We start from the raw sequence: 72,089 nt of genomic DNA on the forward strand, positions 1-72,089 counted from the left end.
TAATAGGTATCCAGCTACATAACCCATATAGCAATACATCATTCATTCCTTTGTTAATTTCATATGCAGTATTTCATTGACCAATAATTTTATTCATATTTTATTTTGGGTTAGAGCACTGTGTAGGTATAATGTGATTGTTTTCCACGATACTTCACCACCCGACGGAGTTAATCAAATCTAGTTGCCACGTGGGCAAATATACAAATGTATTTGTTTTTTGAGGAAACCTAATGAAAGACGAGTGACATCTTGACATTTTATGAATTGTGAAAAATTTGCTTGCCTTTCAAAATTCTGGTTTGGTGAAAAAAAACAATCAATTTGTCTATTTGGGCCCATGGCAACTTGGTTTTATTGGTTCTGTTGGGTGGTGAAGGGTTATAGTTAAATGTTAACATGACTACACGATGATGTAACACTAAAGAAACAAATGAATAATACCATTGTCAATCGCCTGATCCCCACCGCCATATCGATCTGAGTGATGTGTATCACCAATCCTCACCACCACTAATTAATGTATCAGTGCAAGATTGGTGAAGGGTGCGAAAGAGAGTAGGACTTAATCACTGTTAGCCGTGCCGGGGAATCAAACTCACGTGGCTGGGTTGACAGACACATAAGTATGCATGGCTATCAATAGGGGCGGTGCGGGGCCCAGGGAAAATCGCACTGTGGGCCCCTAATGCCTTCAAACGAAGCTGGAAGTATTATATCTTGACACTGTGACGTCGAAGCGTGGGGCCCCCCCAAAGTGCGGGGCCCGGGGCGGTTGTCGAAATTCGCCGTACCCTAGGGGCGGCATTGCATGCATGCGTAGATTGCAATATGTAGCCTATTATACTGTAATGTTAATGAAGCATAACTACCAACAGAACATAGATAACCACCGTCCCCCGTGTGGACGTTCAGGCTGTTAGGGCCAGTGCCGTTAGCCAGCACCATTTTAGGCTGGTAGAGCATACGAAGGGGTGGTGTGGCCAAAGGCACGTCTCGCCGCCTTTGTCTCCCAGTGTTGATGTTGGCCTAACGCCACAGCATGTGCTCATTTGCTGGCCGAGCTGATCTCGTGGAAGTCCAGGCAAAGTTGTTTTGTTTGTATCCATATTTCACCACGTTTGTTCGCACATGTTGTCGTGCTGGACTGTGTACTCACGAACACAATGGGATTTGGAGCATGCAGATGGTCCAGGTTTGCTAGCTAGGACTTTGGCTACGGTATCTGGCGGTTGGCATCTGCGGCTTTAGCCATAATGACGTCTTGAATCGTAAATGCCAGCGCTTAGCTGTTTATCACTTCCTGGGAAGATCCTAACAGATTACAAGATTCGCTCGTATGCATAGTCACGGTCAAGAAAAATTGTATGTACAGTACTGTACTGTAATTACAAATAGCTCCTTGAGCTAATATCCCAAACGTGGCTATCGGTCACCCTCAGGGTGGCAAATGCTCATAGTGATTTTGAGAATGTTATCTCAAGGTCACGAATATGTCTCACAGTAAGGTCATTGTGGCAGCTTTTCTTGTGTAGGAAAAAAATCACATGCATATGAGATGGGTACAGAATATGACGACGTCTGCCTTCGGCAGGAAGCTTAGCGTACCTGCTGTATATGTATGCGAAGCTGTCTGCCTATGGTGGAAACTGTCCACGTGCATACTGGCAGTATATCTTCCTCACCACCCCCATGGGATGAAGACAGAACCAATCGGTTTTGATAGGAGCGTGACTATGTACAAGTTTCACTATTTACTCACAGTTACCACCGACGCATGCATACCCTGTGTGGACGTGACAGAGTTATATTGTGTGCGCTTCAACACGACATGTGTCTATGTAATGTTAGGATTTGTTCGTTGTTGGCTTTTAAGTTGTGTTAGCCCCCCTGTCCTGGTTTTCCCAGGAACGTTAGGCTTCTATTGATGTAGCTTCCCTAGCCTTCTCTGGACATATGCATAGTAATAATAGTGCACCGCTCAAGACCATGCATTCCCATGTAGTTCTCCTCTCTTGTGGTATTGTAAGATATTCTTCTTACCCATAATATGCCCCAGGTTCGTGTAACTCAGAGGTGGCAAGCCTACACAAAGGTATTGTACTGTATTGAGCCCTTCCTCGTGTGCCTATTATAGTGTAATAGTGTTTTCTTTTAAGGGCACAGTTATTGACGAATGCGTGGAGTTGGTTTTTTATTTGATTTTACAGGAGATTCGTGCGTGTACTGCTCCTGGTTCTGAAGTTAAACGTGGAGTGATGGACAAACGTCATCCAGGACATCAGTAGCAGTCTTAGTATGATGATTGTGAAGAAACAAACATACCTGACAGTAATAGTGTTATATGTAGGCTTTCACGACTAATTGTATGATTCATAATTAGTTTATTTTGCGTTAGAGGGTGTAGACCAATTGGCACATTTGCCCACGTGACAACTTGATTTGATTGGTTTTGTCCCGTAGTGGAGGGTAATAGTTAAAAAAAATAGCATTTCACCGGCACAATCGAACCCAAAAGAAAGTATTATGAGTAATACACACGATAGTTCTATTGATGAAGATGAAAACATAATTTTCAATGCAACGACAAAACAATCACGGTAGTGCTGTGGTTTAGTAATGATTGTTTATTGATTTAAATAATATTGTAATTTACTCATCTGTCAAAAGGTGCCCCAAGCGAGCCAATCTCGAACCAATCTCTGCACTGCATGCGTTTGCCCTCAGTAATTTCAAGCCCTTAAAAAAAACGAATCTACATTTTACAAAGGGGGATTTTTTTCCTTCTAATTTTAGATATATCTATAGTTCTTTGTACTATTTTTGTTCTTGAGAACGCTTGGAATGCAGAATATGTTGTTATATTATTATATATGCACGTCGAAGTCGACAATGCTGTCTGGGTTATGCTGGCTACACTTAAACGCCTTGACAGTGCGTCGATGGTAACAGAGTGGGTAAATAACGAAATTGGTTTACACTACGCAGTGCTCACAAACAGCACTTTAACCCAGGCTCGCGGATTCGATCCCAAACCTGACACCTGTGTATTTGGGGTTTGCATGTGCTCCCTTTGGTCGCATGGATTTTTCTCCGGATCCTCTGCTTTTTACCTCCACATTTATAAACGTGCGTTTCGAGTATATGGTTGCTATAAATTTCCACGTGAAAAGCCACTACGTTGAGCTGTCGTTTGTGACCAGGTCGCTTTTGAAAAATAACTATAGAGCTCAGTGGGCCTTACCCGGTAAAATAAAAAAGATAAAGTTTAGTATGGTCAAAACAACATCAATGACCAATATAGCATGGGAAGCCTTCATACATTGGCACATGCTTCACCACGCTTGTCAGTACGGGTTGGTAACGGTGGGGTGGGGGGTTGCATAGAAGTACAGTACAACATTGTGTGTTGCTGCACAGCCCTCTGCTTCCCACAACCATGAACCCCGAGCGCTATCCAGGCTGTTAACTGCTTAGCTTCCGATAACTGACGAGACTGAGCGCGTTGCGGCTAAATTTAGTCATAGGTTCATGTTACTTGCTCGCAGGCTCGCTGCTCATATACATCTACAATTGTGATACAAATACAGATTTATTAAAACATATTTGTACCTTTTAAGGCCACAGTGTCATTGATTAAAATTATGCTTTTGTTATTTATGCTTGTGCACTACTTGCCAACGCTGCAAGCATCGCCAATTGATGTGTATAGTACTATTGTGATATGCTGATTTGGCGAGAGGTGAGGGTTAAAGCCAGCCATTATTACTTGGCTACGTGCCAAGGCGCGACACGTGGCTCGCTGCCAGGGACTTTCCAGGACCCCCAGTGGGTCATGGACAAAACAAATTACTGCATTTCCAGTTCTGCCCAGTGTTTAACATACTGTATGTACGTGGCATACGTTAATCACTGGGTTCAATATTCATTGTCCCTTGAAAGAGATAACTCCCCTGCACGTTAGTTGGTGTTGCTGCTGTGGTGGCAGTGCAGAAACAGGATTTAAAAAACCAAAAAACACTCAACACATTCGTCAATAACACCTATGGCCTTTCAAGAACAAAAATAGGCGACGTGACATTTAAACTAAAGAACTTTTTTTCACCAGGTAAGGCCCACTGAGCAATATAGCTCTTTTTCAAAGTGACCTGGTCACAAATGATAGCTTGAAGAAGTGGCTTATGTGGAAATGTATATCAGCCGGGACCTGGTAAAAAATCCACTCCAAATGTACAGGCATCAGTCAGGGTAGGGATCGAACACCACAACCTTCTGTATACCAGGCGAGGTAGTTAACATCTCGCCACCGTGGCGCCCTTCTGACAATGGCCCTCGTTATGAAGAAGTGCCATTGCCCGAAACATCACGTAGCCTATTATATATTTTTCCTAAAGCCACAGTGTTATTGACGAATGTGTTGATTTGTTTAATCCCTCGCAAGGAAGACCTAGGAGAAAAGCTGTTGTTTTAATATTACGCACTGCCTTGTGTCAATGCACGGCTATATGAAGGCCTCTCCATGCCATATTGGCTATTGGTGTTATTTGACAGTACTGTAATGGACCGTGCTGGTCAATACGGGTTCTTGAGTGGTGGGCAGGGGGTGCAGGGACGTTGTAGATATACGTTACTGTGTCTAGTCACTGATGATAGCCGAGTTCATAGCATAGTGCACGGCAAACTGTGCCACTCTCTGTACTTTGATCAACTGTATTAAATAAATAAATGGTGTGCTGCATCCAATGCAAAATATGTTTGGCAATGGGCTCATAATAATAATTGACAAAACGTTGTCCATCCACTGCTGGATAAAGGTCTGCCCAGGCCATGTAAGTTTGTTGTGGGGTTTTGTGACCATACTTCACCACTCTGGTTAGTGCGGGCTGGTTGAGCTCGGTGTGAAGGACACCACTGATTGGGATATCGCCTACCACTGATGTCAGGTGTGTGCAGGGAAATTATTCTTTGGTAGCTATATTTCATGTCGCCCACGCAACCACTCCCATCACTGGACTGTTTGAGTGTACTGGTTGGTGTGAAGTACAGTTTATCCGAGTGATCGGTTCGTTGTGTTTAAAATTGGACTTCAACACTGCACAAATAGAACCCGTTCTGCAACGTGCCAGTTGTGCCATGGTGTAAAACTGTAATCGAGCAGCAATTTTGAGAATCACCCAATGATATCGCCAACATGCACGTAACATGGCTGCAGGTGGGCAGGGCAATAAAATACAGTACAGCAGGTAGGTTGCTGACAAGATACATTGGCAACGAGGTTAGAATTGTATCTGGTGCGTGAGTTGTTTGTTACGAGCACTTGCATTTCCTCATGCAAATTCACCCCCTCATCTCACACTCTGCTGCTAAACTCCCGATTAATTCCCTCGTTTTCATTCACCTTGACGACTGCATCTCTCTTCCTCTCGGTCTACCTGTCTACGCCTTCGCTCGTCTCCCAACAAATACAAAATGCCTCAGCCCAGACAATATTTTACCTCCCCCACAATTCCCACACTTGTGTTCTGCTTTCCCAACTACACTGGCTGCCTGGCAACTATTGTTGTTTAAATGTCTCACGCTAGTCTATAAAACCCTCCATGGTCTTGCCCCACCTCATCTTGCTTCTCTCATACCTTGCGACTCTGCTCCATCCCATCCTTTACGCTCCCAGTCTCGACTGTCAATCACCATGCCTCCCTCGCCCTACGCCCGATCACGCTATCATTCATTTTCGCCTCTTGCACTCCTTCACTGGAACAAATACCCACTGCACATAAAACAATCATCGTCACTACCCTACTTATGTTCCTCCCTTAAAGCAACCCCCATCCCTTCTCCCTTGCCAATCATGCTACTGCTACTCCCTGCCCCGACCTCCCAGCCACGACCAGGCCTACCCGATCACTACCCCATACTTCACGTGGGTCGATGTGGGTTGTGGGTGGAGCATTAAGGCCATGTTGTTAGCCTTGACTGAGAATGCAACTCAGATGACTCGTTGCAAGTTGCTTAAATCCCTCCAGACCACGTTTGAAATCTCATCCTCGATCTTAGATCTCAAAAGTGGAGGGATAAATATCAAAAGTCATGCTAAATGGCTGCTGTGTTCTCCGTTATGACAAACACGGTGAAAATGTGGCACAGAGCTTTACAGGTCTTTGTCTGGACAAGGAAAAGAGCACCCTGTCGTTATTTAATAAGGAAAACGACTGCAACCAATGTACTCTGAATATGACTGATCTCATCGGAAGTTATACCCTTAAGCATGCTTGAGCATGGTTAGTACTTGGAAATGAGAATGGCACTCACCTGTAAGATTGGCCTACGCTTGTTTTTTTACCAGGAGTGAGTTGGAAAAAAGCCCACTTCTATTCATCAAGTCCATAGTTTTTAGTTTGTTGTCCTTCCCCCGCACCTCCGATTAGCATGGTTGGCTACGTACGGTGTGAAAGAAGTTCAACATACATACACACAAAAATACGTTATAATTATAATGTTATACACAATTTATAACAAACGGAAATTTTGTGAATTGGATGCATTGTTAAAACCAGAGTCAGACGAAGAGGCAGCACTTTTGCCAACTATATTCACAGCGATGCAACTATATGCTTTTTTAAACTTGGGGATTGGGAGACGTAAAGGAATACACTTTAAATAGATTGTCTTCATGTAGTCACCTCAGATGTGCTAATTACGTATTTATATCAAGCAAAAAACAGTAACTACAGAAAATGATTCATTAATGTAATAAAGGGGACTTGGAAACCAAAGCATTAATTCTAATGATTATGAATAATATGAAAAATGTAAATAATAGACGTCAGTGTTGTATACTTATCTCTGAGTAATTGTCAAATTTAGTGCAAATATAGATTCCATTTTAAACTTCAGCACCGTCACCCTTTAGGTTCTATTTTTAACTCCAGCACCATCACCCTTTGCAACAGGTTGAAGCCATTACACAAAACTGCTGAATCCAAGACATGACTGCTTGTATATAATTACTCGACTATGTGAATGGCATAATTTGGCATAATTTGTGCACTGCTTCCTTACCACTCTTCTATTGTGACCACCATGGTTCATGTTCCTCTGAACATCACTCACTGATTCTTCCATTTATGCCGAAGGCTTGGTCTAGCAGACTGCTTCGTCTCATCCATTCTGTGTTCAATCATTCCAAAGACAAAGACCTCCCGTATGGCGTTAACAAACTGTAGGGACAATGCTGTAAGTGAGCACCTTTGAAGACCAACATGGCACATTAGGGGGTGGGTGGTCAGAACCACGCCCGACCGCCGTTGTCTCCCAAGTGGCGATGTTTACACACCGCACCAGGTTTTCATGTGAGGCTGAGTCGATCTATGGGAGGCCCAGGACCAGTTCAGATAATCGTCACTATTTTTGACCGTGGGCAGAAATCGAACCTGGGTCACCAGGTTCGTAGCACAGTGCGCTACTGCTCCCCATATTCTTAGGTTTTTTCGGTAAAGTCACGTAGGTAAACCATTAAAATTAATAAAAGTAAAATAAAATAAAAATCACGACGTTTCGGAGGCAACACAAGCTTCCGTCTTCAGGTGGAACCGTCACAGCCACGACAGCTGTATCAAGTAAATGAGAGATTGCAAGAGCTACCACTCCGTATATATAATGGTTGGAGAGGGGGGAAGGGCCAAGTACGGCACACTTTTTATTCATTTGGTAAGGTGAGGCTTAAGAGGGTGAGCCTTTGTTATGGAGAGGTACGGTTTGTAACAAGGCCTGGCCTACATAACAATAGTGTGAAAAAAGAAACAACTAAACATGGTAAAACAAGCCTGGCTGTCTATCAATAACCTGTAATAGATGTCTGTCAAATACGATTGGCCAAATAAGTGTAGTTAAATCTTTTTGCATGGTTAATCACATCTTTCCAATGATTACTCAGTTTGTAACCATCATCACGGTTGAAATTATGTCTGTGTTTGTATATTTGTATGGCTTCGTGTACAAACCTTTGATGGTAGCCAGGAGGTTTGCAGAGAACCTTGGTCTTGGAAAAGACAATTTCATGAGAGCCCACCGAGTTGTAGCAATGATCGGCAACGGCCGAAGAATCAGTTCTGCCGTGTTTCAGATCTGACTTGTGCTCGCGGACACGATCAGAAACATGACGTTTCGTTTCTCCAATGTAGCAATCACCACAAATGCAACTCAATTTGTAGACTCCAGGATACTGTAAGTCAGGAACGACATCCTTCACAGATGGAATCAGATCACGGATTTTATGCACTGTACTGAGTCGGACTTGGATCTTATGTTTGTTTAGAATTTTGGAGATATTTTTGGTCACGCCTGCTATGTATGGTAACGTGATAGTTTTGGTCGGAGTCTCATGTGGCTGTTTCTGTGTGGTGGGAGAAACAGCTTGGCGGATAGTGCGGTCAGAGTATCCGTTCACCCTGAGGGCCCGATGTACATGTCTTAATTCACCGGCCAGGTGGTGTTGGTCAGAAATGCCATGGGCTCTGTGGTATAGCGTTTTAAGATGAGAGAATTCTTTTGAGATGGGTGGTGGTGGGAATCCGGTTTCAAGTAGGAATCTGTGTGGGTGGCTTTCCTGTAGACAGAATGTCCCAAGGATCCATCAGGCCTCCTCTCAAACAGAATATCCAAGAATGGTAGTTTACCGTCTTTCTCCACTTCCATGGTGAATCTGCTGGATGGGTGTCTAGAATTGATGTGGTCCAAGAAGTGGTTCAATGCTGGGAGGCCATGTGGCCAGATGACGAAAGTGTCATCCACATACCTCTTCCACAGGGAAGGACGCAGGGTGGATGTCTGGATGGCGTCTGATTCAAACTTTTCCATGAACATGTTGGCTATAACTGGTGACAAGGAGGAGCCCATAGGGGTACCCTCATTCTGTTTGTAGAAGGTGCCATTCCAGGTAAAATAGGTGTTGGTGAGGCAATGCCTAACCAGCGCAGGTACATCAGAATTCAATCCATGTTGGACTAAGTCCTCAATTATTGTTAGGGTGTCCGGTACTGGGACTTTGGTAAACAAAGATACTACATCAAAACTGACGAGGATGTCATCAGGAGATAGTACCATGTCCTTAACCATATAGACTAATTGGGTTGAGTTGAGTACTGCCGAAGAGGTCTTGCCTGTGAAGGGAAGCAGAGTATCTGATAGTTATCGTCGACACGATGGGTCATAGCGTGGTGCCTTCTTTATGGATTTTGGGAAGACCATAAAGTCTGGGAGGTCTAGCCGCCGATGGTTTTAGAGAGGGACGTTTGCTTGGTTCGATTAGGGAAGTCGAACTCGTGATGATACTGTTGGTTTTTGTCGTTAGGCTTTTAGTGGGATCGTTTTTAATTTTGGAGTAACTCCCATCATTAAGAAGGTCCAGGATTTTGTTGTTGTATGAATCTTTATCCATGATGACCGTGGCATTGCCCTTGTCTGCCGAGAGGATGACTATATCATCTCTCTTTTTTAGGTCCGCGAGTTCAGAGCGTTCGTTTTTGCTGATGTTACTAGTGGGTTTCTTAGCATTCTTAAGAATAGTAGCTATTTCAGCTCTTGCTACATCCGCATGGATGTGTCCTATGCCTCTGAGGGCTACATCAATCTGAGAAATCATATCCTCTACTGGTATATATTTAGGGGTGACGGCGAAATTTAGTCCGTTGGCCAGTACCGTTTTTAGATTGTCAGAAATTGGGATGTTACTCTGATTAATCACGGTCTTGTTAACATCCAGCTTTGCGATGTGTGGATCTGGTTTCTTCTTAGTTTTCAACCACCATAACACAAACACTCATATACTCACACACCATCGTCAACTCCACTGAACAATTACTTATTTTTTTTCCAAAAGACCACACCACCATCAGCACAGAGGAAGTGAAGGAGGGTTTAGCCACAATTAATAAATAGAAGACAGCCAAAAAAGATTATATCCCCCAGGATTTCTTCATCAACTAGGCCCCCGAGTTCTCCAATGGGTAAACAAACGGTAGAAACCTTAACCTTGGAATCTGGATGCATTCCAAAAGCGTGGCTAGAGGATGCGATAGATATTGCTACACTCAAACCAGGGAAACCGACTGATAACCTGTGAACCTATAAGATATCTCTCTTGTGCATGACCTACACAGTCTTGGAACATATCATCCTCCGGAGAATCAGCCCTTGCATCAAGTCAGTGATCCCCGAAGAACAAGCAGGATTCTGGCCTAAAGGCTGTTGCTGAGACTAAGTGTTGATCCTTGCAATGCACATTGAGGCCAGATTCAAGAAGAAATCCAAGACTGGCACAGCCTTTGTAGAACTGCCACCAGCCTATGACACGTCTAGATTAAATGTATGATGATGAAGCTGACAAGCATTATCTCCTGCATCAAAGTACTATGCCTGCTATGGACAACGATGCCTCAACGACACATTGCACAGGGCTCAGTACTCGCACTGATGCTCTTTACTGTCGATATGTGCGATATACCGCCAAAGAAGTCACGCAAATTTTCCTATTTGGATGACCTTGCCCTGGGACCTTAAGCAACCACCTGAAATGACATCGTGTCCACCTTGAACGTCGACCTAAACACCATGGAGAGATATTTTCAGAAATGGAGGCTCAGGCCAAACCCCCACAAAACAACAGACACTGCAATTAATAACAGGAACACTAAGCATATCCTGAAAGTGTTTTTTGCAGCAACACTGCGCAGAAACATGATCCAATTCCGACCTCTCTCGGAGTGAAGCTGGACCGCATGTTAACCTTCCACGAACACCTGCAGAATGTAGCCGCTAAGATGAAGAAAAGATTAAATCTAGTCCATGAATTGGCAATCACAAGCTGGGAAGCATTAGCACTGGTCCTACAGACATCAGTGATGGTCCTTGTGTACTCCGTAGCCAAGTATTGTGCATTACCAGCATGGGACAGCAGTAGCCACACTCGACTTGTTGATGTCAAACTGAAAACTGCAATGTGGCACATCACTAGAACTCTCAACTCGACCCCGATTCCCTTGCTTCCCGTATTGTCACACATCACCCATCCATTTTTTGTGATGTTGCAACTCTTCAGGAAGTCCAGTGAACTGCAGGATCTCAATAATGTCCCTCATCATTATTTGAAGTTATGTCCTTTTGGACCCACACGCTTAACCTTCAAAAATGATGCTTGAAACCCCGCATGTCGTTCACAAGAAGCCACAAACACTTCGTGAATAACCCAGCGCAGAACATCCCTGGCTTCGATCCTTTGCACAGCTAATGGGGAACCCTCAATAACATCCATACAAACGATGACAGATGCAGGTACTTGATGCACAAATGGAAAATTAAAACTCTCCAGTGTGCGATTGTGGTAACCCAGACCATGAAACATATAACAATTCAATGCTCTAATCACAAATATGGAGGAAGCATCAACACAGTGATATATTCCGCTACTCCTGACGTAAATATTTGGCTAAATCACCTCAATGGAAAATTATAGTTCTTGCTCTATATCATGATCTGCCATATGAAGACCAAGACTCACGCACTCACTCAACTATTCACCCATCCATCCACTCATTCACCACACAGCAGGTGAAAACACTTCTCATTCTGCTTCTTTCCTGGGACAGCTTGACTTGGAATTCCCTCCCATCTTCTCTTTACTCAAGTTATTTACCTTGCTAAGTTCAAGAAACGAATTGACTATGATTTATTTCCCCCTGAACAGTGGTGTAATCGATCATGCTCAGTAACTGTAATGTAAACAAAACAAAAAATCACATCACAACATTCAAAGACATTTCAAACACAGTATACTAGAATTAACCCTCACCCATAAAACGCTCTTCTTGTCTCCTTGGACCACTAGCAGCTATACATGTTTATTCTTGAGACATGTCACGTGACAACATGAGTATTGCATTATCTCAACTGGAGGGGAAGTTCAATCTACAATCAGGAAGTAAGAATCAGGTTATTATTTTCCCACACGGGCTGGTTTTGCAATGGTCTTTTGAGTGAGAAAAACAATAATTTGCAGCCTTTCGTCGCTCAACGTCTGGATGAATCCCCCCACCAACTGCTTTTAGTTGTGGGTGTTACTTTTATAGAGGAGTGAAATACATGGTGAGCACAGTTAACCGAGGGCAAGTGAGGGCAAACAAGTGCGCGTGTACAACATGAGTTTGCACGGACAAACAGCCACCCAATTAAGGGGCGAAGCAGGTGCAAACGGGGTCGACGGGTGTGCACGTTGAGACCGGAGGTGTTGCCAGGAAAACGGGAGATAAGGGTTGATTGATGGGCCAACAGGCGCCAGCCTGGCGAGAGCTAAAAAGACACACGAGAGGTCTCGGATAATTAGCAGAGGGATATAAGAGTGTGTGCGTGAGCGGAGAGGGAGTTGTTGTCGGGGACCAAGTGTGAAGGCATCTCGCCACTGCCGCTCCAGCCGTCAATGGGACCTCAACCCTCATGCCGTCGCTGGGCGGGTGTTGGCTGATCCCCCCCGCCTGGGACAGATGGGTGAGTGGGTCTGAGGGAGCATAGGTGAGGGCAGCGGTGGAGATGTAGAGTCGCTGTGTACGGAGACGCTGTGTGCGGAGACGCTGTGTGCGAGGATGCTGTGTGCAGAGTCGCTGAGAGCAGAGCTGCTGAGTGCAGGATAAGGGAGGTGAAAGGTAGATAAGAGTGGGGAGAGGTTGACTTTACCGAAAGAACCAAGAAGATGAATCCCTGCAGTCACGAAAGCTTTAAATCGAAATATAAGTGACCATAGTTTGGATATTTCGGTAAAGTCACGTAGGTAGAAATAAAATTTAATAAATCACGACGTTTCGATCACAATACAAGCAATCATCCTCAAGTGATACATATATACAGATGGAGAACTGCTGGGGCAGAAAAAATATGTTGTGATCGAAACGTCATGATTTATTTTATTTTATTTCTACCTACGTGACTTTACCGAAAGAACCAAAGAGTACGGATTCCTGCAGCCACGAACGCTTCAAATCAAGATTAATAAATTACCATAAAGATAGTTATAGGAGTGCCTACAACTGGTGCAAGAATAGGTGAATAAAGCGTAAACAGGTGACTTGTTACAACGTGTCGGTGTGAGTAATTTTTGAAGACCCTATATCTTGACCATACCACACCATGCTGGTCAGTGCGGGTTGATGTTGAATAGGGCCAAGGATTAGTCCAGCCAATATTGCTAACCTTGGCCAGGAAATCAAACTCAGATTGTCAGTTTTCAGACATGCCTGTAGTCCTATTAGTTTTTGAAGCTGCATGAAAATAGCTTAAATATCTAGAGGATTGAACGTCGAGCATGGCTTCAGGATGACCGATTTCTTTATTTGCATGACCTTCATAGGGGAGAAACAATCAGCATATAATGGAGGTAATATATTTTTTACTTGGAGATTAGGTTCATGTGGTGCTGAATTTAATCCAGAACAGTATGGAATGCAGCTCCGGGAATATTTTTTGGCACCCTGACACATCCATCTCACCTCATTGGCCAATACTGTTTTCATACAATGTCAAACAAAAACCATACCATGCATTTTATTTTGATATAGCCTAGAACTACCTATTATGTACTGTGTTATAAATATAGGGTAGAAGATAGAATTATGGATCGGCATACCTTGTACTCCTATGGGAAGTGCCTTATGCCGATAATCTCTACTCCAAGCTGGCCTAGTGGTGTTCAGTAATATATCGAGTGAGAAATTAAACCCTCGAGATATGCATATGCTTCAGAGATGTTGAAGACTCGGCACACACTCAGTAAATACGCAACGTTGACTCAACATTAATTGATGTTAGGCTAATGTCATCTATTACCATATATATTTTAAGACTTTTTTAAATTGACGAATGTGTCGATTGTTTTGGTGTTAATTGCACCTGTATGCCAGTGTATCTAAACTCTGGTCCTCATAACTCCGTTCCATAGTGTTCCATGATGATAAACCATCAGGTGTGTGCAGTGTCAGGTGGGTTCGTCTCCATATAAGGAGACAACCGTGGTAAATCACAAAAGTTGTACCTTGTGATGCCATGAGGACTGGAATTCAGAACCACTGCGAGATGTACACAACATTAAAATGTATGGGGCCATGCTAGCCAAGGGGCAGTGTGTGCAGGTGCCAATGGCGATGTCAAAACAGATACACGTTAATATGCTTTATAGTGGTTAGCATTTTCACAAGTGTAGTGTCGTAGATCGCTCCCTTCTCGAGGCGTGTGTGTGCGGGTGGCATGCGACGCACACACTCAGTCGGAGACGAGGTAGTCGCAGAAGGCACCTTCTTTCCTTTATTATGTTCACGCCACCAACTCTGCCCCCCTCTCTCACGACCATGGTGCCGTACGGCCCGGCCCAGACACGACCTTGCCCACGTTGCACCGACGGCATCGACCAAAACAGCCAACTACTGTTCGGCCGCGCAATGATCGGGCAAAGGCGGCAGCGATGAAGGCGGCGACGACAGCAGCGATGACGAGATGAGTCAACTCCCAGAACCGGCAGCCCGGAGCTTTCGCTCTCTGCTGCTTATATTCTCCTCGGCGCGGCTTGACTCTGCCCTAGCCACGCCTCCCTTCTAGAAATCACCAGAGGGTTCCAGGGGCCTCCCTATGAGGTCTACCGTGACCCTTGCTCCAGTTCCTCCACCCTGCCGGAATATGCTCAACGGCGTGTGCGCTAAGTGTTCACCTGCATCTTCTTGGTTCTGCAAATGCATTTCCCATAAATAGGCTAAATTCCTCTTCATATGCAAATTCTTTTGTCAAGGCGCTCTTCCTCCTCCCTCCCAGCTTAAATAGACGCTCCAAGCCTAGGACGTGTCATTCAGACTCTGTCTTATCGACAGACATGTTCTTCACTTGAGGACGGCTGCTTGCGTTGTGGCCGAAACGTCGTGAGAATTATTTTATTGTTTTGTTTTTATTATTTTATTACTTCCCTTCTACATGACTTTACCGAAAGAACCAAGAAGATGAATCCCTGCAGTCACGAAAGCTTTAAATCGAAATGTTCACCTGCAGTTGCAGATGCTGTACAGCAGTCAGCGCTGTGTCACTACACATGTACGCTGCCAATAGAGTACATACTAGCACATTTAGTTATGAAGGCACTTCTCCAACGTCGTGTCGGTCAAAAGTTGTGTGTATGTTATGCTGAACCTCTTTCGGACATTACGTAGTGGACCGTGCTAATCGGAGGTTAGCATGGTTGGCTACGGCTGGGTAACGCGCAGGTAGCTGAGGGGCGGTTGGGGTGGTGGTTGAAGTGGGGTACGTGTTCAGATGACTCGCCAATGACGTTAGTAGGCGTGGGTGGGAATTGAGCTTGGCCTGGGTGTGTAGCAGAGCGTATGCTGAACCTCTTTCCCACTGTACGCAGCCAACCTACTGACTAACCACTCTGCCCTCTCCGTAATAGACTCCACTGTCCTCTTACATCACCTGGCCACGCCCCTATTCTAAAGGTTGACTCTCCTGTCATTACATCCCGTGGCCACTAGTCCACTCGCACTGTAGGTTACTCTACTGTTATTACAAGTGTATAGCAAAGCTTTTCAAGGTTGCAGTACATCAATGGCAAGCGTGGACTTGGCATTAACTACCTACGAGTTGTTTTTCATGGTACTGTGCTGACGTAGAATAACAAACTAACCACATACACAGGATAGCAGATAAGCTATCGATTAACGTTAATTCACCTTCATATCGAAAAGGTTTGGGGACAATGACACCTGTTTATTATAATAAATGCGTCAGTGCCAGGAGGAAATAATGCTCATGTAGATTAGCATAGACGTTCACTTTAGTTCATGAACAGGGATAATTATATTATCAACAAAAGGAAAAAAACTTAGTCCATCAACCTATGCGCCTTCTAATTTTACGGTATTCACCTCTGTGAAATGGACAGGTGGCAGTTGCGCAATGGCTTCTAGATCTATCTGTGCGGAGCTTTTAGCGTTACCCCAAAGCAAGGTCCTCTTCAGAAAGAGTATTGAGGCTCTATAATAAAGGATAATAATAAACTATTGATAATAAAGCATTCAGGCTCGGCCAGGCTTTCCTGGATAAAAGGCATTATTATTCTTATTCTTGAATGTGCATTCATGATTACCTGATCTACTCTAAATGTAACCTGCAGATACTGTAGTGTTTTTATTTTGTTTACGAATAAATTCTTTTAAATTACAAGTAAACCCACACTGGCCAGCGTGAAGTCTACTTACGTTAAAACCCCTACTTTCTTTGGGGCCGGCCCTCAATCCAGAAAAGTATTGATAAACTCAGCTATAAACGCACACAAACAGTAGCTACAGGGCGTAATTCAAGCTCTGCTTCAAGTGTTTTTTTCTGATTCAAATATTTATGAAGAATTATCTTCATTTTCACTGGCACCGGACATTGTTTTCAGCGAGCGAGTGACCGCACTGCCACATTGTGAGCTGACAAAAACAACAGCAGGGTTATTGATTTTGAAGATTGTGAGCTGGGTAAAGTTGCCTGGAAATCCCCTTTTGGACGGCATATAAATAACAGGGGGTGGGCGTGGGGTGTTTAAATATGCTCCGTTTATCACTCGGAAATGCGATAGTTCCTCATTGAGAATTTCAATTTGACTGCGTTGAGTGGATGGATGATCGATCCACATTGTGGAGCGGTAGTGTCGCGGTTGGCGCGCTGCGCTACGAACCCGCGCACCAGAATTCGATTCACGGCCAACGCCAGTGACGAATATCTGAACTGAGCCTAAAACGAGTGCCTGGTGCGGTGTGGAAGCATCGGAACTGGGGAGACAAAGGCGGTCGGGCATGGTGCTGGCCACCCACCCCCTCGTGTGCCGTGCCTGCCTTCAACGGTGCTACTCGCTAACAGCACTTGCCCCAACAGTCTATTCAGCTTATACAGGGGATCACCCCCTTGTGGCATTCCATAGAATTGCAGCTATTGGATTAAATTAAATTAATTCAACTCCGTTCTCGTCTTCACATATAAGATACAGTCCTATACAGGTACAGTACTGTATATATTTTAGTCGAACCAGCCTTATTGGCATTGCAGACCAAATATTCTCACGCAGCATTTGAGTTTACCTACAATGACGCACGGGAAAGCATGATGATGGGTTTGTGTACGGTATTGCTTTTTACACTTTCATTCCATACTTGATATGAAGTGCGCTTGAAAGTAACATCTGGTGAACCAGCAAGTAGAGTCATATTTTTACGCAGGCTTCTTGGTAACAAGCATCAAAGAAACAATTCGAAGGTGGACGGATGACAGGAATGAGGATACCTGTGGGACGGAACCATTGTAGAGTAATTCCTCGTTTAACGTGGTAGATGCGGTCCTGAAAGTGCCGCGTTAAGCGAAAATGTGTTAAGCGAGGATTCACTGTATTGAATCACATTTGCACTATAAAATCCGCCTGTAGTCATTCCATGGTGGGGCAATGAACTCAGATGCGTGTACGCTATTGCGTACTTATTATTACACGCACTGTATCAACTGCTCAGCCGCACAGCTCAAGAAAGTAGTTCGCCGTCGACCACTAAGAAACCTCGTTATAACGGACGCGTTCCACATTGTGCGAAACGTGTCCCCTGACAGAGAACCGTGTATTGCGAAAATGCGTTGTACAAAAAACATTCAGCGAGGACTTTCCGCAATACTACGTCGTGATGTATGGATATGAGCTGTAGGGTTATGCAGGGAAGAGTGGGAAAAGAATGAAGGATAAGAGATGACAACAAAGAGGACAAGGAATCTGGAAGAAGAGAAGTGGAAGTCAAGAAATGCGTGGGCAATAAACGTCAAGTGAGTTAATAACGGTGGGGGGCACCCGCAGCATTTATTTACTATTATTTACTAAGAATAACCAAAATGTAGCCTAATAGTCAATAAGCCAAGAAACTGAAATATATATTACGTGTGGAGACAGAGAACAGAGGTCTGCTAATATTTGTTTTCACCCATAATCCTTCATGGCAATGCAATGTTTGTATCCGATTAAGACTCCGCGTTTCCCAAACTCCATTCCTCGCCGACCCATTCAAATTAACGCGTTCGACGCTGCACGTGCCCGATGATTGATTGTTAAACACGTGACACGCTAATAAATGAACACTGCGTTAATAATACCGATTCAAATTAGGATTGAGATATCGGGTGTTTGGACGTAGTTTCACGCGATGCATTAATTGCTGGGACGTGTTTAACGATCATCGCGCGCGTGCAGCGTGGCATGAGTTAATTTGTATTTTATTGGGAGTAAATGGGTAAACGCGGAAATACGTAATATGGTGGGTCGCCGAGGACTGGAGTTTGAAAAACCATCGATTAAGTTATCCATATTTTTTTTGTTTGAACATTTATGGCTGCCTCTTAGCGCTTACATGAGTCACGTGAATCCATATACAAACAATAGTGCTTCTGATATGCATGTCCGGTGCGTTTAAGATAATAATGTAATGATAGTGTGAACTTTCAACGTTCCACCGAACAGCATTCACTCACTCTCAAAACTAAAGGGAGAGAGAATGACTCGAGGAACAAGGAGAAACCACAAACTCGAAAGGGATCAGCCACGCTGTGAGCCAGTGCCAAATTCCCCTTCCCCTGAGCTCTGAGCTCTATATATTAAGATGTTACCGGCCATTGGAACCTCATTTGCCAGTAAAAAATATAATTGTTTTTTACCCTTCTATCTGGCAACATATTTTTACTGGCAAATGAGGTTCCAATGGTGTAAATGCTTACCTCGAGCTCTCATACTCTGATGGTGCATTGTCTTTGAGTTGTGCGCCTTTTGGCGTCATCTGGTCCAACCCATGTGAGACTAGGCTCTAAGGAAAGCTGTCTCGGGTGTGGACCAATCAACTTCAAGGACAGTGCATATATTATCAGAGTTATGTTTTTTTGCATTATGGCTGCAGGTATTGTGGTCTATGCAAACATGACTCCTTGTAAAAAAAAGGTGTCAGTTTTGTTGCCAGATAGAAGGGTAAAAAACCAATTATCATGTTACCGGCCAATTAGTGTTTATAGATATGGGAGGAGACAGGAGCACCGAAAGCATACCCATGCATGCGAGAGAGCAACACTTTATCCCATTAAGGTTGAACAGGTGCAGTCCACATTTGCTGTATCACCATTACAAGTGAAGGTATACTTCTTTGACGTCCACGAGAATGGAGTTCCACAACAGTTGTGTGATCCACCAACCCCCACTGCCTCAACACAGTACTGGAATGTAGGCGTGCATCACGCCTGGGGCGCCGTGGTGGCGAGATGTTACGTACCTCGCCTGGTATCAGGCCATGGGTTCGATCCAGACCCTGATGCCTGTGTAGTGACTTCAACTGAGTCACAGACGTACTTCTTGGAGGTAACACAATTATTAGCACCAACACTTGGGTTAACAGAATAACAACCTATGGTGGTGTACCACCAGGATAACTACACTAATTACAGTGTAACTAGCTACAACGGACCGACCACAGCTTGGGTCCAGGTCCACGTTTTGGAGACTCTTCTTGGATGTAAAACGTAGATGGAGGTTTTTTCAGAATGAACAACAGCTCTGGTCCCTCTGGGGGACCCGGCTTATATCCTCTGCGGCATGGCTGGCTCCGCCCTTGGCCACGACCACTTTCGAGAATCCTCGAGCAGGATCTCTGCCCTGACACGTGACCATCCCTAGCCCCCACTTGGGGTCCCCGTGTAGACTTAACCGGTCACGTGTCCTCTGGGGTCAACCAGAGTGCCACGGCCTTTAGTAACCCTGTTTCCATGGCCGGCACCCCCACACCCTATCCTGTAGAGGCCGGCACTGCACGCTATGCGTGGTGCCATCCAACGCGATCGATCAGCGCTCACCGAGCCCCTCTAGGGCCGGTACTGCACCCACGTCCAAGTGGTGTCCGCCGTGCCTCTCTCGGGCCGGCATTACACAGTGACATCCTACGATGTCACTACACCTGTATAATTGGAGTTGCATGTCCTCCCTGTGGTCGCGTGGATTTTTCTCCGGGTCATCCGTCCACATTTGGAAACATGCGTTTAGTATTCGGCTGCTGTAATTTCCACGCGATAAGCCACTTCGTTGGCTGATCATTTGTGGCCAGGTCACTTCTGAAAATGAGCTATATAGTTCAGTTGGCCTTACCTGGTAAAATAACAAAAATAGTTTTAGTGTTTTCGTTTAATCACCACTGCCTGGCACTGCTGGCGGGAGGGCCCTTCGAGATGGTATTTGGCCACCTTTTCCACGCTGCCAAGGTGTACTTAAATAGGTATGAGTTGCTACACCCTATCCCACAACATGCTATTTGCTGATCGACTGTGGCCTGCCCAATTATACTGCTAGGTCGACAGAAAGCTTGCACTTATTTAGGAAACGTGTACTCTGGTTTCAACTGCTGTGTTGAGGGAACGAACCAGGGACCTCCGAACTTGCATGGTCAGTTTGCAAACTATAATACCACGGAAACATGCCTTCATTCTTAAGCAGCATAATTATAAAAGTATGCACATCGCTAGTACGTACGTATGTTTAAAATAATAGTGCCGATGGTTTAGCCAAGACTCATTTAGGAGTATTCAACTTCCCAGGCAATTTTTTTTGTATTAAATAATGAGGTAGTTGGATGACTCGGGGGTGAGGAGGCTGAGCTGGCACTGCTGATATCGCGAGTGGAATCCAGACACCACCCGTGGTTTAATTAGATTTTCATGCGTGATGAGCCAGTGTTCTCAACTTGGTGACACTTGGCTGCACAACACCCATCCCATTATATTAAGCTTGATTATGAACATTATTTGAATGTATGTATGTTGAACTTCTTTCCCGCCGTACGTAGCTAACCGGGCTAATCGGAGGTGCGGAGGAAGAATAGACTGAACACGAAAAGAGCCCTGCGAATTGCAAATGTGTTTTAACACGCTTTTATTTAACCCACTGTCTGTTGTTGTATCCTCAAATCTTGTAATTCAATTTTTACCCACTTCCCAATGTGGTATCGACTGCAAAATTAGTAAACGTATGTCATACTGATGACAATACTATATTCTATCATAAAAATTTAATATTTTTAAACAATCTGTTTTATCTGTTATGTTTCGGTTTGGGTCTAATTGTCCACGCTCAACTGACGTTGGCTGTAATTGACCACGGTCCCTTACGTTATGGCAAGTTTCGGGGCCACTTCCTGGAGTCTTGGGAGTTATTCCATTACTAGTACGGTACATTTTATTAAAGCGTATTTTTATTTTTTTATTTAAATATTACTTATTTATTGCCATTTGGCTAACGTTACGAACGTTACTCTTTCTAGAAGGATGGGGTGAAGTGGGGGGGGGGGACTTCTCCCCCACCCCCTCCCCCAGTGTAAATAAGAGGTCACTTTAACATTCATGAGTAGTTCTGTGACATATCCTTATGTGTCGACTGTACTCTAACACTGGGAGATATACACTGCTCTGGACAGTTCAACATCCAGTATCCGCTTCGTGACAGGGCACACCGACAGCACGAGCAAGCAAGACGCGCACACAAACATGAAGCGTGGAATGTCATTTCTGAACCAAAAATAGTTGTTTTGCAGTCACCACAACAAAGCACTGGCGTGCTAGTTTGTTTAGGGGCGTCCATAAATGACGTCACGCGATTTTGGACGATTTTTGACCACCCCCCCTTCGTCACACGGCGTCACAAAAAGTCAGACCCCCCCCTCTCAAATATGACGTCACAAAGCTCTGCCCCCCCCCCCCCCCCAAAATATAAAACATGCTTCAAATCGCTTTAAACTATTGTCATTGTAGTGCGTATTTAATGTGGCGCTGCACTCTGATGTTGTAGGAGAAAACATTTATTAAAAAGTCTATTAAGTTAAGTAGAACATGTTGTCTACATTTATTTAAAGTTGCGCATTTTGATGTGACGTCACATTTCCCCCCTCGTCACACATCGTCACAAATGTCTGACCCCCCCCCCCAGGTGCGTGACGTCATTTATGGTCGGCCCCTTAAGCTTTCGCGACCAATACTCATAATAAAGTTTGTTTGGGTTAGCTCCCATATATGTAAATGTGTCGTAAATCCACCTCCATCCGATATAGCCAATTATGGTTTATTTCGTGAATAACACGACCTGCCAATTAGTTACTAGTTCAGCACAGCGGCGTGTTTAGAGAGCCAGCCTACAGCATTTACAATATGAATACTGTACGACGTTTCGCTGGTGATTACAACCAGCATCATCGTTCGAATGCCCATATTGTACCAGTTTGCATGAGTCGCGCGTCTGCCGTGTACGGTGGAATTTGAATACAGAATCGAGAGCATGCATACACGTGGATATCCAAGCATTCACAACTAAAAACGAGGTGTATTATATACCATACATACTTTTTATGTTATTGCCAGGTGCATGCCGGTTGTGCAAAACATCATCGCGCCAGAGGGCAAAGAGATATCCATAATATTATAGCCTTGTTGTAGCTGCTCTCTCGCTAGTTCAGCTGGATTATATTTTTTCCGCATGAGGACGACCGCTTGTGTTGCGATCGAAACGTCGTGATTTTATTTTATACCTACGTGACTTTACCGAAAGAACCAGAGTATGTAGCTCAATTGTCAACACATTACCAACGTGTAGGGGGTGGATTGGTGGCGCAGTAGTTAGGGCACTGTGATATGACGTCATAGATCTGAAATAGAATCCTCGAAATTACGAACTTCGGTAAGCAATTGGAGTGCGAACCCTTACTGTTCTAAAAATTATTAAATTAGTACGTGGTGCAATGTGTAAACATTAGCACTGGGAACACAACGGCAGCCGAACGTGGTTTTTGCCACAACACTCATACGGACCTTGAAACAATTATATATGCGCAGAGTGCCCACTGGTAATCATGTGTGTGTGGTGCTTTACAGGGTATATTGTTTATTGTCTTTGTGTTTTCAATCTGAAGCAGAGCCCCTGAACTTTGTTTGCAATGACAAGTGTCAGATGTGTGGTGCAGTGAACATCCGAGCTGGGGATACAACATGGGCTGTTTCCATCCTATCCCGGTTTATACTTGAATCGTCCTCTCTTTAAAGTAGAAGCTGTCCTTTAATAAGTAATATATATAAAACATATTTTTTTAAACACGCTTTAATGAAATGTACCGTGCTAGTAATGGAAGAACTACACGACTCCAGGAAGTGGCCCCGAAGCTTGCCATAACTTAAGGGACCGTGGTCATTTACAGCCAAAGTAAGTTGAGCGTGGACAATAAGACCCAAGCTGAAACATAACATATAAAAAATGTTTAAAAATGTTTTTTTATGATAGAATATAGTATTGGCATCAATATGTCATAAGTATACCAAGTTTGCAGTCGATACCACATTGGGAAGTGGGTAAAAATTTAGTTACTAGATTTGAGGATACGACAACAGTGAGTTAATAAAAAGTGTGTAATAAAAATAAAATGTCTTTCCGGGACATGAAAAGGCCCCGAGTGTTGTCATTTGCGCAGTAGTAATAATAATACACCACTCAGGACAATGCATATTTATACGCAGCGATCACTTCCCAATGTATCGTGAAATAAGCTTCCTCTTTTGGCGACTACTATAAATACCCACATATAAGCCACTTCGATGTGCTATCATGTATTGCAAGGTCGCCTCGTGGGCTTTATCTGGTAAATACAAGTTTAGATTTGAGTTTTGTTTACTGTCACGGGGTTTTTTTTGTATAGTACTGTAGCTCAGAAGTGGCAATCATAGACACAGGTGTGGGCATGCCAGAGATTCATAGATGTTCGATAATTGCGTTTTCCCATACAAAAAAACATGCATTGTTGGGTCAAAGTTCCACGTTTACTGTGCAAAAAAAGTTCAGGGTAACCCGGGGTGTGTCTACGCATCTCTTACGTGCAACTGTTTGAATACGCATTACATTTGAGCGATGGCGCAGTGGTAAGCGTACACGGGTCTAGAATACAATCCCGACCACTGCTAACGTGCGTGGCGGCTGATAAGATAACTAAACCCGTTCTAAGCCCTTCGGCATCTTCACCAACCCGCACGAACCAGTGGAGTGAAGTATGATCAAAACACCTCCTCCCCCGTTGCCAACACGGCGTTGGGATGCCTTCAGACAGCAGGGTTGCTGTACATTTCGTCCGAGCACCCGGGTTAACCTCAAAAGGGGAATCCCCCGATCGACCGCGTGGCATGCCAACCGGCATGTGGTAATCTCGGTCGTCTCAACGACACCCGCTGGTGCTGTTCGGTACTGAACCCATGGCCCCTGCCAATTACTCTGGGTTCTCTTATTAAAAGTTGGGTCCCGCAACCTCTGTAGTTAAACACCCACAACTGCTTTGTCAACATCTCAGTGAGGTAGTTGAAAACAAGGGAATTAAACGGGCTTGTAATAGCACGTGGTGAAATGCATCACTACCTAGTACACATGGAGCGTTGTTGGGCTGACGTTGCATGTTTACTGGGTACAAATCAAGGGGCGGATCGCTTGAAAGTCGAGTGTCTGCTGCGAGCAACCGGTTGCGCAATGGCTTGCAACTGGTTGTCGAAAAGTTCACACGTAAGCGATTGAGTTGTAGCCAATCCAGTTGTGGAGCCGGCAACACGGGAAGTATGGAAAAGAACGCAGCTTAAATGTCATTGCGCGAAACCCACAGGTTCAGTGGAGTTACCGCGATGACATTTTTTACGATACATGACATTTCACGATGACTTATTACAGATGTTGTGACATCGCTGTTTGTCAACATGCTGGGTGCAGTGCCGGCCCTAGAGGGGCATGGCGTGCGGTGTAGTGACATCGCGGATACCACAATGGTGTGGGTGTAGTACCGGCCCTAGAGAGGCCCGGTGAGCGCTGAATAGCACTCGATGGCACCACGATTGACGTGCAGTTCCGAGCCTACAGGACAGGGTGTGTGGATGCTGGCCGATGGATGAGGTTATGCGAGGCCATGGCACTCTGGTTTACCCGGGAGGACACGTGACCAGTTAAGTTGACAAAGGGACCCCAAGAGGGGGCTAGGGGTGGTCACGTGATTGGGACCCAGATCCTTCCCGAGGATTATGGAAGGTGGACGTGGCCAAGGTTGGAGCCGGCCACGCCACAGAGAACATCAGCCGGGTCCCGAGAGAAACCCTTCGTCTACGTTCTCCTTTTAACGAGTCTCCAGCACGTGGACCTGGGCTGAAGCTGTTGGTCCCGGTCCGTAGTAGTTACATTGTAACTATTGTAGTTAGCCTGGTGGTCACCACCATGTTATTCTGTGAAGGGGAAAGTTAACATGTGTTGGAACTGAATAATTGTGTTGCCTCTCAGTCTCCATCTGCGACTCAGTTGAACCCATTACACATACATTCGTAATAACCTTTAATTTGTTCGTCTTGTGTTTTGTACTTCAAGTATTGTACTGTAGTTCCCTCCCAGCGAGCATGAAACGTGGGCGCAAGATTGCACGTTTACTGGGGGAAGCACTTCTGGTAGATACAACACATAAATTCCATAGCCTCCAGATGTACATTCCTTTTGTACATGTGTAGTGACATAGAATGGGTCACTACGGCACGTAGCGCTGGTTACTGACAGGGGAATTGTAGGCATAACAGCTGATCTGCCAGCAGAGCAGGGTGGAGCAGCCGATCTGCCAGCAGAACATGCAATGCCATGGAATGGGTCACTAGGGTGCGTAGCACTGGTTGCTGGCAGTAAGGGGCATATGAGGATGGAGCAGCGCCGCTGGCTAAGAGGGCATGTGATAGGCCGGGGGTAGGGGATGTGGGCCAAAGGTGACTGAGGGGACACGTGGGGTATAGCTCATAACCTTCTGGTGGGTTCCAGAAGGGGGCGTGGCCGAGGGCAGAGCCAGGCCACACCAGGGGGCATAAAAGGAATGTCCCGAGGCTGGATCAGGGCTGTCTGTCGTTGAAATGCAACCTGTCGTGCTTCGTCCGGCGTCGTGGGTCAGGCAGCGTGCCGATTTTCCTGACCCGTTTATAGTTATCCCGTGTGTGAACAAGTGTTTAAAGTGTAGAAGAAACGTGTGTTGCCTTCTACTGTTAGTGTCTCAGAAGTGACTCACTACACATGCAGGGAATGTTTCTCAGAAACAACCTAAAACGACGACAGTGTATAATCCAGTATGTAATATGACTAAGCCACTATCAATGTCTCATGAGATTCCAGAAGCTAAGCCTGGTTGGTACTTTGATGGCAGACTGCTCGGGAATACCATGTGTTGTAGGCATGAGTTGAAAAATTACCTAGAGAGAGCGGTACAGCAGCGGATTCCTGAATTTGTCCTTGTGGATATTAGTGTTACACCCCTTGTATGCGTGGCGATGTCTCCGGCACTCGGGTTTCCCCTCGCATGTCAAACATGCGTTAATGGTAACCAGCAGACATATCAATGATGGACTCTAAAAAAAGTGTCGAGAATTGGTGAGGCATTTCCTGGGTAAAGGGACTTTAAAAAAATAATATTGATAGCGCCCTTTTGTCCTAGGAATTATCGTTATATATTCGTTTTAACTAAAACTGTGGCAATAAAGGACAGAATGCACCGACTGTTTAAATAATTGTATTTAATGCACTTTGTATATGCTTTGAATTATTCGGAAGTAAATGTCTTGTACACGTTACATTTGCCAGTGCGGCCACAACCACTGGATTACGATTTCAACTTAACTGTGCCTATCGGGGTGTACCCCAGTCAGACAACACATAGCACCTGGGTCTGTCTCGTGACCTGCAAGCGAGAGTTTGGCACTTCACGTAGCCTCAAGGTGCACCTCGTCTGGCACAAGTCCCGTGGTGACGTCACCACCATTTCTTGGCGAACGGCAGTTCTACTCCTGGGTTCGATTCCAAAAAAATAACGCATCAGCGGCATGCAGTATGTGAACATGACTTGGGTCTCGCCTAGGTCGAATCAGCCTTAAATTAGTACTTTTAGTTCAGTGTGCAAAATATCAGCAATTGGAAGACAAAGGTGAGTGTGGTCCTGGCAACACACCACCCCCCCCTCGTGCCCTATGCCAGCTTCAACAGGCGCTCGCTAACAGCACTGAATCAGCATGTAAGACTAAATGGAAGATCTTTGAGGGCACAGTAAACATACAATTTGACTAAAGCAGCAGATTATAAGTCATGGTATATGCACACACATACATTTTGTTAATAATTAAATACATCGCAGTATTGCAACTGGTATAAAACACAGCAGTGGTATTCTCATGACCAACTCAACTTCCAGTCAATTTGCAATTCATGATTGACAACACGACGCCTCTGTCTGTCCAGTACATCCAGCAGAGCAATATCATGATGTAATAATATTAATAAGTCATGTTCTTTGCCGAGGAAAATCTCACTGTTTAAAGACTCTTTATTCAAGTGAGAAGTTTGACCAATTCTCTTAAAGAGCCTTTGGCATGTACAAAGAAACTAAGCGGACATATAGAGACATCAACCACATGAGCGAATAATGCTTAAAGATGGATACAACAATCCATTTGATGTGCAGCCATCTTCTGGCCACCTCACAGCCAAGTGGATTCAGAAAAGTTTGAGATCTCGACACGATTCATCAACCCTTGCCCTCCCCCCCCGGCAAGCGCTGGATTGCAGACGTTTGCCAAGCCCGACTTTGTAAGACTCATTTGCATCATTCACAAGAAGATCACACGATGTTATACAAGGTGCCATAGCTGAAATCCAAATGTTACCTGTAATTAAATGAACAATGATAGGGCGAAGTAAATAATTGTCTTAACTGTGGCCAATCAGGTCCTGCAAAAAGTGCTCCAGAACGTATGTAGACTGACACTTGGTTCGATAAAATGGTTGGACTAATGATGCAATTTCAGGAACCTTTAAAGTAGTGTTACACAAAAGTTGATTAATGCTCCCGAGAAAGAATATACAGAATTCTGGTGTTCAAATAACTGGCCAGGTGGCTCAGCGGTAGTGAGCAGCTCGTGAATTGGAAGATTGAGAATTCAAATCACGTTTGAGGGTCCACTCAGCCCATCATCCGTCCACAGTCAATACATGTATTATGATAAACTTCTTTTGCACCGTACGGAGCCAACCGTGCTAAGCCATAGAACATCACATTGCTGGAGGTACCAGAACTTGACCGAAAGAAGATTGTTTTTCATTTCTGAGAATAATTTCTAATTCAGTACAAATACATATTATTTATTGTAGCATCCAAACCTCGGCACTCTAAACAGATATCCAAGTGCATCCAGAGGAACACTGCGCACAACACTACTCGACTGCCTTATCAACAAAGCCAAAATTATGAAAAAAACCCATTATTGAATTGAAGTGTTCCTAGGGTTGAAGAAACACAAGAGATTCCTACTTTGAGAATAACCTTCCCACTTCTCACTTTGCCCAACTGCAAGGATCATGCGCACCACGTGTTAGTAAACAAGCCTCAAGGCACAGGGATTCTCATCACATTGCACCGTCCATGAGATATCTCAAAGTGAGCACGGCAACACATTTTCGCGCACACACATAAATGAGACCCAACCATTCCAATCCTCAGATCCCTAAACTGGCCCCAGATCCAGTCCTAAATCAATTATAAGATCATCCTCAATGTTGTCCTCAAGATCTTCTATGGACTCCTCCCTGCATACCACCCCCCCCCCTGTCATTCTACTCTGCTCCCCCTTCATGTGTTCAACACCCCAGCAATTAAGGCTCTCTCCAAAAATCCTTTGCTCAATGAGTCACTCCTTTTCTGCTGTTGGTCACGGGCGTTGCCACACTATGAAAGTTGGGGCATGTCCTACGAGGAAACAGACCCTAGTAATTATTGGTTAGATGGCTGATACAATCCACGGACTTCTCTATTCAAACGATGGGAGGGCACTTTGCGGAGAAGTCAGATGTTCAACTTCGGTTGGTCATACAAGGTTTGCACCAACTTCACTGTCCAACACAAAGACGTTCCTACGGGCCACTAAGCATTCTCAAAGCAGTGTGCAAATTACAGATGCCAAGCATTTGGGAATCTCGTTCTACTGTCTCCAGACTCTCCCCCCTGCTGATAGAGCCACACTGTGGACTGCTCCACCCAAGCACTTGGTTGCCATTGCCACCTTTGGTGCAGTGTCAGCCTACGAGGGGTGACAAGGCCATGGATATCCTGTGCCGCTGTTAGAACCCATCCTGCTGTTCTCTGGCCAGCTGCTCCCGGGTACGCGGACGGGCAGCTTGCCGCGCAGGTACGAGGCCGCCGCCATTACGGCACTGCGGTTCTGCCGGCAGTCGTAGAGGCCGTGGTGCTCGAAGAAGAAGCAGTCGAGGATGAGCTGGAAGCCGGGGCTACGGTCTCCGCTCTCGCTGCCATGGCACGACAGGTGCAGGCTGCTTCTGGGGTCCGTGTGGTTGGGGTTTGGCGTGTGGTGCATCACCACGAGGACGGGTAGCTCACCTGCACAGCCAGGGAGACAGCGCCGAGCATAGCCAGCATCAGTATAATGAGCGGGGATTGGGGAAGAGGCGGCCACGCCTACGTTCACCAAGTCATGTCGCAGGGGACGAATGATTTGTGATCTCTTCTGCCTGGGAGTTTTATGTAAATATAGTAAGGTGTGCTAATGAAGACATGTGCAATGTTACGTATGATTGCACCAATGTTCTCGCCTGTGTAAATATAGGGGCAGCATAGGCAGTTGTTGGCATGCGTGCTGCATGATGACCGTGGCAACTCGAGTTAGATTCTCACCCATGGTCAACTCCAGTAGCGAATAACACCTGAACCAATCCTGAGTACTCACCTACACCACCCCGCACTGACCAATGTAGTGAAATATGATCGAATGAACCCCCATAACTGAGAGGACATGGGGAGGCCTTCCTCCAGCAGTGGATTGACAAAGGGATATAAATTATTATTTTTCGGTATGTAGAACAAGGAACTTCTAGATTGGGTTCAGGAGAAACGTGCAATTGTAATAAATGATGGAAAGCAGAGGATCTGGATGGGACATACTGTGAGAGGGGATGGCTTGCTGAAGGATGCTCAAGGAGTAAGAAAACTGGGCAAAGGTCAAGAGGTAGAAAGGAAGGTGGTACTTTAAGAGAGGGCAGTCATGTGAGAAAACCAAGAGAAAAGTGCATGCTCTGACAGGAAGGAGCAACTCGATCCTACACTCAGGCAGATAACTCATGAGAGAAAGAGTTAGCATAGGCTACATCACAAGTGAAGTAAACATAATAAATATTATTTTAAGCTTCCTATTTGAGATTTGGACTCTGACAATAGCAAGCCTTTGCCTACTTTTGTAAATAATGTGAAAGAGTCTTAAGCATACATATTACAGCAGGCAGCTGTAATAACAGCATCACTACGAAGCCAGTGCACAATGGCTTTGTCGGCAGGTCGCAGACCACTTGCCAACAATTAAAATCCAAATTCAGCTCTGATCCAAGCATGCTCCGCAGGTCACGAGCACCGATTATATTCCATGGTGTACCACATGTTGCTTCCATGTTGGGACTAAGATGGGCACCCTAATCAAACCAATCCCATGGAATCTCAGACCTGGGTCCTCTGGTTACCTTCTGACATCACTCACTTTGTTCAGCTTCAGGGCCATGTTGGTGTGCCACACACGAATAGAATTAGAAAACAGATTTTAATTTACATAGTCAAACCTAATACTTGTCTACATTAAATATATTAACTTTCTTATTTTTTCAAGAAAGCTCCCATGATGGAGTGTAGAGACCCGGGCGAGCGTTTCTGGATCATTCCTGGGCGATCGAAGCCCCTTTTCCCAGCAAAAGTTAAAATAATACACAAACGATTCATGGGGATAAACGTAATCATGAGTATCGCTTAAATTATGAATTGATTAAATTGATTAGATGTTTAAAGTTAAGTGAATACATTTTTAAATAATGGTACGTGGGGAATTTGGCCTCTAGACTATGGCAAAATCACAGCTGTGCGTGCCCCGCGTGACGCGGACACGGGCGATGATGGCGATTGCATCACGTTTTGAGCTTGCATATTCATACAAATCGATTCACCGGTGAATGGAAGCAGTAAACTACGGAGTAATTGATTATTACAACATCAGATTACGACCAAGTGAGGCGAGCCGTAGGGAGAAAACTTGCTGCATGTACCTGGGCTGAGCTCACGGCGTGCCGGCTCCGTGTCGCTGGCAACGCGCGACGCATTCACGCAGAACACGAAGAGTGGCAGTGCAGGGGAAGCAGCGGGAAACTGCGACGTGGCGTTGGCCGGGAGGGCACAGGGGGACCGCTCAGCCGACGCGGGTTGGTACGTGGGCCTGAAGTCCAAGCCTTCCGACCTGAACGGCTCGGTGAGCCAGCTCAGGAACATTTCCGCAGCCCCAAACATCTGCCCGTAACAGCGGTAGGGGAGCGGCACTGGAAGAGGCGGCTCTGTGCACATAGGAACAAGTCGTAAAGTCGTTCATGTGCTCATATCACAATTGTCATCATTGCCATGAGCATCACCTTCATCTTCAATTTAGTTTAGAGTTATCATTCTCAAAGCAATCGCTGAACTGTCAGTTTCAAGAAAATATATTTTCGTGTCTCGTTTTTACCATCAAATTTATCCGAATTATTTCCGGTTTTTATTTTGCTGAATGGAGCCGGCTGGGCCAAGTGCCGTCCACTTCTAATGTCAAGGGCACGGCTCTGGTCCATAAACAACACGGAGTAACACCGTGTACAGCAGACACTTAAAGGAAAGGAGGCAGATTCAAAAGAACATGTTATTCATTCTTTGACAACCTATTTAAACCCCCCACCCGCCCCCCCAATCTTTCGGGACCCCAGAGCCCAACGCCCCTGAGGCATCCATCTTGTTAATTGTATGAGATCCCCCTCAACTAACATGCACAGCTCGTTACTCTATCAAATGTCAGCCGCTCCGTCAGAAAAGGGCAGTGTAGTGAAAACCACTTTTGTACTGTACTATGCTCCAACGTACATGTGTAATAAAGGACTCTTCAGACGGTGTAGGTCTCCGTTGTCCTTTATTCGGGTTCTTGTCTCTCTCGCCCCTGCGGCGTCCTCGCTCAGACCCGCACCTCCTCCACCGTGCACTCTGCAGCCACACCGCTGCTCCGCTCCGCAGCGACACCGCTGCTCCGCTCCGCAGCCACACCGCTGCTCCGCTCTGCAGCCACACCACTGCTCTGTGTGCCCCGCACACTCTGCTAGCTCTTCACACCCGGCTAGCTTCCCACACTCCACTAGCTCTCCTCCACTAGCTCGACTCCACTAACTCTATCCCACTAGCTCTGCTGTGCCCCACGTACACCGCTGGCCGACGGTGCCGTGGCCTCCCACCACGTGGCAAATGGCGCCACCCTCTCGCCACGGCCCAGCGTGGCCTACCCCTATTTCCACTCCTTCCCAACTCCCAGATCGCTTCCGGTTCTCTCCCTAAATCCTCTCTCTCACGTGACCCTGACTCCTCCTTCTCCTCACGTGACCCTGACCCCGCCCCCACTCACCCCGCGACCAGGCTCCACCTCCCCTAATACCACGGCCCGCGTGAGTGGTGCGAAGGCAGCGCCCACCCTTTCCTTGCTCACATTACACATGCATCCCGCCTTCACAAACCCGCACTGACAAAAAAATTAAAGTATGGTTAAATAACCTTCAACCCGCATGGCATGGGGAGGCCCTCATCCAGCAGTGGATAAAAAAGAGGTATAATTGTTCAAATAGTCTTGTTTTACCAAGGTCTCTCTTTAAAAAATAGAGACTTAAATTGGTCAAAGTGGGCTCTCAGCCAACTACAAATAAAGCACATGTAGACGAGTGTCGGTGTAATAAATTATAAATCTAAAGCTTCTACCGATTCCTCGACCATCTTTCAAATATTTCTGCCCTTATAAAGGCACCTCCTCCTTTGAAAAGTGGCGAGTCCATCATAGAATTGATGACCCGCATTGTATTTGAGATTTGAGTCCCAGGTGCTTGCCAACATTTTGGCCATGATTGTTTCAAATGCCTCTGCCATGTTTTTGGGAAATGCTGGATGTGCAGAATCAAGCCAACGAATCAACCGTAACTGTGACTTCTTATTCCAGTTACAACTTAAACAATTACCATGAGCTTTGTGGACTCTTTTCATTTGAGCGATGTCATTTCTTAAAATGTTTCTTCAAACTCCGAACCAGGCAAATTATCTTCGATTAACTATACTGGGCGTTCCACCTGAAGATGCTGACTGGAGGCAAAGACTCAAGATCACAGTCCTCATGATGCCCTCTCACCTGTACGAGTAGGGATATCCACAAGGCAAGATACTCGAGCTCACGGCCCTCATAGAACCTGCTCACCTGATGTAGGCAGGGGTGCTCTCTGCAGGCGAGCCACTTCGTTCCGCAGCTCTCTATTTTCCTTCGTGAGCAGCTCGATCACATGATGCTGACACCTCAACATGCAGATAAACTTCTCTCCGGCCACCAATGTGTCCTCTTCCTGTCAGGCAAGTGAAAATGGCACATTGTTAAAAATAAGCAAAGCCATAGACAAATTAATTGATTTTGGCCAATCTTTTGATTACCTGGTCGTCGATAGAATAAGTATTTTATAGCAACACTACTTTTATTAACTTAATATTATTTACAGATCATCTTTTTGAGAGCTATTGTTTCCCCCACGCCTCAGGATAGCCAGACGGATGGACAGCGGTTATTCATTAACACTTACACCCAAAGTTGGTAAGTGTTAAAACATGAGATATAAAAACAAGCTAGTAGTAAACGAGACAAAACGAGAATCGATTCTTGAATCTAACGATGACCCCAAATCCTGGTAGTTCATTGTGGCGGGAAAATCACACCCCTAATTATAAATGAACAAACCTGGTCATCAAATAGACTTCATAATGACTGAGGTTACCCTGGCTGCGACAGGCCTGGACATTTCCTCTAAGTCTCTAACATACACTGTCGGGGTTATGGCTAAGTGCATGCGGCTGTTTTAACTGTGATAATACTACGCATACTCTGCTTCACAGTGAACTTTCAAGATCCCATGACATAATTGGCAAGAGAAGGTCATTATTTGCCGGTGTCATAGTCCCAATTTGTTAAATTTGAAAAGTTAACCACAAGCGTAGAAGTCATCTCCCCCTCCTGCAAAAAAACATGTTCGGAGACTCAGGCTCTCTTGAGTAAACAGGCATAATAGTTATAATACTGGAGTACAGCAAAAAACAACACCATGAAAAACGAAATACATTTTCAAATTTATAGTAAACTGATATCGTAATAATCAGATCGTGAAATATGACATCGTTCCATGAAAAATGATATCGCAACAACCTTACGAGCAATCCACCACTGTGTTCAATCTCATCCATGTGGACGTGAAGCAATCTAGGCTGTGTACATGTGCCTGGCTGTCCCACATCACCTTTTTTTAAATCTCGTTTCCACCGTCTAAATTGTATTGTCAATTCCTTCTGCAACCATACACTCGTGTTCACTCCATTCACCTGTGACACCGCAATGCTATGTATCAGTCAAGCAACACCTAATTTTACACACGCGATTGAAAGCGTATTCTGAGCTGTTAGAACGAATATTACTCTATGAATAACTTTATCTTGTATATCTAAATTAGCTCAAGCCCAGCTCTGAATGCCTCGCCTCTCCCAACCACCCCCCCCCCCCTGTGAAAACAGATGCTGCTCCTCCGTAGAACTCACTTCTTGCTGCTATCCTTCCTCTCTTTTCTCACCTCTCATCACGCTCTGATCCCTGACATAATGTCCCCGTTCCATCTCTACCTACACCTCTTTCTGCTGCTCATCTTGAGCCGTTGCCCTCTTTGTCTGTTTTGGGACTTCCGTACCAGAATCCCTTCCCTTCTTTTTCTCATAGATTAGAATATTACATTTCAACTTAGAACGTGCACAGTATCCTCTCACTCTCATAAAGAGAGAATGACTCTGAGGCATGAGGAACCACAGACAAGCAGGAAAGTAGCTACGCGGTGAGCCGGCACTACCAACAATTGCGGTCCTCTACACAAAATATGAAGGTGTTAGCGGCCAATTATTGAGTGTTTACATGTGGGAGGAAACCGTAGCATCTACAGAGAACACATGTGCTCAGGGGAAACACTCAATCCCATACAAGACAGAACAGGCGGAGTCCACATTTGTTTTCCTCCTCGACGGCCACGAGAAGGGAGTTTCACAATCATGTTTGCGATCTACCAAAACCCTCACTGCCTCGACTGTGCTGGATTACAGGCCACGCGCATAGCCACCACTGCCCGGCTATAAAATATCCGTGACTCTACTGTCTCTCTCCGTGGTGTGCATTGGGCAGGCTCGGACTGGCCATAGGGCAGTCCGGGAAAATGTCCGGTAGTCCAGTCCATTCCGACAGTCAGTGTGCCGGTCTGTATCGGGAAATTGCAAATGTGATCAGAGTAAAAAAATATATTTCTCTAACTAAAATAATGCATTACCTCTAATATGTACGCTTCATTGCTTATTTACGCTCTTAGTTGGCATTACGTCCCATATTCGGCAGCCCCAAAGATTATTCCTCACTGGCCCATTCGTTTTTCGGACCCAGCCCAAATGGGTCAAAGAGATCGCACTTAATTTGGACGGGTGTGTTTAGATATGCCTGGGCCGATTTTTTTGTCCCAGTCGATCACTGACTACGGGATAAAAGGTTTCTTCTCTTCTACTCCTTGCATTCATCGCTACAACATGAAACGTTCTTTCCCACCCACGGCACGGACACGAGGTGGTCACAGTGAAAGCAGAAGCAAGCCCACATCTCACGGCGTCACTCCACCACCAAGCAGCAAGCTCAGCACACACAACAACCGCCGTTCGCCGCTAAGTGTTGGTGACGTCACCACGGCACTTGTGCCAGGCTAGGTACACTTTGAGGCCACGTGAAGTGTCGAAGGCTCGCTGGCAGGAGGTCACGGGGCAGACCCAGGTGCCACGGGTCGACTGAGATGACTGACAGATTCACCAACTGTACTCCCCACACAGCCACTGCTGTAATGTTACACTTCTCGCTGAGCAGAAACCGCCAGTCGAACTATAGGATCGACATCTTCAATAGAGGAGTCCTTGTCTATACTGTAACGTCTGTCAGTTCACCGGTATTGATTCAAGCAAGCCTGACTTATGCTGCTGCTGATGAGACGGACTGTCCAAACCGGTCCGGAGTTTTGCTTGTGCTGATGGGCTTTTGTAATGATTTATTTTTGATGACTGATATTTGAAGGAGACAAAACGTATTTAATGTTATTTATATTTTTCACAATTATTTAGTAAAATGTCCTTCATTCACATCTAACCAACAGCTCGCAGCTTGGCTGGTTGGGAAGTTTCTCAACTCTCGGCGTGATTCACCAACCCTCGCCTCCAAAGGCGACTGGTGTCAAGGGCTCCCCATTCTTGCATGCGGCAAATTGTTCAGAAGCTAAATGGCAATATCGAGGCATGCTAGCTACGGGAGTGCTTCAGGAGGAGCGCAGACTCGTGGTTTAATTACACGGCCCATAGTTCGGGTTGCATGGCCACAACCGCCTTACCGTGGCCTGTCCGTCTTTATTTTCCCCATTTATAATATAATTAGCATGTTTGGCTACGTACGGCGCGAAAGAAGTTTTTAAATATGTAATTACGGAATGCTTTGATGGTGTCTGCTTTCCCAGTCGCCCTTGAAAAGCGCTTCTCGGCTCAATGGGGCATTTTGCTCGGGAAATAAACTTCCGATTCCGACGTTCTGCTGCGTTTGAGGGTTAACCCCCCGACAGTGTCTTCAAGAGGGGGGTGGGGGACGTCAAAGCCAGCGACGTTGTGGGTCTCGAATTCGGTGTTTATTCCGGAATAACCCATACACCAGGTGGGAATAGGGGCGTCCCGTGCCAGATGCGCGAACCGACGACGGAACCCGGCGAACGACCCATGCCTCGAACCCAGCAAAATCGCCCGCTGGCGAAGGAAGAGCCCCCCGGACAGCCCAAAAACCTCTGATGACCGGCGGCCATCCCCGTGTCTTCTCCCTCTCACCACCCCCTTGCGGGTCCACCTCGCTCACCTTCAGCTGCAGCAGCAGCCGCTGCAGCTCGGGGTTCTCGCCCGACGCCGCCATCCGCGTTGCGTGCGCGGCGACTCTTCCGGGGTGGCGACTCGTCCGGGAATGGGGCGGGTGCCTGCAACTGGCCCACGGCCACAACGTCGACTTCCGCGTGACTTCTGGGTGGGAGTTAAAGCGCACCGAGCCTGGCCACGAACCCCGGCGGCCAAACGCGGGTTCGGATCCCACTCACGTTCCAACGCCGGTGACGATTATCTGAACCAGTCCCGGCGCCACCCCATCGGTGGGTGTGTTAAAAGTTAAAACATCGCAAACTCGAGAGAGACAGCGGGCTGGGATCTGGTTACTGACCGCCCCGACCCCTCGTGTGCCGTGCCGGCCTTCATACGCGCTGCAAGGGCATCTGTGCACGTGTGAGTCGATGGGCGCGGTGTCACAGTGTGTCCCTCTCTCTCTGTGTGCGAGCAAATGAATCAGTTCTCTCGCCATGCCCCCTCGTTGCGAGAGAACGGAGTCCCCGGGGCGATCAACGCAATGCAACCAAATAGGGCAGAGAGCGATTGCCACAAAAAACACGAACCCCCCCTTCCCCCCCGGGGTCGATTCTCACGAGAATTGTTGCAACGATTCACAAGGAATCGAAGTCGAGTATGATGTAAATCGCTAACGTTTGCGTTATGAATTCAATGCAAGTGTAGCTTAACACGTTGGGGCTTTCGCGACCAATATCAATCATCCATAATGCAGGTTTCTTTTTAAAATAAATATGTCGTTGAACCCGCCACCACCTGACAGCCAATGAGTAAGGGGCCGTCCATAAATGACGTCACGTGATTTTGGACGATTTTTTTACCCCCCCCTATCGTCACTGGGGCCGTCCATAAATGACGTCACGCGATTTTGGACGATTTTTGACCCCCCCATCGTCACACGGCGACCACAAAAAAGTCAGCCCCCCTCCCCTCAAATATGACGTCACAAAGCTCTGCCCCCACAAAAAAACATGCTTCAAATCGCTTAAACTATTGTCATTGTAGTGCGTATTTAATGTGGCGCTGCACTCTGATGTTGTAGGAGAAAACATTTATTAAAATGTCAATTTAATTAAGTAGAACGTGTTGTCTATCTTTATTTAAAGTTTCGCATTTTTATGTGACGTCACACATCGTCCCAAATGTCTGACCCCCCCCCCCAGGTGCGTGACGTCATTTATGGACGGCCCCTAAGGTTTGTCACGTAAACGGAACGTGTCAATTCGTTACTAGTACAGCAACACCGGTGTGTTGGAGAGCAATGCCACAACGTTTACGATCTGAGTACGACGTTTTCGCCAGTAATTACAACTAGCACCATTTGATGGGATATGCAATTGTCTAAAAAAATGGACACAAACTCCACCCCTCCCTCCTCCGTGTCCCAGCCTGGAAAGCCCCTGGGGCAGGTAGCCAAGCGAAGTGAAACTCCCCGCCCCACTCGCGCCTCCCCGCCTCACTGGGCGAGAGACGCTCACTCAGCGGTGAGGAGCTGGTGAGGAGGAGGACGAGGCGAGAGTAGAAGCGGAGAGCGAGTCAGAGCTCAGGAGAGAGTCGCCCGCATTGAGCTCATCGCTTCGTCGCCTGCAGAGGCCGGGACAGGAGCAGCAGGAGCCGCCGCTGCTGCTGCTGAGAACGGTGAGAGAGCCCAGAGTAGTTCCAAGTCGGGGTTGACCGAATCGTCAAACCCGGTGGCCCGGTTGTGAGGTGTGTGCTTTTAGTGGGGGTGGGGGAGCCTGCTGTTTGTCTGACAGTACCTGTTGGACCATAGTTTAATGAATCCCGTGTTCAATTGGCACAGCCTCTTGTCACAGTGCAGGTAAAAGCCACAGTTCACCATGTGTCTAGAGTTTAAGCTCATGTTATTCTCGATGACAAGTCATGTGAGTACGTCGTTGAAATAGGAAGAAGTTACATTGGCACTATTAACATTGCAATTATGGATGTGCCTTATACTGGTAGGAACCCACTGGTTCCACCAACCCACAGGGGATTATTGTGTCCGTCCGTCCGTCGTGAAGGAAGGGGCTGGGTGGGGAGGGGAGGGTGGGGAGGGGCTGGGTGGGGAGGGAGGGTGGGGATGGGCTGGGTGGGGAGGGTGGGGAGGGAAGGGGCTGGTCACCCCGTGGTGCCCTTATAAAACTCAACGTTTAACCTACTCACGCCGGCTTGTGCCCGCCCCCACAGTCGGGCATATTTTCGGAATACACCACGCCGCCGTTGACCCTGGCCATTGACCGAACAACCCAGCTCCCTCTGCAGGAATGTGTTGCTCTCCCACAACTGTGCCACCCCCTGCGTCGCTGGAGTTCTGTCTCCCTCACTGAGTTCTGTCTGTTCCCACAGCTCTGTGGAGGAAGGACCGAATCCCCACCCCGACAACGCGAGCTGAGCACGCAGAAAGCCATGGCCGCAGGTTTTTGTGCAGGAACACTAACGCAGGGTCACCTGGCTGAGCCTCCTCAACACATCCCCATGCCTCCACTCTTGCCTCTACGCACAGCATGTGTGAACATATAGCGTGTTCGTGCACGGGCCTGCATTTTATTAAAAACTTTTTTTTATTTTATTTTACCAGGTAGAAGCGACCTGGCCACAAATGATAGCCCATTAAAGTGGCTTATCATGTGGAAATTTATAGCAGCCAAATACTCTAAACACATGTTTATAAATGTGGAGGGCAAAACCGGAAGACCCGGAGAAAAATCCAAGCGACCACGGGGAGAACATGCAAACTCCAAATATACAGGCGTCAGGGTCGGGCTCAAACCCACAACCGCCTGTATACCAGGCGAGGTAGTTAACATCTCGCCACCGTGGCGCCATTCATACATGGCCTGAGCACAAAGCCCTGAACATGAGCACAAAGCCCTGAACATGACCTCCACACACGGACCTGTTCATGCATGGCCTGTGTGTTTTCACAGCCCTGTGAACACAGATAGCCCAATGATCTAAACCTCTATGTAGACATGGCATCCTGTACAAGTAGCCATGAATTCATCGTATGAATCACATCACATTATTATTCTGACATCACATGTAAAACATATACAGGTATCCCTCGATTCGTTCTTTAAAAAAATACACGTGTAAAACGACACATTCATTCAGAATGGCTTTTCCCATAAATTTCATTTAAAAAATAAGGATGTCTTTCAGACAGTCATTGCATCTCTACTGCTAACCTAAAAATATACACCTATATCCCTTTTCACAATACAAAATAATGAACATAAATATAAAAACTAATGAATAATAATGAATTAAAAACAAAAATAATTTACTTTTTCAGGGAACTGACCGTAATATATCCATGTTGGAATGCCTGGAAAGGTCCTCACAGCTCACTCAGCACTGGGCACTCACAATCCGCCCGGCCACTCGCAGGGGCCTTTCGAGCAGTCCCATGCATCCCACTGTGGGTAGAGTTCTCTCCCTCCGTGCGGGGCACGCTGCTCGCAGGCTTGGGGGGGGTTGCGCTCACGCTGTTCTCCTGCGGCTCCCGTATCACGGCGCGACGCGGTGTGTAACGGTGTTGCCACCGGGAGCCATGGGGAGGATGTGGCCACTGCACATGGGGGTGCAAGCATATCTGTACCACGTATGGCCTGTGGAGGGCACTTAATGGTGACTCCAGTTCCTTTGCATGCTATCGCAAGTGTCGTGTTGAGCTCTCAGAGCCCTACTCTGAAAAACTCGAGCCTTGTAACTGGGGCCTGGCTGGGACCCTCATACCATTTGAGCAATGGGATTAGTAGTCAATGCTGTGGTAGCAGTACTGCATTGAAATTGGGTCCATAATTTTGAAACACCTTGTAAAATGCGACTGGAGTTGTAAAGTTGAGATCAAACCTTATTGGCAACAAGTTGTATTCCTGTTGAGAGAATCACATCTGCCATTAGAATGTGGAATTTCTACCGTGAGCTCAGGGTCCTAGTGGAGGTGAACGTTGTCCAAAACTCCATGAAGATAGGGGACTTGAGGCAATGGACTCGAGTGCGACCCCAGTAATTTGGCTTGAGTTGACTTGAGTGCTTGCGCTGTTGCTGTGATAGACGAGAGATTCAAGAAGAAGTCGGAGCAGGTGCGGATTCTTCTGGACGACCTGAAGAAGCTCTCCAGGTGAGAGGAACGGTCTCCTAACCCGGAAAGGGCTTAACTGCACCTTACATTTTATTCTAAGTAATGCAACTGTAATAAAGCACTTCCACGACGACTTCTGACTGGCGTCTTTCTTTATTAACAATAACTGCACAGCTCTGCTCCTTCTCTCTCTCTCTCTCCGGATGACTCCTCTCTATCCTCTGCCGTGATGCGCGCCCTCTTTTTTTTTTACGATCAGTGGAAACAAGAAGATGCTCGGTGTAGTCGGCACTTTGCTTCGTTCATCATTTCGTAATTTTTTTACTTTGCTTTATGTAAACCCCCACCTCTCGCTCACTCTCTCGCTCACTCTCTCGCTCTCTCTCGTTCTGCACGCAGCCCTTCTCGCAGTCCAACGGCCTCCGACGGGTAGCTCATAACTGCATGCCCTCTCTCTTTCACCGTCGCGGATCGCCCCTCTCTCGCTCCGGTCCCGCCGCTGGCTGGCGGCGTACTGGGAGGAGAGGAGGCTTCGCTGGAGGAGTCCGCCACGTGGTCGGTGGCGAGTAGAGGTTGGCGGTGCTGCAGTCCGGACTCGAGGCTTCCCACGCCGACCATGAGTCCTTCCCTGCCTCTCCTTATATTGCACCCGGCGGAGATAAGCTCCGCCTCTAGGCACGCTCCTCGTGGAACCTTCCCGATGGTTCCCGCACGTTCTCGCTAACTCCGCCGTCACCTTTGGCCCAGATGGAATCCCCACTTAGGATTGGATACCAGTTAGCCGAGAGTGCCCATGCAGCTACTCCTTAGCATCCAGCAGATGGGGCTCTCTCATTACACAAGCATTTTAGATTGATTCAGTGTGTATGCTGAGAACTGTCTCTTACATTTGAATGGCAAATGACGTTACGAGCGCAGAGTAGTGCCTGGTAAACTCTTGGTGAGAAGCAGGAGCCAGAAGTTAATCCAGAAGCAGCATGAGCTGGAGTCGCACAGTGCGGCGCATTAACGGGTTGGGTGAGATAGTGCATTGGGGAGGCTGCAACGATCAAGGCAGAGAAAGTGCAAAGGCCACTGTGGAGGATGTGGCAAGAGATGCAAGGAAGCTCTATAGACATCGGGAAGACAACGGGGTAACTCAGGTACACAGGTTAAGAAGCAGTGACTCCACTCGTAATGTGCAACGACAGGGAGAACAGTGGGAAAGATGGATAGACATAAGTACATGAAGAGAGACATGGGGAGAATGACAAGAAAGAAACAGGGATACGAGGAGAGATATGCAGAGTGACAAAGAGATATGAGGAAAGACATGGACACAGAAGAGCATGCGAAGAGACACGGGGCCATGGGGAAGGTAGTGGGGCCAAGATTGATTCACAGAAATAATGTAGAGAGAATCTAGAAAGAGAGATGATTCACATGGTGAATGGAGAGGAATGAGACGTGGTGATGTGGGGGGAGACAGAAATAGAGATGGGAACGTCAGGAAGATTGCAACTGTGGAAATCAGCTTTTTAAATGACTACAGGGCGCCTTTGCTGAGTTGAGCTGTGTGAGTGACAACTGTGTAACTCCTAAATATACATACTGGACATTTATGATCATATAACTTTGCAGTAGTTAATTGCTTAATTAAAATAGAGTGTATTTGTCTGAGTGGAGAAAGGCTTTTACCAATATAAAACCTTAACATGTAGGGTGGCAGATTTTATTGTTCATGAAAACACATTGAAACACAATTATATAAACATGAAATAATAAGCTACATACATATTGATGCTTTTTCTTAGATGAATAATGTGTATATTGGCATTCCGTTGTCTTTAAATAATGTCAGTTTAATCTTAAACTGCACCCCTTGTTTTTCCAGGTATGACAATTCAATCGTCCCAACCCTGCAGATGATTGATGGCATAAAAGATGCATACAACCGGGAGGAGCGGCAAGCGCTATCACGAACTTTCCACAAGGAGGGGGGTGTAGGTGAGTGCTGCCCTCACTGCATGTCACAACCATTCTAACAAAACACCTGTGGATAATGTCCATCTTTCCTTGTGAACGAACCCTTGACAATCGGACCTTGCCATCCACAATAATTAAAATCTCAACGTGTAATACATCACGCCTCCTCCTACCCCAGCCATGGGTGGCCAGTGCAAGGGAACTAATACAAAAAACACGGAGATTACACAAAAAGGTGGACTAATTATTTTAAATAGTCTATTGTCCTACCCCCCCACCTCCAATTAGCACGGTTGGCTTCGTACGGTGAGAAAAGAGGTTCAGCATACATACATAATGATTTGAGGCACGAGAAACCACAGACAAGTGGGGGTTGGTAGCCACTCGGTGAGCCGCTGTCAACGATTTACCAAGCTCTGCGGTCCGATAAATAATAACATATGTCCATATGCCTTCAGGTTGCCTCAGTGGCACTGGCAAGACACCGCTTATCATGCTTAAAATATTGAACGAACATATTATGCAACGATTTTTTTTATTTTACCAGGTAAGGCCCACTGATCTATATAGCTATTTTTCAGAAGCGACCTGGCCACAAATGATAGCCCATTGAAGTGGCTTATCACGTGGAAATTTATATCAGCCAAGTACTCTAAACGCATGTTTATAAATGTGGAGGGAAAAACCGGAGGACCCGGAGAAAAATCCACACGACCACGGGGAGAACATGCAAACTCCAAATATACAGGCGTAAGGGTCGGGCTCGAACCCGCAACTGCCTGTATACCAGACGAGGTAGTTAACATCTCGCCACCGCGGCGCTATGCAGTCCCAGCAATTTGGCCTTCAGAAGCTCAAGATGTGAGAGCAATGGTGGTCATCGGGCCTCACTGCAGCTTTTCCGCTTCAAGGAGCTATAGCTCTAACCTAGCATTCAATTCTCAGCACCAATAACTGGGAGCTATTGTATATAGAAGGTGCAGGATTTGTAGCAGTTGTTTGCAAATAGATGCCTGCATTTTGTACAAGCAAAACATAGTGTCGTTAAACTTTGTCCCAGAGTACAGAGGATGATAATGGTGGTTACTTAGGAGTATTGTGAAAGCTGTTGTTTTTTTGCCTCACCGGTAACCGCATGAAATAACTGCATACATGTAAACCCCAAAGGGTTCAAATTAGTGAGAGCCCTACTAATAAACCTCAGGAAAACACCCCACAAGAAACCCAATGAATTGAGAGAGAACCGCAAGAAACTGAGGCATTGTAACATCACCAATGGAACCTCTTTTGCCAGTAGCAAAATATGATCATTGGTTTTTTACCCTTTTATCTGGCAACAAAACTGACACCTTTTTTTTTATAGGGAGTCATGTTTGCATTGACCACAGTACCTGTGGTCGGAATGCAAACAACCGCAGGTATTGTGGTCAATGCAAACATGACTCTTGTAAAAAAAGGTGTCAGTTTTGTTGCCAGATAAAAGGGTAAAAAAACAATGATCGCATTGTAACATTTAACTTTCAAGCATGCACGGGCGAGTCTACTATTGGAGAAATGGTAGAGAGGGGATGATTACTAAATATGTGTATGTAGCAGCAATGGGCTAATGCCCCACCATCACTTCGTGAACACCCCCGTATTGAATGCAATAATAATAACCTTGAATAGTTCTAACTCTATTTGTTTCCCGCTAATGTCTCATTGAAAGACAACATTTTTGGAGCTGACCCTTACACAAGACTTGAACCAATGGGCAGCAGCTGTCAATGCACTACAATAAATACATTTATAGATCTGAGTTTATTATTTTCAACTCAGCAACAGAAAATAAATTAAATAACTGTGGGTCTCAATGATAATCTTTGAGACTTGACATGTATGTGAATGGTAATAAACCACCTACTGTTTTGCCACACATAAACATGTTTCACAAATAAACATCACATTTTTATCTGTTTAACTGAGGAACAAAGGGGGGCTGCAATGGGGTAGTGATGGGTATCAGCAGCACATTTGAGTCGTGATCCAGAGATCGCCGGTTTGAATCCATCCTCTGGCACGGCAGATGAAATAAAGGTGCAAGCTTCTTAGATACCTCCACCTGGCCACCGAGCAGTATAAATGGGCACCCCACAGTCGATCGGCAGATGTTGCCATTGAGGCTATGCACTTTTAACTCTAGGTTGAAAACTAATTTTTTTAGAACTGCTTTTTGTGTTTAATTTGTTGCCCTTCCCCCGCACCTCCGAATAACAAGGTTGGCAACGTACGGTGAAAAATAAGTTAAACATGCATACATACATACAGATGTCTGGCCAGCATATAAGTGTAGGCCAAATGCCCTCTAGAGCTTCCTCCTGTGGAGGCCCTTCCACGAGCAGTGTTGTAAACAAAAAAGCAAGCAATTGTCGAGTTGCACCTTTACCTTTTAACTGAGAAAGGAGGGAAAATGTACCACAGGGTCAATCATGTAGGCCGCTATGCCATTTCTATGTTCACACGAGCCAACCAGTGCATTTATTACTAACATTTGAATGGAAATGGTTGCTTGTTTCTGACTTTCAGAATCGGTGATCAATTCTGAAGATGGTCACCGGATTACCAGTTATCATTTATCAACCCTACTCGAGAATAGAATCACAACCAGGGGAGTGAGACCCTGCTGAGATGAGCATATCCAAGCTTCTCACTGCTCCTGTTCCTATCTGCAGAATGGAATAAAATCCTAGGGGACACGTGATCCATGAGTGCTCATTTTTGTGGTTTCTGGACAAGTTTCACCATGATCTTTAGAAGACTAGTGAGGCAGCAGATAACCTTGCGGATGTCAGAGATTTAATTTAATACAAAATAAAGGGAATGTTTATAGATATTTCAAATCTGTTCATTGTTCAAACATGTAAATGGAACTTCCCTCTTTAATATTATACATAATACATAAATTAATATTATACCATTAAGTTTACATTTTGTGTGATGAGTCATATCATCTCGCAGAGCTCTACATGAAAATTTTAACGAGCCTCTCCCCGGATGGCTCGAACATCCCGGACTCCCTACAGAGACCCATGGAGTGGAGTACAAGGAACGTACTGGCTTATGTTCAGATGTACTCCGATCCGAGTGAGTACCATACCCACACGGCTTGTGGCACATGCCAGCACTTTGGAGGTAAGAGTTGGTGGATCACCAAAAAATTTGTGAAACTACTTACCTGTGGGTGTTGAGGTCATGATCTCTTTACTCGCCAGTGTGCAGTAGTACAGCAAGTGGATTAATTTTGATCTCTACAAGGATTGAGAATGTAACTCAAGAGTTGTAAAGTTGAGCTCAAACGTTATTGGGGGGTCGACTCTGTGGTCGCTAAATTGAGTACTGTGTTTTGGGAAATAAGTTATCTTATTGAGATACTGTCCTCCTCTGCCAAAGGAATGCAGAATTTCCACCGTGAGCTCAGGGTTCCTAGTGAAGGGGACCACTGTCCCATCGTCCTTGAAGCCGGATGACTTGAGTCAATGGACTCAAGTTATCTGGCATGTGCAAAACCTTGCACGTGTGGGTTTCCATCCAGGTACTCTAATTGTCTCCCACATTCATAAACACACATTCATGGACATGGTTAAAACATCCGAATATGCAGTAGGACCACAGAGCTTTGTCATTGGTTGGCGCCAGTTCTGGGTCCCTTCCCGCTTGTCTGTGAGTTTTCCCGCACCTCTGCGCATGTTATAATTTCTACAGAGTTTTAAGATATAATTTGCATGATGCTATGTAAAATACAAATATTCTTAACTGTAATTTTATTATGCTTGTGAATTTTGCCTTATTATCCACTTGCATCAGTGGAGACCCCAGCAGGTTCCTGCATCAGATTTCCGATGCCTGGAGATTGTGTTAAAATCGGTGTCGATGCTGACTACAAAATATCATACTTAACGTGTTGTTGGGTATGTTGTGTTAATAAATTACAGCTACTGAGTGTAAAGTAGTCTGACAATATTATATGTATACTATATTGATAGTCTTGTTTGTTAGTAATGCCTGGATAGTTGAGGCTCACACAGCTTACATGTAACATGTTCGTAAAGAAATGTCTAAGATCGCCGTCAGCGGAAAGGATTCACGATTTTGCTTGTGTTTGACATGAGCCAAAGCTCACATGGTTTATACAATCTCACTGGGTCTGTGTCACCCCATATCTGCAGTGCTGCTCTACAGTGGGTGATGCAGTAGACTACTGTAGCTCCTATGGTTTACAATTGTTAGGCTCTTAGCTCCTTTACCTGGTAGAGCGCACACAAAGTTAGTAATGGGGATTGTGCTAATAATGGACATACAAGGTGAGTACTGGACACAGGTTAAGTGATGGACACACTGAGTGAGTACTGGGCACACCGTACTGGGCACACATGTTGAGTACTGGACACACAGGGTGAGTACTGGACAAACAGGGTGACTGCTGGACACAGGTTGAGTACTGGGCGCACAGGTTGAGTGCTGGACACACAGGGTGAGCACTGGGTTGAGTGGAGGGATCTCTGAGTCTGGTTCTTCTCTGTCTGGTTACAGTGCAGGCCCTCGTGGACTGCGGGGGTATAAAGTACCTGCTGGGCTTGCTCAAGCATCACGCCTGCCAGGGCCTCATGCTTCGCTTCGTGAGTCTCCATGGGGGTTAGGGGTGAGGTGGTGGTAGTGTTAGTGGGGTGAGGGTCTGGTTGGGCTGTGGGGTTAGATTATCAGAATCTTTATTTATCTTAGAGAAATCCGATGAGCTATGAAAATGTTTTCACAGATGTCCTGTAGGGGTGGACATTGGGGAGGAGGGTGGGGTCTGAGTTAGTGGGGTGGAGGTGGGGTTCGTAGGGTAGGGGTGGGGTTGTAGTAGGGTTGCGGTTAGTGGAGTTTGGTTAATGGGATTCGGTAAGGGTGGGGTGGGGGTGGTTTGGGGGTGTGGTGGGGCCCTGTGCATGGCTGCTGGATGCTGCTGGACTCTGATGGGGTCAAGACTGGCACTGAGCAGCGATTTCAGTCCATTTCAAATGTATATAACTCTACAAATCATCCCATTTCCTCATAACACTCCCTCTATTCCTCTCAAACTCCTATTTAGATGAGTTAGAGGTAGCAATAAGGAGGGTTGGGGGCTCGTTTTACGATTTAATATTAGGCATCGATTACACAAACATATACACTTAAGCTTTCAAATGTAGCCGATGCACTCTGTCTGGACTCATTTCAGGAATCCAAAAACACACTGAGGTACGCGGTTTCTATTCTCGCGAACCTGACCATGGAGCCAGAGCTGAAGTCGTGCTTCCATCAGGAGAGGGCGGTAGACGTGCTGGCCTGCTACCTGGACGTGCCCGATGCTCCCTGCAAACTCTCCGCGCTACACAACCTGGCCAGGGTCGCCACTGAGCAGGACCTGGACATTATCTGCAATGCACAGGGTGAGGAGGGGTAGGCACCAGGCCCAGACTGGCCATAGGGCAATCCTGGCAAATGCCTGGTGGGCCGGTCAATTCCGAGGGCTGGTGGGGGCTGGTCTTTGGGGGGAAATTGCAAATGTGATTAGAGGATTTTAAAAAAATGTAAATAATTTAATGCCTCTAATGTGTATGCTTCATTGCTTAGTTACGCTCTCAGTTGGCATTAAGTCCCATATTTGGCAGCCCCAAAGATTATTCCTCACCGGCCCATTTGTTTTTTTGAACCACCCCAAAAGAGCCAATGAGATCGCACAAACAAATCACACTAATATGTCACATTGCAAATCTAGCTAGTATACAGTTTGTCACACAAGCCATAAAAAAATGCCCAAAGCCCGATTTTTGGCCGGTGTATTTACAAATGCCTGGGCCGATTTTTTGTCTCAGTCCGTCACTGGCAGGCACAAAGAGTACGTTGCCCAGTTTCTCTGCAGAAGCTGGGCGACGTACTCTTTGATTGCCTCTTTCTATAAAAGGGACTCGGCTGAAATGTATACATTTTACATTGAAAGTCTTGCAGCCCCATCAATGCAGACCCATTTCTGGTTCATTCGTGCATCTTCATCGATCATAATTGGGGAAGAATTCAGAAGAGGCTGCATTACCAAGCAGTCCTCGATTTCCCTCTAATGCTGTGGTGGGAAACCTTTTTTCTGCCAAGGGCCATTTGGATATTTATAACATCATTCGCGGGCCATACAAAATTATCAACTTCAGCCTGTTATATTTGGTCAAACATTTAATTAACTCACCCCTAATGTGATGGCTGGAACTGCTTCTCTTTGGTGAGTCGTGTGATGTTTGCTGGTATTGATAATGTTGCTACTCACAACTGCTTTTACAGGTTTGCGCCTAGATTTATTGAATTTAGAGTCCCGCCTATGGTTGCCTTGGCAGGGCCAGACTAAATTATTTTGCGGGCCTTATACGGCCCGCGGGCCGGTTGTTCCCCACCCCTGCTCTAATGTAACTCAAGTCTGAACATGAATTCACATGTAAAGGCACTGCTGAGTTTAGTCTAATGTCACCATAATAATAGATGATAGAATAACGGATCACAAATACTGCAGTTGCAATTCACTTCAGTATAAATATACATGTATTTGTGTATGTTTAAACTACTTGTGCTGCTACATGTTCTGCGAGCACCCTCTGTGTGTGCTGCGGGTCCTGTCTGTGTGTGATACGTGTGCGCCGCTCATGTCCCAACACCAGTGACGATTATATGTCTCAACCAGTCCTGGACCTCCCTTAGGTCGACTCAACCTGAAATTACTACCTGGTGCGGGGTGTAAACATTGCCACTCGGGAGACAAAGGCAAACAGGCATGTACCGTGCTGGCCTTCGTAGGCGTTCGCTAACAGCACTTGCCCCAAAAATCTGTTTCGGCTATACAGAGGATTTTTGTCTATGTGTGAGTGGTGACTGTGTGGACTGTTACTGCTGTAGGAGCCATCTCGCTGCTGACGGACATGGTGAACCGACCCTCACATAAGAACTTTACGGCGCTTGAGAACATTGTGTATCCGGCTGTAGAGCTAGTGAAGATTCTCACCTTGGTCTCCATCACGGCTGGAATACGCAGGAAGGTAAGGCATTGCGCTTCGTTCCGCTGACTCCTGCCCAGGCAATATCGGTCAGTCTCTTATTCAGATGAGAGCCCATTGAGCAAACATTGATCTTTTAGAAATAGAGAGCTGAGGGAAGATAAAATGTACAGGATTTGAAAATTGGAAGATGCAATGTTCTGTATAAGGGTACAAGGATTAAGGAAAACATATAAATTGTGACAGATAAACAGCAACTGGTACTATAATTCAATACTGTATTCATTCATCATGCATAGTCAGCAAAGGACCGTTGCACCAAATGCATGACCTCTTGCGAGAGCATTCGCATACACTGCTCTTGCTGCCATACCAGTGTCTCGAGTAATTTGTTTGAGTCACGCATCGTGGTGGGGGCGACCACGGGGGTGGCGCCATTCCTTAGAGGGTCGCAGTCCACTTCGAATGTCAATCGCCAACTCAAGTGCGCAATTTGCTGGAGTTTGCGCATCGAAACGGGCCACGTGTCCAAAAGTGACAGCCGTCTCCCTCGAACTAAGCTCTCAATCGCTAGGAGACCGGTCGCAGATGCATAGGTGACATTCCCGATGAAGTCCAACCATCGGATGCCAAGAAGGCGTCTTTGGCATCGTATGTGGAAGGACTGCAGCTGATCCAAATCAGCTTGAACCAATGTCCAGGCCTCTGTACCGTACAACAAAACTGACAAAACACAGCACTGGTAGACTCTCAATTTGGTGCCCAGACTTAAACGTTTCTGGGACCAATGCGGTTCACAGCTTCATGCACTTAATAATATTAGCTGTTCAGCTGATTGATACGTGGATTTAAATAAAGTAATTATGTATTTCTAAGTATTGTTACTACAATTGTTTAACATAATTTTCAAGTGCAAATACAGCATAATATGATTGAGAGGAAGAGGATTACTCGTCCCTGCTCACACTACACACGGATCTCTCCGGGTAGAGAGGGGGAAGATGACTCGTCGCTGTTTTGCCCTCAGATGTTGAAGCCGGGAGCCGAATTGGAGGAAGAGGCGCTGCAGGAAATCCTCCCCGAGGTGAGACGGCTCCCAGGGCTCCCGTAGCTCCACCAGTCGGGCATCAGCAGTCATTAGTGGAGTAATGTGTAATTACGATTTATTTACAAATGAAGCAGTTGAAAGTATGGAAGAGATGTTAGAGGAACTTTCGAGTGCAAATAATACAGCAGCACTGGCAATAAATATAAGTGGTGACATACATGTATGTATTCTAATTTCAGTCTTGATTAATCGGGGCTGGTGATTAACATTATTTGTATTATCAATTAGAACTAATGATGCATCTATTAGCCTACAGGCATGGTAAGTGCGACACTTGGTCATAGAATTACGTGGCCTAACACGAAAAAAATATTATTAATCATGTCCTGTGTCTCTAAATCTCAACTCTGGTACTCTCTCTCTCTCTCACGTGAGTGCAGCTGAGAGAGAAACTGAAAGTCGAGGCTGAGAAACGTGGTGAGGAATCCTATATAGTTTGTGTGTGTCTCTTGCAATCAAGCATTGTCACACAACTATCAGAGAGCACTCAGTGTGTATCACTTACAATCGGGAATAGTTTTTTTTTTCCTTTTTTATTTTATGGTTCTTTCGGTAAAGTCACGTAAATAGAAAAATTATGATAACAATAAAAGAATAAAAATAATAAAACATATTTTTCTTTTTTTATTGTTATTATTTTTTTTCTATCTACGTGACTTTACCGAAAGAACCAAAGAATATGAATTCCTGCAGTCAAGAAAGTTTTAAGTCAAAATGTTTTCCTTGTGTTTAGTTTTTTGTCCTTTCCCCGCACCTACGACTAGCTAGGTTGGCTGCATACGGTGCGAAATAAGTTCTAGATACATTGGCACACAACTATCACAGAGCACTTGGCGTGTAACACTTACAATCAAGCATTACTTTTACGGTTACTAAGTGCTGGTTTACCTGAAGTAGTAACGCTTATATTTCATCTGTCACAGCTAATGTGTTGTGAGTGTTTCACAGTCCAGTGTAGTGAGTCTCTTATAGTGAGTGCAATACGTGTCTCACTCTGTGCGGGGATTTCTTACGCATGCAGTTAGCGCACTCCTCAACTAACCTGACCACCCACGCTCATGACCAAGTATGTGAAGAATATCTAAACCGGTTCTGTGCCTCCCCAAGGTTGACTCGATAGTACAGTCTGTCATGGACAGCAGCACAGGGGAGACAAAGGTGGTTGTGCATGGTGCTCATCACACCAGCCCCTCGTGGGCCATGCCAGCCTCCAGAGGTGCACGCGAACAACACTTTCCCAACAGTCTGTGCAGTTATTTATGGGTATCTTTGTCATGCGGTGTTTCACAGTGTGAACGTTATGCCTCACAGTGAGTGAGTGTTTCACAGTGTGTGTGAGGGAGAGTTCAGTGAGTGTCTCACAGTGAGTGAGTGGCGCTCTCCCTGCTCACCCAGACTCGAGTGGGGAGACATCGCTTTGAATCTCACTGTCACAGTGAGTGTCTCACATTGGGTGAGTGAGTGTGGGAGTGCCAGTGAGGGAGTGTGAGTGAGTGAAACTGTGCCGTCTCACCCAGACTACACGCTCGAGTGGGGAGACATCGCCGTTCACCCCACGCGCCGATCCGTGCAGAAGTGGCCCAAGGCCAGGGATGGCCGAATCTACATTCCCTACAAGGTGTCCCTCGCCTTCTGTGAGTGGCCTCCTGCGTCTTGATCCCCCACTCATCCTCACACTGTGCTCCCCCTGCTGGATCCCCCCACTCACCTTCACTCTGAGTGTCCCGCCTCAAGGGGTCTCTCTCAGCATACATGTGTTTAATTCCGTTTTTAGGCATAGATTTCTCACTGTGTGTTTTCAAATGTCACGTATTTTTTTCCCAAATTCAAACAAATATGCGTAAAGTCGTTGCGTGTTTCACGTATTTTCCTCGGGAATTATGGTTCACTGCTTCACACGTGTGGTGGTTAAAATGTACACCTTTAATTCCTTGTTTCACTTCCATTGCAAACATAATCATCCACGACCATGTTATTTCATTTATGCATACATATTTGGTGAATGCTGCAAAAATTTGTTCCAACAATTGATCCTGCTTCTTTGATCATGTCAATGGTTATAGCATTTTATGCAGGAGCTTTCTCCATCTTCTTACTGCAAAGCTTCGATTTTTTTCAAGTGTGAGATTTGGAACTTACTCCTCTTCGTCTGAAATACATCTGAATCATGGGCTATATGAGATTTGCATACACATGCAAGGGACACCAAGAGGTGAACTGCCCTGTGGTCCACCCTTGCTCACCCTTGCTCACCCTTGCTCACCAAATGGCTCTCACTAACTGTGCTGCTCTCACTGCCTGTCTTTGCTGCTACTCTACTGAATAAGGTCACCAGGCACAGTGTCTTGTTGCGTCTCCTGTAGACGACAGCGACGTCAAGAAGATTGAGGAGGCTGCGTTGGAGTTTGAGAAGAAAACGTGTGTCCGGTTCATCCTACGCTCTGGCGAGACCGACTACATCTACATCCATGCGTGGGATGGGTGAGGCACGGATACACGGACATACAGAGACACGGACACGACAGAGACATGACGAATAGAGAGACACGGCCAATACAGTGACATGGACACAACAAAGACACAGCCACTCCAGAGACAGAATCGTGGAGGGGAGTAGAAGCAGGGGATGGGGTCAGGGCGGGGTCACGGCTTGGGGTTCATGATTCATGAGCTCCAGCAGCAGCGGGGGCCAGGGATGCTGAGGCCATTAGGGTCCAGCACCACTGAGGCCTATAGCATCGGCAGGGTCCCAGTGAACCAGGCGCATACAGCGTGAGTCAGCAGTAGCTCTTACAGTTATATCCATCTGTCACGAGCATAAGGATCAATTTGAATAAAATATTTGCTCCATCTCTACGATTATACTCGTGGAAGTGACCGTCTTAAAGAATCTGAACTGCTGTTGATTTGATGTTAATTTATCCGAGTGCATTCCTAGGTTAAATATATTGTTTTAAATTACATGTAAAAATGATATACAAAGAACAGATAATATAATTAATAATTTATGTATGGGTCAGATTGCGAAAGTTAAATTTCTGTCATCATCATGCTGTAACTACCATCGTGAAGCTGTAACTACCAGCAAAACGTACCTAATTGTTAAATTATATTAATTGCTCTCCAACACACCAGAGCAGTGCGGAAGCAGTAATACATTGCCATGTTTGTTTACGTGACAACTGTAATAATTGGCTGTGTCGGCCAGACGAGTTATGACACACATTCAACTCTCTCTAGCTGATCCAAAAATCAATAATGAATTATAATATTGATTCTGAAAGCCTACGTGTTAAATTAAACATATGGATATGATGATACAGAAAATGAAGATCGGGTGGACTGGAAGCTCTAATGCTATAGAGGGCTATTTAAGCAGAGGAGTTTGAATAGTCACATTCAAGGTCTTGTGTCTGTGTGATGAGTTCTGAGTGAATGGGGCCCGGTGCTCAGGCTGGTGTTTTCTCTGTGTGATGAGTTCTTGAGTGAATGGGGCTTAGTGCTCAGGCTGGGGTTGTCTCTGTGTGGTGAGTGGTGAGTGAATGGGGCTCCGTGCTCAGGCTGGAGTTGTCTCTGTGTGGTGAGTGGTGAGTGAATGGGGCTCCGTGCTCAGGCTGGGGTTGTCTCTGTGTGGCGAGTGAATGGGGCTCCGTGCTCAGGCTGGGGTTGTCTCTGCAGGAATTGGTCGTTCCTGGGCCGTCAGGGCGGGGACCAGGCACTGTCCCTGGAGCCCGGGAAGGTGACCAAGGGCGTCGTTCTGCACGAGTTCATGCACGCGCTTGGCTTCCACCACGAGCACTGCCGTAGCGACCGCGACGACCACGTCTGGGTGCTGAGCGACAACATCGATCCAGGTGGGGTGCGGGGAGAGCTGATGGATGCACATCTGCAGCAGTTGGTGTCTGGACCTGATCTAAGCCTCCTCTGAGTAAATTGAACTCAATAAAGTATTTTCCACAATGTGCTGTCATCTCAACTGGAGAGACATAAGTCATAAGGAGTGAAGCTAATCCACCCCCTCAACATGTGCTGTATCTGCTATACTGTTTTTCATCATATGCCCTTGTGTATACAGCTTAACATTCATGATATAAAATCAGTTATGTTTTTGTGCCTTTTTAATCTGATATTTTGTGTGTCCAGATACCTTAATATCTTTTTCATACCTGGATATAGCTTATATCTATGGGACTTTTTTGCCAGTATCAAAATGATGAAAAAATAAGAATAGGCTTTATCCTTCAGACAATAAAACAGGTGTTAAGATGTTCAAACACAAAATAGATACCTATTGCATTGTCATTTAAACTGATTGGCCTACACGTTGCATATATTATAAGAACATAATTTGTTTGCATATTTTGCCACAAGTATGTGTGGTTAATGCAGACTCGATGCATTTAAATAGGTTTATAGTTGGTGTTTGAACATCTTAACACCTGTTTCCGTGCCAGAAAAGGTAAAACCTATTCTTAATTTTCATTCTTTCATACTGGCAAAAAAGGTTTCATGATATACTGCTCATCACACATGTTTTTGATCATTTGGATATAGCTTAAAAACATGAGCCGTGTATAAAGGCTGCATCATCGCTCTGGCCCTTTTTCTGCCTTTGCCATCGCCTGGATTGTGTCAAGATGCTTGGGGGACAGAACTGTTCACAGACTTTGACAATGCCAATGATGCGGTCCCCTTTATGGAAAGCCCGATCGTGTTGACCTTTACATTAGCTAGCTTCGACCCAGTGGCCAGCACTACGGGTATCCAAAACGTTGGCTACAGTACCGCACTGTCTCCTGTTTCTGTGACTGGCCAGGCAGTTGAAGCCACAGACAAGTTCACATTGCTTGGGCCCCGACATCCATTGACGGATAATCATCTATAGTGGGACAGCTCGATAATTTGTGGCAGTGAAAGTGGTTGAGTCTCACCACAAAACTACGAATGTATGACAAACTGCGTCGTGCTCATCGTGCTCTTATGGGACCAAGACATGGAGGCTACGGGAAGCCAATGCGTCAAGCTGGGAGGTGTCCCACATGTAATGGCTCAACTTCGTGACTAACGACGCAATGACAGCGTCAACCACGTGACCGTCGAGAGGCAGTTAAACTCTGTTCGGCCATGTGAGATGGATGCGGAGAAGACCCTGTCCGCTAACGAGTCTCTACAGGCTAGTAAAGAGCATTCTTTCTACGAGAATTTCCAATAACGAGCAATTTGAATTTAGACCCACTTTTTCCCGAAACAAGCAAAATGTTCGCTTAGCGAGCTGAGACCGTGGCGGAACCGGGCGGACAACGGCCCACTGCTGTTTGTTTACCAGATTTCTTGTGCTGTCTTCCCACAACCTGGCCATGAATAATAGCTCAACGAAGTGGCTTATCATGTGGAAATGTATATCAGCCAAATACTCTAAACGCGTGTTTCTAAATGTGGAGGGAAAAACTGGAGGACCCGAAGAAAAATCCACACGACCACAGGGAGAGAACATGCAAACTCCAAATATGCAGGTATCAGGGTCGGGATCAAACCCATGACCTCCTGTCTACCAGGCGAGGTAATTCATATATCGCCACTGCGGTACCCTGTACTCATACTAATGAGTGGGGGAGGGGGCCTCGTGGTGGCACTGTAATGGGTGGATGGTGGGAGGGGTGAGTGGCGGCGCCAATTAATTGCAGACTTTAATGAGGACAGGGAGTCGAGTTCCGTCTCGCATCCCCATATCGTGATTTTGAACCAAGCAACCCTGGTTTGATTCCCAGCCACTGCTAACACCATTGGCGAGTGATATTTAAACCAGCGGTCCTGCATGACTTGTGGTGCTCCCTCCCTCCGCTACTATATACCCTTCAACTTACATAAATCCCAGGCCCTTGCAAGAACTGTGTTTTTTTATGTGTGGTGTTACATTTGATGTTCTCGCTTGTTAAGTGAGATACGCCTATTCTCAGGTTTTTTCGGTAAAGTCACGTAGGTAAAAAACATTAAAATTAATGAAAGTAAAATAAAACAAAACAAAATAAAATTCACGACGTTTCGGAGGCAACACAAGTCTCCGTCATCAGGTGGGACCGTCACAGCCGAATTAGCTGCATCAAGTGAAGCAATGATTCAAGATGTAATCCCTTATAAGCAAGTTGAAGGGAGGTGGAGAGGGGGGGAGAGCTTATCAGGCTGTGGTAGCCAATGAATGGAAACGTATCGGGAGGGAGGAGGAGCGGTGATCAAAGACTGCACGCAGTGCTCAACACAATGAATGGAGACGTGTCGGGACGGAGGGCGAGCGGCGATCAAAGACTGCACGCAGTGCTCAACACAATGAATGGAGACGCGCCGGGACGGAGGGCGAGCGGTGATCAAAGACATCACGTAGTGCTCAACACAATGAATGGAAACGTGGCGAGCGGTGATCAAAGAACAATGAAGAGATTACTGTTAAACACTGTGGATGTTAACACTCGGTGAAGTAAATTAAAATAGTGCCTGTCAGATAAGATGGTCCAAAAAGTGTAATTAAGTCTTTTTTGCGTGGTTAATAACATCTTTCCAGTGATTACTGAGTTTGTACCCATCATCACGGTTGAAATTATGTCTGTGTTTGTATATTTGTATGGCTTCGTGTACAAACCTTTGATGGTAGCCCGGAGGTTTGCAGAGAACCTTGGTCTCGGAAAAGACAATTTCATGAGAGCCCGCCGAGTTGTAGCAATGATCGGCAACGGCCGAAGAATCAGTTCTGCCGTGTTTCAGATCTGACTTGTGCTCGCGGACACGATCAGCAACATGACGTTTTGTTTCTCCAATGTAGCAATCACCACAAATGCAACTCAATTTGTAGACTCCAGGATACTGTAAGTCAGGAACGACATCCTTCACAGATGGAATCAGATCACGGATTTTATGCACTGTACTGAATCGGACTTGGATCTTATGTTTGTTTAGAATTTTGGAGATCTTTTTGGTCACGCCTGCTATGTATGGTAACGTGATAGTTTTGGTCAGAGTTTCATGTGGTTGTTTCTGTGTGATGGGAGAGACAGCTTGGCGGATAGTGCGGTCAGAGTATCCGTTCATCCTGAGGGCCCGATGTACATGTCTTAATTCATCAGTCAGGTGGTGTTGGTCAGAAATGCCATGGGCTCTGTGGTATAGCGTTTTGATGAGAGAATTCTTTTGAGATGGGTGGTGGTGGGAATCCGGTTTCAAGTAGGAATTTGTGTGGGTGGCTTTCCTGTAGACAGAATGTCCCAAGGATCCGTCAAGCCTCCTCTTAAACAGAATATCCAAGAATGGTAGTTTACCGTCTTTCTCCACTTCCATGGTGAATCTGATAGATGGGTGTCTAGAATTGATGTGGTCCAAGAAGTGGTTCAATGCTGGGAGGCCATGTGGCCAGATGACGAAAGTGTCATCCACATATCTCTTCCACAGGGAAGGACGCAGGGTGGATGACACTTTCGTCATCTGGCCACATGGCCTCCCAGCATTGAACCACTTCTTGGACCACATCAATTCTAGACACCCATCTATCAGATTCACCATGGAAGTGGAGAAAGACGGTAAACTACCATTCTTGGATATTCTGTTTAAGAGGAGGCTTGACGGATCCTTGGGACATTCTGTCTACAGGAAAGCCACCCACACAAATTCCTACTTGAAACCGGATTCCCACCACCACCCATCTCAAAAGAATTCTCTCATCAAAACGCTATACCACAGAGCCCATGGCATTTCTGACCAACACCACCTGACTGATGAATTAAGACATGTACATCGGGCCCTCAGGATGAACGGATACTCTGACCGCACTATCCGCCAAGCTGTCTCTCCCATCACACAGAAACAACCACATGAAACTCTGACCAAAACTATCACGTTACCATACATAGCAGGCGTGACCAAAAAGATCTCCAAAATTCTAAACAAACATAAGATCCAAGTCCGATTCAGTACAGTGCATAAAATCCGTGATCTGATTCCATCTGTGAAGGATGTCGTTCCTGACTTACAGTATCCTGGAGTCTACAAATTGAGTTGCATTTGTGGTGATTGCTACATTGGAGAAACAAAACGTCATGTTGCTGATCGTGTCCGCGAGCACAAGTCAGATCTGAAACACGGCAGAACTGATTCTTCGGCCGTTGCCGATCATTGCTACAACTCGGCGGGCTCTCATGAAATTGTCTTTTCCGAGACCAAGGTTCTCTGCAAACCTCCGGGCTACCATCAAAGGTTTGTACACGAAGCCATACAAATATACAAACACAGACATAATTTCAACCGTGATGATGGGTACAAACTCAGTAATCACTGGAAAGATGTTATTAACCACGCAAAAAAGACTTAATTACACTTTTTGGACCATCTTATCTGACAGGCACTATTTTAATTTACTTCACCGAGTGTTAACATCCACAGTGTTTAACAGTAATCTCTTCATTGTTCTTTGATCACCGCTCGCCACGTTTCCATTCATTGTGTTGAGCACTACGTGATGTCTTTGATCACCGCTCGCCCTCCGTCCCGGCGCGTCTCCATTCATTGTGTTGAGCACTGCGTGCAGTCTTTGATCGCCGCTCGCCCTCCGTCCCGACACGTCTCCATTCATTGTGTTGAGCACTGCGTGCAGTCTTTGATCACCGCTCCTCCTCCCTCCCGATACGTTTCCATTCATTGGCTACCACAGCCTGATAAGCTCTCCCCCCCTCTCCACCTCCCTTCAACTTGCTTATAAGGGATTACATCTTGAATCATTGCTTCACTTGATGCAGCTAATTCGGCTGTGACGGTCCCACCTGATGACGGAGACTTGTGTTGCCTCCGAAACGTCGTGAATTTTATTTTGTTTTGTTTTATTTTACTTTCATTAATTTTAATGTTTTTTACCTACGTGACTTTACCGAAAAAACCTGAGAATATGAATCATTGCAGTCACGAAAGCTTCAAATCTGAGATACGCCTGTACAGCCCGTGTTGAGTTGAGGTGCGGAGTGAGACATCTCGTGGCGGAAACTGGAAGCATCATTTGGACACGGGCTACTCTCTGCTGCTGCAAGTGACCGGCTGAGATGGAGGGTGCCACGACTCTTTGCTGGCCAAGCACAGCTGTAGTAGTAGCCTTTGGTAGGCGATGAGGGCTCATTTGGTATGGATATGAGTTACTCCATTATGCAAACCCATATCCCCTTGGTCTGTCTTATGATCCATCAGCGAGCCTTCACCGCTGGTCCACCAAGCCTAGCACAGACACCGTTGGAGGCGTCGCCACCATTGCGTAGTGAATGGGGAGCTCTGATTATATGCGTGATTTAAGATATTCCAATGAATGTGGTGGTTTGTGCAAGTCTGTACCCGCTGTGTTCTGTGTATGTTTCAGAGTGGAAGGATGCGATTGAGAGGAAAACGTCACAAGTTCATACGACCCCCTACGACTACAGCTCCATCACCCACTACAGCACGTGAGTCGCACGGTCTTGGCTTACGGGCGCACGTAGGGTGACTGTAAAGGGTTGTCCGCTAATATCCACGTTGACGGCCCCAAACCAATGTTAGAAAGTCCACATTCCCATGGCAGGCAGAGCCAGTCTCTGCTTAGTGCAACTGCTGTTGATGCATCACAAAGTGGTGTTTTTTTTGTCAACCTCGGAGTAGTGTTGCCAACTATGAATGAAGCAATTTCGGGATTTTTTTTTTCTCAAACAACGTGACAAAATGTCATCTATAGTTATGGTAGTATGTCTGGTTTAGATTATGTGTTACTTCATCACGCTGTCAAGGGACGCAATCAGATGACACTGTTATGTTTTCACAATGAATGAATATATGTTTGAATTATCTGCATTCATTATATTAATTACATTTCTTAAAATATCCTATTCTTAAAATCTCCAGGATATTTTTCAGTCGTTACCAGGATATTGATGCCATATCTGGTAGAGACTCCCAGCCAATCTATGGGGGTTGGCGACCCTACCTAGGAGGGATGATGGACCGAGTGACTCCCGACCCTGAGTTGCACTTCTCATCCTTGTGCCTACAGAATGGCCGGCTCCAGAGATGGGCAGAGCCCGACCATGCTTCCCAAAGACAAGAGCAGCACGCGCCGCTTTGGAGGCGGCCACAGCCTGAGCGACGGAGACGTGGAGAAGATCAAGGAGATGTTCGAGCGAGCACCGGCAACAGCGCCACCCAGCAGAGCCGCGTCACAGCCTGGCTCCTCTACAGGTGCGGGGCAGCAGCAGCCACTGCAGTCACAGCGGTGGCAGCCATAGCAGCAGCAGCAGCCATAGCAGCAGCAGGTGTAGTCAAGAGTGGTAGTGGCTGTGGCAGCAATAGCTACACCTGCAGTGGCAGCAATAGCTACACCTGCAGCAGCAGCAGTAGCAGTCATAGAAGTCCATAATAAAGGTTTTTGGGGTAAATTGCAGAAGGTTTGTCACGTAAATAAAATGTGCCAATTAGTTACTGCTTCAGCACACAGGGGTGTTGGAGATTAGAACCCACGTAATTTTCAATTTTAGTACGAAGTTTCGCTGATGATTACAACCTTACTAGTTGGCTGTCTCGGGTGGTGGTGTGTCGATAACACATTTATATTTTAGGCGATCTAACACAAAAACCTGTATTATGCATATTATAATTGGTCGCAAAAGCCTACGTGTTAAGCCACAGAAGTAGCTGCAGTAGCAGCAGTAGCAGGAGTAGCCGCAGCAGCCGTAGCATCAGCATCTGTGAGCTCAGGGAGCAGTTCCAGCGTGACTGCCCTGCGAGATAGTCACAGCGTCTCCTTGCTTCATGAACAATGGCACGGCGCTCACCACTGCTGGTGGCCCTGAGCCAGTGGTGCACTCGCCATCCCCCCACACACAGCGGCTTCCTTGAGTGCATCGCATTGTGCATTACATTTGGCGTGCGCGTGTGTCGAGCTGTGCTACGAACCCCGCAACCCGAGTTCGATTCCTGCTTATGGCCAACATAGGTGACGATTATCTGAGCTGGTCCTGGACCTCCCCTAGGTCGACTCAGTCTCAAATCTGTACCTGGTGCGGTGTGTGAACATCGTCACTGGGGAGACAAAGGCGGTCGGGTGTGGTGCTGGCCAACCTACCCCCTCGTGTGCCGTACCAGCCTTCAAAGGTGCTTGCTAACAGCACATGCCCCAACTGTCTGTTAAGGCTATACAGCTGATTTTTTTCGTTGTGTGTGCAGGAGCCGGAGCAGGAGCCGGCACCACGCACAGAGATGCTGGTGCCTGCACGAAGGAAGACGCGATGAGATTGTTTAACAAGGTACGTGCACGGGTGGTGTCGCCCGGGCTCCGTTCATAAGGAGCCGGTGTACCTCATTGTGGGGCTACATCGTGAGCAGCAACGGGAAGTGCAGAAAAACCCATTGTTGTACTGTACTTCTACGCCCCCACGTGTATGCTTCAGCAACCCGCACCGACCAGCGCGGTGAAGTATGGTCCAATGACTCTTACGGCCCGCATGGTGTGGAGAGGCCCTCATCCAGCAGTGGAGTGATAGAGGGCTCGACACGTGCACACCTCGCCACCTCTTCTCTACAACCTGCAGCAGCGCTTGCAGTGGCTGTGAGCAAGAGCAGCAGTCACGTGCGTTTGTGTTGACTCAGCTGTCTGTGTTTGTTTTGCAGCTGCCCCAGGAGGTGAAGGGTAGCAGCATGAGAGGTACTCGCAGTTATTGTTATTCTTTAGTTTTAAGAAGCTGACTTAGAGGATAGCCATGTCTGCAATGAACACATCACCGCCACTGCACAGCAATAGGCAGTGGCACTCAGGTGCAGGCAGTGCTTCCTTGTAATACATAATTGTAATCTGTACTGTTGTCATTTTTTTATTATTAAATGGAATGAAACGCACCCTAATTTTAGCGGTATTGTCCTGCTACACTCACATATTTTATACCATCCGTATTCAAATGCCCTAATACCAGAACATAGAATTATTCAGGACACGGACATTTACACACATCTCATCAGTTTCTATCGACTCTCATTTAAAAACCTTTCGCATCACCCAAATACTTCTGCATGAGGTACGCATATCACCAAACTGTACAGATAACAATCCTTCTGCACATTGTAGCTGCACTGACATTTTCCTTAACCAGAAACCTCAGCACATATTCTGGCATCTCACAGCACATGACACAAACTGCTTGTATGTATGTTAAACTTCCTTCTCACTGCACATGGCCATCCGTGCTAATTGGAGGTGCAGGGGAAGGACAACTATCTTGAAAGTACCCAGGCTGTATTGCACAGCCGTCATGTCGCCACTATGACCCCACAGTCTGGCAGCGATCTGCACCTCAGTTCCAGTCACCTTGAGCACAGAGTGCAGTGACCCTTGAACCTCGCTCCCAGGTTTTTTCCTCGTCGCTGACAGGGAGAGCAGAGTTGCTGTGCTGGTTGAGGGCGCTGCAGGGCTGTGGTGGTGAATGTCGCAGTTACGCGGAGACACTCGCTCGCCGTGCCACCGCTGCTGCCGCTGTGGTGAGAGTGGCGCTCTGGAGTGCGTGCCGAAGCCCTCCCCGTGTGCCGTGTCTCGGCAGGAGCGCCCTCGCCTTGTGGAGTCAAGGACGGCATCTCCGCAGGCAGAGTGGGACGCTGGCCCCAGGGCCCGGGTGGCCAGGTGTGCGTCCCGTACAAGCTCTCAGCTGCCTTCTGTGAGTGCCTACTGCACCACAGCACGCTCATTCTGCTCCATGCTGCAGGGTTCACACTGCACTCATCTCCTACTTTATGTTTCAGTGTAATCACTACAATATCGCCTTGAATCCAATTCTTTGTTGATGCTGGTCCGGCTTTTGGATGAAATAACATTTTTATTTAATGGCCAGTCCATCCATTGCACACCTGCTGTCGACATGCAACAAAACAATTTTTACTTAATTGACCCACAAGAGGGATGAGGGGCTCAGTTGACCATCAGTCAGCTTGATGTTGAGCAATCCAGCGTCCTATTGTGTGCAATGCGCTTTGAGCACAGGGGCACCCGACCCGGTGTTGATCCCAGTTGCATAGTGGCGGGGCCATTGCCGTTTTGTGTTGAGATACAAAATAAGTGACTACTTTTATTTTGCCAGGTAAGACCCACTGAGCTATATAGCTCTTTTTCAGAAGCGACCTGACCACAAATAATAGCTTAACAATGTGGCTTATTATGTGGAAATGTACAGCAGCCAAATACTCGAAAGGCATGTTTCTAAATGTGGAGTGAAAAACTGGAGGACCTGGAGAAGGATCCCCGCGACCATGGGGAGCATATTCAAACCCCACATTTACAGATGTCAGGGTCGGGATCGGACCCACGACTTTGTTTATACCAGGTAAAGGAGTTAACATCTTGTCATATAGGGGTGCCATGACCATGAAGAGCTGTCGCAGCGAGCGACATGGGAGCGGCGCGTCACCCCGGGGATCGCTGCTCGGTAGCCGAGGCCCCTTCAGTCAGCACCTTGCATCCCACACTGCATGGCACTCGGTCGTGTCCTCATAATCTCATGGCATCCCAGTGACGCCTGTATTCATCATTGCGGTTATATACAAATATATACCCATGTAGGTCAAATCCCAAATACAGGTACATTGCGATTGGGTTTCATGACAGCTATGAGTGTTTGGGTAGAAACCATGACCTCACGACACTTGAGAACCCAGTTTTATCATGGGTGACTGAAACCCAGGTTGGATCCCAGGTTCTCAGTGCTGTTGGCTCAGCATCTCTAAAACAGAAATCACCTCTGAGGCACTGAGCCACCACCACCATAACTTTTCATGGCGATGCCAAAGCCAAGAAAGCGAGCTTTTGCCTCTCACTGGAGTTTCTTTCTGTAAGAGTGGGGCTCTAAGGCTACGGTCCTGCATACGAGTGGATTCTAACGCAGCTTTAATGATTCTAACACTCTGTCGGTGGACATACCACTCATGTGCCAGTAATAAATATACTTGGGCATTGTGTTTTTCTCAGACGACTATGACGTGGAGGCGGTCGTACAGGCGACACAAGAGTTTGAGAAGAAAACATGCGTCCGGTTCCAACCCCACGCTGGTGAAACGGACTTCATTCACATCCAGGACTTGGGCGGGTGAGGGATTCACATAGAGTATCGACATTCAGCATTCACTCTCAGTATTTATGCCCACCAATCGCATCCAGCATCCATTCCTAGCATTTACTACCAGCAATCACTTCCAGCAATCAGAACCAGCATCCACAGTCAGCAACCACATCCAGAGTTCACTCTCAATATGCATTCATGCCCAGAATTCACACTGAGCATTCACACCCAGTATCCACTCCCATAATTCACATCCAGAATTACCACCCTACAGTGTGGAGGGTGGGGGGGGATCTCAAAACAGGTATTACACCTGCAAAGTAAATGCCTGTTTTGACCGAGAATATGCAGCGATAGAATAATATAATGTGCAGGTGGATTGTTGCATCGCAAGATCGTTAGAGGTGTCGGTGGCTTGGGGAGGCCTTCATCTATTCCTTGGCTCATTACTGGCTTGTCTGCTGACACTCTGATGTGAAGTAATGAAGATCATAATCTGTATTCATACTGGAGGAATCTGATGAACAATGAAGCTCTGTTTCACAGCTGTTGGTTAGGAGCGGGTCAGCAAGTTGCATAAATAAGAAATACTAGAGAGGATACAAGAGTAAAATAGAGAAAAGTCAAGAAATTCAATAAAAAAGGGTGTACATACAAGTTGCACAAGTATATACATTTTTGCAGATTTCTCAAGATCAAATGGATGCTTGGGAAATGCAATAAAACAACAATAACAGAAATCAAAGACCAAACCAAGACAATAACGTCTTTCGATTACATATCAATCCTGAAATGTCAAAATGGGTAATTTTCCCCCATGCCTCTCAGCAAGAGCTGGTCACTGCCAGGGAAGCAGGGAGGGGAGCAGCCACTGTCCCTGGAGCCCGGCAAGGTGACCAAGGGCATCGTGCTGCACGAGTTGATGCACGCGCTCGGCTTCCAGCACGAGCACTGTCGCAGCGACCGCGACGACCACGTCTGGGTGGTGCCAGAGAACGTCAAGAAAGGTGAGAGACATAAGCAGCAGCATCACCCTCAGCAGCCACGGTCTGTCTAGTGAAGGTATTTTATGGAGAGAGATGTATAGTCAACACAAAAAAATACATGTATAGTCGTACCCCGATTAATGTCTCCCCCTTTTTGCATAGTTTCGCAAATATGTTGCCGCTTATTTTAATACTGCTACCTGATTTGCATCATCTCATCCCACACTTCCTTCGCTGACAGCATCCGTCCTTTCTCGTATCCATCGCCTCAGCCTTAGCATCCACCTACCCTGTACATGAACGACTTTGCATCTCGCATAAAGAAATGTACTGTACTGGAAAATTGCTTTGATTTGCGTCGTTTAGATATTCGTCTCACCTTTTAGGAACGCATCCCCAATGTAAACCGGGGTGTATGTTGAATTTCTTTCATACCGTATGTAGCTAACTGTGTTAATTGTAGGTGCGGGGACACAGTACGGTACTACTTTACTTGATTGGAAACGTCATTAACATCACCTTCCTTTGGCTCATTACAGTTTTAACTTAACTGAGAAATTGTCCAACCATTCATTACAGTACAGTCATACTGGTACTTTGAAAAAAACAAAAGGATAATAAATGGCTGGACAATTTCTCAGTAAAGCTAAAACTGTAATGAGCCAGAGGAAGGTGATGTAAATTAAATGTCCAATCGCACCTCACAACACACATTGGCGCTACTTGTCCGATCATCAAGTGTAATAACAGAGTGGCAGCCATTAAATGGCATGCATCCCAGAGGATGAAAGATCAATTTGTGTGGAGGTGATGGCTAATGAACAAATACTGTAATGAATCTCATTGTTCTCTAATATGGTCAAATAAAGAACAGACAGATATAAGCAACATGGTGGGTTCTGAGATGGTTGAATGAGATGGTATCAGTCCTTTGAACTACCGGGCCACCTCGTAAACTTATGAAATAAATAAGCAGTGGCACCTGCTTCTGACTCTTGAGACACTTTTTTTACAATTTAAGCAAAATTAACTTAAACTACACAAAGCACAGGTTCCTGCGGGGTCAGTGGACTGGTTTCGAGGCTGCGTATGCATCTGCGAACGTGAAAAATGCAGCACGGTTCCGTGCACTTGTCACCCAGTGTGCATGGAATGCAGGGAATCTGAGCAAGATGCTTATCTGTGGTGTACGTGGCATTTGAAACAGTGATGATGCGATATCACAGGTGTTCTTTGTTTTTCATAGAATGGAAAGAGCAGATTGTGGACATCAATTCAAACGAACAGGATTTGGTAGCGCCCTACGACTGCAGCTCCATCATGCACTACAGCATGTACGTATGTGTGTGTGTTCGCGTGCTAGGCTATGATCATGCCGAGCCGAGTTCGATTCCTGCTCATGGCCAACACCAGTGACGATTATCTGAACCGGTCCTGTGCTTCCCCTAGGTCGACTGGTATGGTGTTCAAACATTGCTACTAGGGAGACAAAGGCGGCCGGGTGTGGTGCTAGCCACCCACCCCACCTTGTGTGTTGTGCCAGCCTTTATAGGTGCTCACTTACAGCCCTCGGCCCAACAATCTGTCAAGGTTATATTGGGGTTATTTGTGTTTGTGTGTAACGTTACTCATGCACAAAAGCACGTACATGTGTGTGTGCATAACTTTACTCATGCACTATAGAATATACCTGTGTGTGTATGTAAGATTACTCATGCACTACAACATGTATGTGTGTTTTTAACATTACTCATGCACCACAGCATGTACGTGTGTGTGTAACATTAATTATACACCACAATGTATCTGTGTGCGTAACATTACTCATTCACTACAGCGTGTACGCATGTGGTCTTCTAGGTTGGCAGGCTCCGTGGATGAGCGCAACCCAACGATCATCCCCAGGGACGTTCTGTGCATGTTGCACATGGGTCAGAGCAACTCGCTGAGTCCCTGCGACGTGGTCAAGGTGCAGAAGCTGTACGGCTACGAGGCGGAGGTGCATGCTGCTTCCGCAGGTTGGGCCACGTGGTTTACGGCATTGGCCTCTGTGTTGGGTTTTAGTGAGGACAGGGAGGGTCTCATGATTAGCCGTGTGTCCGTGCGTCCATTCGTCTGTCGCATTCTTACCTCTACCACGGTAACTCCAACCCTGAACAGATGCAATAATCCCTTTCACAAAGCATACCCACATATTTGAAAAGTACAATTTTTGCACGAATGGCATGAAACAGACACAAAACATAGTTGATGAGCTATGAAGCTTTTTTTCACAGATGTATAGTATGGGCGGATCAACAGTAAGCTGATTGATAATAGGTTTTTCCCCTTTTTTCTGACAACAAAACAGGTGTTAAGATGTTAAAACACCAAACTGAAACCTTTTTACAAGGAATCATGTCTGCATTAACCACAATGCTTGTGGTCAGAATGCAAACAAAAAACATACTCTGATATAATATGCATTGTCCTTGAAACTGATTGGTCCACACCAGAGACAGCTTTCTTTTGAGCCTCGTCTCAAACGTTGTTTGACTAGATGACGCCTCTGCTACTGTCAAAGGTGGTCCCATGAAGTAAGCTGATTGTTGTAAAGCTGTTACTAGAACCAAACCAATCGTGCATCTATGTCTTTAACTCAGCTCAAGCACCCCATAAATCCCATGACTTCCCCTTTCCCCTCTCCTCTCGCCCTTCTACTCCAATGCTCTTGCACTATGTCCATCCCACAGGCCTCTGTTATACCTCTGTAGACATCCTGTAACTTTACCGTTGGAGACTCCGCTCTCTTCTGGATGATAGCAAGGCTGGCCGCGGTTCCTTCATGGGATTTAGTTTTTGTCGCACGCATCGTGGATCCCACCGTCAGCTCATTTCCCAGCTCCCACTCTTTCTGTCCAGCTCCCACCCTCCCCAGGCAACTCCACCTGGTCACCTCTCTCTCTCTCTGCTTTAAACTAAACTACTTTTATTTTACCAGGTAAGGCCCACTGTGCTATATAGCTCTTTTTCAGAAGCAACTTGGCTACAAATGATAGCTCGACGAAGTGGCATATGTAGAAATTTACAGCAGCCAAATACTCTAAATGCATGTTGATTCACACTACCACGGGGAGAGAGACATGCAGACGCCAAATATACAGCAGGTTTCAGAGTCGGGATCAAACCCACGACCTCTTGCATACCAGGCGAGGTAGTAAATATCTCACCAACATGGTGCTTTCAAATTTCTCCTCAAAGTTTTCCCTTTAACCATGTTTTCGGACCTCTTTCATTTGTTATTTTCTTTTTTATCTCCTTTGCCCGGTCCGTGCCATTCTCTCCCGTTTCCTCATTTGTATTTCCACGCTGTGAGACACTTGTTGTATGTTATGGGTGCATTAAGATTGTGAGTTATTGTTGTATATGAGGAATTCTGGCTATGTGAACTTCAGACGTTGTTCCGTGGCCGTGCATGGTGCCGTGGAGTTGCTGGGTGCCCCCCATGTGTGCTCACCTGGCCCTGTCTCTGTGTCGGCAGCAGTGGCCAGGAGGAGCAGAACCTCGGCTGATGAGGACGCGCCGCTGGACAGCAACGTCGGCGTTTGGAAGGCAAAGGTAAAACAGAAGCTGACTTTGTTTTAGGGAATGACTTATTTATAATCCATTACTTTATCATAATCGTTCAGCATACATACAAACACAATTATAAAACTGCATGGCTCACAATTAGGTTCTGGGGCGCCGTGGTCAGATATTAACTACCTCGTATGGTATACAGGAGTTTGCGGGTTCGATCCCGACTCTAACACCTCTATATTTGGGGTTTGCATGTTCTCCCTGTGGTCCCGTTGATTTTTCTCCGGGTCCTCCAGTTTTTCTCTCCACATTTAGAATCAACATGCGTTTAGATTATTTAGATTATTTTGCTGCTATCAATTTACACATGATAAGCCACTTCGTTGAGCTATCATTTGTGGCAGGTCACTTCTGAAAAAGAGCTATATAGCTCAGCTTACCTGGTATAATAAAAATAGTTTCATATATATTAATGATGAAATCAAGGAGCCATCCTGTTTTCAACCGGCGATACTTAACATTATTCACTCGTTCGTGGGATGATTCAACCAGATTTGCAAGTGGCAGGGTTTTAGGTTGCATCACCATTGATCGGAAGATATGTGTGCATGCTTCACCACACTGGTTAGTGCACACTGGTGAACTCACCTGACATGGGGAAATACAGGCCCATTAGCCTCTGGTGACACTTATATAGATTGATCTAAAAAATAATTGACAACGGAACATGGAAAATAGAGAAGGGCAGCCAACCAACGTGAGCAAGCAGCATTTAGGAACATGTTATGTGGATACTGGTAGAGAAGTCTACCAATCACATTTTGGAAAGAAACGAATGAATATCAAAGAGCATTGTATATAACCACTGTAAACCATGGAAGATATTCGACTCAGTGAAAATGTATGCAGTCAGCCACCCTCTCACAAACCAAGGCCGAAATAATGCAAATATTTAAAAGTAATATTACATTAAATAAAAAAAGTGTGGCTGGCTGGCTGGTTGCCTTAATGCCTGGCTGGCTGGTACGCCAGCAGGCAAGCGTGCGTACACGATGGTGACATGATTTAATTTATTTAGACAAATACTGTAATGTCCTAAGTAAATAGCTAGACGACCACCGGCTGGGTATTAACCAACCTGTGCAAATCGAATGCTGAACACCGCACCATTCTTAGAACAAATGAACCTTATGGCGGGACCCTGGGGTCCCATAAGCCCCCGGCTCTCGCATAAACTGCCTTGCGATGTCATTTTATGTTTGTTGAAGGCGAACGATACGGCAATCTATTCCTCTCGATGAGCTCTACACGATGCGCTAATCAAAATTCAAAAGTTTTGTTTATGACTACGGCAATTTTGGCAACGACGGGTGCTTGGTGAAGAACAAGAGGATTGATTTCTGGTTGGTCGCGGCATTTATGTGCGCGGTGGGATGGAGTCGCCAAAAATAAATAAATTAATTATGATTTTGACTTCCGTTTATTCGGTACCCCGGGGTCCCTCCATAAGGTTCAAATATTAATCAGTTAGCAAACATTGTTTCTGCTCCAGTTTTTTTGGTTCAATTACATTTTTGGTGTGATTTTATTATTTTTTGTATCCAGTTGCAAGAGGGTTTTCCGTATCGAATTACATTTGAGAAGGGGAGTTAGACAAGGAGATGCAGTAATGCATTGTTTACCATGTAGCAATTATTTAAATTTCCACATTACACTGTAAACTATCTTAAGGCATTCACACTGATTTTTTTAAAGCTAATAATCACATTTCCTAGAAACTTGATTTGCATGCAAGATTTTCAAAATGGCTCTGACCATAATCACAGTGGTCAAAGATGTCGAATAATAAGCGTGGCTACTGATGAACACTCTCAACCACTGCACTATTTTTTTGCACGCACTATATAAAAAATTGTGACTGCTGTAATGCAGTTTACGGGTGTGGTTTCATGAGCCACTGTAATTTTCTTGTTTTACAAATTTATCGTTTTGCATTTCCGTGCGTTTTCTCCATGAAGACGAAAGAGGAAGTTGACGA

The 72,089-nt window shown here is 45.9% G+C and overlaps 1 protein-coding gene and 1 long non-coding RNA gene across 2 annotated transcripts in view; one reads left to right on the forward strand and one right to left on the reverse strand.

Annotated features, from left to right (window-relative positions):
• Positions 1-26,660: 26,660 nt before the first annotated feature.
• Positions 26,661-37,793, reverse strand: LOC144951927 (uncharacterized). Its single transcript, XM_078882285.1, has 4 exons — positions 37,192-37,793; positions 33,445-33,586; positions 31,244-31,525; positions 26,661-29,540 (listed from the first exon to the last, which is right to left on the reverse strand). Exons 1-4 carry the CDS (start codon positions 37,243-37,245, stop codon positions 29,224-29,226), a joined length of 795 nt encoding a protein of 264 aa, XP_078738411.1. The 5' UTR covers positions 37,246-37,793; the 3' UTR covers positions 26,661-29,223.
• Positions 37,794-70,009: 32,216 nt separating this feature from the next.
• LOC144948936 (uncharacterized) overlaps positions 70,010-72,089 on the forward strand; it is a 4,487-nt gene continuing 2,407 nt past the window's right edge. Inside the window, exons 1-2 of the long non-coding RNA XR_013640222.1 lie at positions 70,010-70,090; positions 72,070-72,089. The exon at positions 72,070-72,089 is cut by the window's right edge and continues 17 nt beyond it. This is a non-coding gene — a long non-coding RNA (uncharacterized LOC144948936). The remainder of the gene's footprint in view (positions 70,091-72,069) is intronic.

This window comes from Lampetra fluviatilis, chromosome 3, assembly GCF_964198595.1.
Source record: "Lampetra fluviatilis chromosome 3, kcLamFluv1.1, whole genome shotgun sequence".
NCBI lineage: Eukaryota > Metazoa > Chordata > Hyperoartia > Petromyzontiformes > Petromyzontidae > Lampetra > Lampetra fluviatilis.

Bases quoted from the DNA above. Each gene is read 5' to 3' on its own strand.
- LOC144951927 (XM_078882285.1), bottom strand. From the start codon at position 37,245: ATGGCGGCGTCGGGCGAGAACCCCGAGCTGCAGCGGCTGCTGCTGCAG. The intron at 33,587-37,191 runs GTGAGCGAGGTG...CTTGCCTGACAG, and splicing joins GGCTGCTGCTGCAGCTGAAG to GAAGAGGACACATTGGTGGC. The intron at 29,541-31,243 runs GTACATGCAGCA...CTGGCTGTGCAG, and splicing joins ACGCCGTGAGCTCAGCCCAG to GTGAGCTACCCGTCCTCGTG.